The sequence below is a fragment of the Carassius carassius genome, chromosome 1 (genome assembly GCF_963082965.1).
Source record: "Carassius carassius chromosome 1, fCarCar2.1, whole genome shotgun sequence".
NCBI lineage: Eukaryota > Metazoa > Chordata > Actinopteri > Cypriniformes > Cyprinidae > Carassius > Carassius carassius.
Window position 1 is genome coordinate 32,844,362 of NC_081755.1, and position 61,570 is coordinate 32,905,931.

Below are 61,570 nucleotides of genomic sequence, written 5' to 3' on the forward strand. Positions count from 1 at the left end.
ACCCTTGCCATCTTGTCACCTCTCTCCAAATCAGCCCTAATCAAAAATAGGTTTTAATGCCTTTCCTAGTATAGTGATGCCATAAGATTTGGGTCCAAGTCCCCCCACCTCACCCCGCCACATGGCCATGCCCAAATTCAGCACTCTCTCTCTCTCTCTCTCTCTCTGGAGCTCTTTGAGCTAACTCGGTCATTCTGCAGTCACTGTGAGGTGCAGTTTGAGAAGCTGATCAGTGTATGGTCACGCAATTATCGTGTTTTCTTTCAGTTTGAGATGATCAGCAGTACAATGTGAGGAGTTGGTATGGGACACACATGAAAGGAAATCTGAGGCTTAATACAGGTTCTTTTGGATAGGTGGGGGATAATGGACAGCTGAGAGTGACCAAAATAGCAAAACATAAAAGTTGTCTGCTCCTTGAGCTCTCCTTTTCTTCTCTGTTTAATCCATCATTCACTTGTAGCAATGCCACAGTTTGTTTTGCATTCCTTTCCTCCTTTAGGCTCATTTGATACCTTGTGAATCTGTCCTTTACGTGTTTTGTTCCCTCTTCTAGATCATGCCCAGATCTTTCATTGTTCATTTGCTGCAATTATTTAAAGGTGGCATTTTTTATGGAGATACTGTTAAAAGTCAGAAAGTCATGTAAGTTGTAATGGATAAGCTTAAAGGGTAATAATAAGCTCTAAAAGTAAATGCTTATACAGTATACAGTACATTGCATTTTCTTGCATTTCCTGTAAATAACTAATATGTGTATGCATAATAATGTATTCCTTAGTAATGATTTAATGTTAAGGCTACATTGATAACTCTTGCAGTCATTGAAAAAGCAGCTGAATGATTAGGCAGGTTCTCAAATTATATATAGTATGCTATATTAATACACCCCTCCTATAACTATATATGGTGGAACAGCATTCAATGTGTATGAGAGAGATTAACAGGGAGGGGAGGGAAAGCCTGGGTCAGAGGAAGCGTAGGCCTTGATATGAGATATTTCATGTCATCATAGAATGATTCTCTTAAACAATACAAACTCATTGTAGACTCTTTTTAAGTAAGTCTGACCGGTGACTGATCAGGTTGTGTATACACCTGATTTAGTATTTTGTAGGCCACTGTGTCAGTCATCTTTGTTTTGTTTATGAACTGTCATATGTCTATATGTACAGTACATGTTACGTGTAACGAGATCTACTGACATGTATCGTGAAAGCTGTTTATCACAGCAGAGACGTCTGGAATCTGGATGAGGTGAAAAAGGCTGTCGGGGTTAGACATACCTGAAGTCTAGAGAGTGCAGATGTCATGCTTGAAATGAAGAGCTTCATGTTTTTAGGTTTTTGTTGTCAGAGCTCCGATGTATGTCACAGAATCCCTATAACATTTCATAATGTGATTCCATGAATCATTATACTAACCGCAATATCTAGACTGAATTTTTGTTACATCTGCTCACAATATTAAAGATGAATCTGTCCACATTCAAATAAATAAAATAACATCAGAATCTTAACAGAACAATTTATTAGGACTTTTATTCTAATTTGATTCATACAATAATATAATGGTTCAAAATAAAAGTTTAATTAAGTACAATAAAATACATACCAACACTGAATAAATCGACTGATAAAGAAATTATAATAATTCTTACTAATATGCAAGGCTGAAATACAGACTTAACATGTAACTTACTAAATTAACTTAGCATTAAATGAAACTTATTTTTACAGAATTTATTATAATTTACATTTGAGGACAAATACTAGATAAAACAATCAAATGTATCCCTAAACAAATTATCATTCAAATGAATCAAATAAAATGTATTCTAACAAAAATGTATCTATATTAAATTAAGACATTTGATAGTTAAAACATGTTAATAAAAAACATTATGGATATCATCCAAATAGAATTAACTAGTGACCCTGTGCCTGAAGTAGGGCTGAATAAAAGTAGTAGAACTGTTGATGAAGTGCAGTGCCTCTGGTGGACCTACACTATAAAGAGCTGCACCTCTGAAATGCTTGATGCATACAAACTTTATTTTTGGTGCTTACTGATTACTGATTACTGACTTTTTGGCATAAAAGAAAAATCTATAATTTTTGACCCATACAATGTTTTTTTTTTTTGGCTATTGTTACAAATATACCCTAGTGACTTAATACTGTTTTTTTTGGTCCAGGATCACATATAAAGAACTGCTGCTTCTAATGTTTTTAATGTTCCAAATGAGTTAAGTACACTAGAAACTAAAAGAAAAAAGGTGCATCTACATCCCCAAAGAACTGAGATGTTGTGAAAGAGGAAGAATATAAAGGGCGTGTATTTCAGTTTGTCTGCGAAACCTCCTGAACTGTGTGAAACAAGTTCTGTAAGGTAGAACTAAAGAGTTACTTGTGTCACCCTCTTCACAAGATCACATTATTGATTAGGCTCTCTCAGTACATATTTGAAAAGATATGACAATAAATGAAATATTAGTTATTTTCATGCATTTACTGCTCTACAACTAACCTGTAAACTCTAATAAAACCTCGTCTGACAGTATCTGAAGTACTTTGGAACCAATATGAAAATTTGCCGTTGTAAATGTCTGCACATAGTTATTTTAACAGTGGGGGTAAAACTTCTGGTGGTTTGGGTCTGTTTTATGACAAGCAAGAAGGAACTAGGCTGAGAGACCACAGAGGAAATGAGAAATGTTTTATAAAAAAAACGCCACAAGATCTGTGTCAGTCAGTGCTAATCTGCATGCCTTCATAAAATTAAAAAGACCGCAGGATTCGACTAGCACTGCATCTTAATACATTCATCAAGCTATTGTTTTTGAACAAGGTTTGGTATTTAGACGACAACATGAACAAATGCATATATGTGATATAAGCATTCATATATATTAGATGCTGCTCTAGCCAAGATCAATGAGGTCCTCCTCGACATGTCCCACTTCCTCGCGCTTCTTCTTCAGCCAATCAGCTCTGAGTTGCTTAACCTCCTCTCCATAGTACTCGTGCAGTTTACTAAAGTCTTCCAAAGGATCAAAGTTCACAATGGGCCACTCCCCGGAAGATGGTGCCGGACCATTTAAGGGTGTGACATGCGCATTTCTCTTGGGCCAGAGCTTTGGAGATCGCTTATTGTTATTCTTGAATTGAATAGGAGGGCCATGAAGACTATAGCTGATGGGTCTGTTCGGCATAGACGGAGGTGGTACAGAACTGGTGCTGTAGCTCCGCCCATCTCTGGGCACTATGGAAGTCCCATGTAAGAAATAGGGTTGTCCTGAGTTCCAGGAAGCCATTATCTTATTGGGTGAAGACGTCACTTCAGAGGTCTCGATGGAATCACAAAGGCCTTTGTCTCTTTTAGCTTCTGCTTTTGGTAAGGGCATGAAAAATGCAATCACACATGTTAATTGTCTTCAAGCCAGTAGACACAGAAAAAAACACATACAGATAAACGCACCTTCGTAGCGTCTCTCCAGGTCTCTGACGATCATGGAAAGGTAGATGTGACTGGCGCAGAACAGTGCACCGATCCAGCTCTCCTTGCTGAGATGGTCATCAGCGGCTAGTCTATACGTGCGGAGGCCTGGTCCAGTGAACACCAAAGAGAAACAGAACTGACCATCTGTCTCACACGCCTGCACCAGGCAGCCCTCCAGAACAATCACACCCAACAGGTTACGATCGCCTGGACGCTCCTGATAAAACAGCAGATTCCCCTTCAGCACAAACCAGCGGCGCAGGTACGTGGTGTTCCTCTCTCTCTGTGGAAAAGAAATGTGGTAATAGGGTCAGTGCAATTATGATCCATTTAAAGAGAGAAAATTCTACAGCACTGAGAAAAGCTGGAGATGCAATTTTTTTTATATATATACTTGATACTGATATATTCTGACCCTGAATTAGTGTCACTAATTAGGAAATTACATTAGCCAATGGCATGCTTTTAATAAGTTTAGGTATGTGTATTAAATAAGTGTAACAGTCCTGTTTCTCCCATGCTACAATTTACGGATAAAGAGGGTGGTTTATTTTTAGGTTGTTCTGAAATATTGGTTATTGAAACAGATTATTATTAGATTTAATTTAAAATAACTATTTAATTACAAAGTCATATAGTCCTGCTTGCCACTATTAGCATTACTTTTACCATACATTTGAAATTGTAGTAACCTATAATTGTACATTTTCCTATTTGATTTGAGCAGGTAAATAGCATATTGAAACCAAAAATGAAAATAGAAATCTATTTATTTTTTGCATAAAGAGCTCAATACAGTGATCCTGAAGGTAAAGTCTCCAATGCGGCATGAAGAAGATAAGATAGGATGTCTCAGATATAATGTAGCCGACTTCACTTTCCTGAACCTGGCTGGCATGATAAACCAATCTGACAGCCGAGGCAGTTTCACACCTGTCTTCAACTGGTCAGAGGAGAACTGGCCTAGTTTGACAATATTTTGTTAAACTGGCACATTCAGGTCCTTACCTTTTTGTAAAGATAGCCCTCTTTATCGACAGGTGAAGTGCAGGACAGGTAATGGGTTAGAATCTTCTCATGGATCTTCATTACAACGCCACCTGGCGTGCAGCCGTGTCCTGGCGCGAGCTTTACATGAACAGAAATTACAACTAATGGATACATATAATCTGCCATTGGTATTGTTCTTTGTTTTTAAAGAAGAAAAAAAACTCGTACATCTAATTCTAAGCAAGTATGAAACCATACGTGAATAACTTGCCTATCCGGTTTATGCGGTGTCTGTCAGTGTGACAGACAGTATATGTTGCCACGTAAATAGTATGTGTCCTTGAAGCAGCTATATGCGCTGTTTAAAATGATAAATAAGGAAACGGTGGCACAGAATTTGTGACCGCGTCACCGCATCATTGACAGACCGACTCACTGTGTGTCAGGTGCAGCAACTTACTTTTGTCAATGTCTTTCCGTTGATTTATCGTGGATATCCATACAGCATTCGTGGCAAAAACATCCCTTAATGCCAAGCTCCTCAATCCCGGGGAATCGTATAAAGAGCAGAATGATATTATAAGTTTCGTATTACCAGCGCGCGCCCGAACGCCGGTCTCGCAAGTGTTGAAATATAAATAACGCGACCCACTTCCTGGTAACAAAAGCCCATGCCCTATTCTCTTTAGACTTCATGATGAAACAGCAGCGACATATGCGCTTTCACAGCCCCAACAAACAGGAAATTAATGAATTTATCTACAAAATGATGGAAGTAAACGCTTATGAATAAATAAAACAGATACTCTGCATACAGTGACAAATTTTGTGTTTTGCAAAGTTTGCTGCTTCAGTTTTTGTAAATTATTTCCCCACGTTTCTATGGTATACTGAAAAACAATTATACACATATCATCAGTTTTAAAGGCTTTTATTGGCAATATGAGTCAATATTTCCAGAGTTGACCCATGTTCTTCATAACCTCTGTAATTCACTCTGGCATGCTGGATATTAGCTTCTGAGCCAAATCCTGACTGACGGAGATCCACTGTTGTCTTATTAGTTCTCAGAGTTGATCACAGTTTGTGGGCTTCTTCTTGTCCACTCACCTTTGAGGACTGACCACAGGTTCTCTATGGGATGAAGATCTGGGGAGCTGCCTGGCCACGGATCCAACATTTCAATGTTATGATCTTTGAGCGACTACTTTATCACTCTTGCTTTGTGACATGGTGCTCTGTCATGCTGGAAAATGCACGGATCACCAAATTGCTCATGGATCGTTGGAAGAAGTCGCTCTTGCAGGACGTTTTGATACCATTCTTTATTCATGGCAGTGTTTTTGGGCAGAATTATGAGACAACCCCACACATGAATGGTCTCAGGATGCTTCACTGTTGGCACAACACAGGACTCATTCACCTGTTCTTCTCTGAACAATCGATTTTTCAGATGTCCCAAAAAGCTGGAAGGAAGCTTCAGAGGAAATCACTCTGCACCAGTCTTCTGTCCAATGCTTCTACTTCCTGCTGAATATCAGTCTGTCCTTGATGTTTTTCTTAGAGAGAAGTGGTTTCTTTGCTGCCCTTTTTGACACCAGGCCGCTGTCCAAACCTCTTGGCCTAACTGTGCATGCAGATGCTCTCTATTTAATGATAAAAAAGAAATGTATCACTTGCCAAAACGTTTGGCCATGACTGTATTATCGATTCATTTTTCTTATTCTGGCTGTCATCAAATATTAGATACATTTTATCAAAACACTGTGTTTGCAACTGGTGGCTTTTGCACAGTTGTTCTGCTTCTCAAATGTACCTTTCTGTATTTAGTTTTCATAGAGACGCATATATAGATGGGACGTTTGACATTGAGGCTCTGAGGCCTGTTTGACTCTATTGAAGCAGACTGGTTCAAAAGACTGTCCAGGCTTGTATCTAATCTCCGTGATCACGTCACCAATGACGTTTGAGGCTTCATAAGTCACAATGAAACACCTGAAGTGAGGTCTTTGGCGCAGCTTCATTCATTATAAGGAGAAGCGAAATGCTTAGTTCCCTCCCTGCTTCATAGTAACATAGATAGTAACACGATCATGTGTGGACAATGATTCTCAGAATGAAGACACTGCTGCTATTGCTGAGCAATGCTTTTGTGTTGAAACTGGAATCAACAAGATGTGTGAATAATTTAAAAAGTGGCTGCTATAATAGCAGCTGACCACTAGATGTCACTGGTACTGTCTCTCTTTGAGGCTTTGAATCTCTTTTGGTACAATCAGGATAAAGACTCAAAAGCGTCACAAGGCTTCATCTGCCCATCTCTAATATTTACAATAAAGAGGGTTTTCTCTATCCAAAGAGTGAGATGTTCCCAGAAAGCATAAAACCCAGTGTTAACTTTAACATCAGATACTCATCTGAAAATAACAAAACAATCATTTGAAACGGAAATCAAAAGGTTTTTGTAAAATGTCCGAGCAGACCGAGTGATGGACGTGAGGTCACAGAAGTGCTTTAATCGTCATTAATCCGGTTCACCTGCAGGTGGCGAGAGAGAATTTCTCGAATGACGTAGTTCCGGTTTTAGTGTGCTTGAATGGCGCAGCGGGGAGAATAACATCCAGGTAACCAAACATTTTACCGTGGGTTCATTATCGGTATTTTTTTATTTTAATATAATTATTATTTTAACTACAGCTGAACAGTCTGTGTAGGTCGAGCTCAAGTTTATTTTATATAAGTTACGGTCTTGTATTTTTTTTTACGTCAATTACGCGCTCCGTACGCACGATCGCAGCATTAGCTCGCGCATTGCGCAGCAGTGGTGTAAATACTGAACAATTAAATGTGATACTTGATCATTTTTTTGTTTTTATTAGGTTATTATATATTATCACAGTTTTGTAGATGTGCATAAACTATAGGCCCAATTATTTATGCAGTGTAGTTAACTGCTATTAGTTTGGTTTTATACAGTCTCGCAAATTAGGTTTAAACCTTAAACCACTCCACAGGTTTCATGCATTATCAGGAGTTATGTTAAGAGTATAAAACTTTCAGGTAAAACCCTTTCGATAAACCACTTTAGACATTCTACTAACAGTAAGCAAGATTTCAGCAATATGTCAACTAGCAGTCATTAGAGTATTAGTAGACTGTCTGCATGATATCTTCTAGCACCTTATTTTGATCCACAACATACTGACTATAAGAAACTTTGCAAGTACATCTCAACTTATTATACTAAACCTAGCCTAACAGTCTACTCTGAGATTTAGTAGACATGTAGTTGCAAATTAATGAGAATTAGTTGACAGTTGCAAAGTTACTTATAGTTAGTAGAATGTTTAAAGTGGACTATCAAAGTAAAGTGTAACCAACTTTCACAGTGTATACTAGATGAGTACACTATACACGCACAACAAAACTGTAGTCAACCGTCTTATGCCTCTTTCAGCATGTCGAAAAGGAAAGTGACATTTGAGGATGGAGATGGGGAGATTACTTTGGAAGATGTTCCGAAGAAGAAGGTCAGTTCCATATAACTCTTAAAGTGTTCTGTTGCATCAACATGCATATTGTTATTCTGTTTGTAATAGGACTGTGCTGTTCTGTGAAATCTCATGCTCTGTTCTGCTCTAACCAACGTCTTTTTACAGATTGTTGATGGCGTGAGTGGCCCAGGATCCAGATTTAAAGAGAAACACTCTATGGACAGTGATGAGGAAGATGAAGGAGAGAATAGAGAAAATAGCAGCAAATATGACATCCTTGCCAGTGACGATGTGGAAGGTCTGTGGATAATAATTTCATAATTGGCTTCATGCAGATAATGAAATATACACACTGAAGAATGTTTTTTTTGGCTCTTTCTATATACCTTTGTAGTGCCTGCTATTTAAAAGGCCGAGAAATGACAAAGTAATTTGAAACACTAGATTGCTTGTGTTTTATTTTTGATTTACATTATTTTAAATTATTACTCAACTAAGACTTGCTTTGTGTTTACAGGGCAGGAAATGGCAACCATTGACTATGATGAGGGTGTCCGCATCACCCCTTTCAATCTCACAGAGGAAATGCAGGAGGGACACTTTGATTCAGAGGGAAACTATTTTGTCAACAAAGAGGAAGATATTAGAGACAACTGGCTGGACAATATCGACTGGGTAAATTTTTTTTACAACCCGAATTCCGGAAAAGTTGGGACGTTTTTTAAATTTTAATAAAGTGAAAACTAAAGGAATTTCAAATCACATGAGCCAATATTTTATTCACAGTAGAACATAGATAACGTAGCAAATGTTTAAACTGAGAAATTTTACACTTTTATCCACTTAATTAGCTCATTTAAAATTTAATGCCTGCTACAGGTCTCAAAAAAGTTGGCACGGGGGCAACAAATGGCTAAAAAAGCAAGCAGTTTTGAAAAGATTCAGCTGGGAAAACATCTAGTGATTAATTAAGTTAATTGATATCAGGTCTGTAACATGATTAGCTATAAAAGCTTTGTCTTAGAGAAGCAGAGTCTCTCAGAAGTAAAGATGGGCAGAGGCTCTCCAATCTGTGAAAGACTGCGTAAAAAAATTGTGGAAAACTTTAAAAACAATGTTCCTCAACGTCAAATTGCAAAGGCTTTGCAAATCTCATCATCTACAGTGCATAATATCATCAAAAGATTCAGAGAAACTGGAGAAATCTCTGTGCGTAAGGGACAAGGCCGGAGACCTTTATTGGATGCCCGTGGTCTTCGGGCTCTCAGACGACACTGCATCACTCATCGGCATGATTGTGTCAATGACATTACTAAATGGGCCCAGGAATACTTTCAGAAACCACTGTCGGTAAACACAATCCGCCGTGCCATCAGCAGATGCCAACTAAAGCTCTATCATGCAAAAAGGAAGCCATATGTGAACATGGTCCAGAAGCGCTGTCGTGTCCTGTGGGCCAAGGCTCATTTAAAATGGACTATTTCAAAGTGGAATAGTGTTTTATGGTCAGACGAGTCCAAATTTGACATTCTTGTTGGAAATCACGGACGCCGTGTCCTCCGGGCTAAAGAGGAGGGAGACCTTCCAGCATGTTATCAGCGTTCAGTTCAAAAGCCAGCATCTCTGATGGTATGGGGGTGCATAAGTGCATACGGTATGGGCAGCTTGCATGTTTTGGAAGGCTCTGTGAATGCTGAAAGGTATATAAAGGTTTTAGAGCAACATATGCTTCCCTCCAAACAACGTCTATTTCAGGGAAGGCCTTGTTTATTTCAGCAGGACAATGCAAAACCACATACTGCAGCTATAACAACAGCATGGCTTCGTCGTAGAAGAGTCCGGGTGCTAACCTGGCCTGCCTGCAGTCCAGATCTTTCACCTATAGAGAACATTTGGCGCATCATTAAACGAAAAATACGTCAAAGATGACCACGAACTCTTCAGCAGCTGGAAATCTATATAAGGCAAGAATGGGACCAAATTCCAACAGCAAAACTCCAGCAACTCATAGCCTCAATGCCCAGACGTCTTCAAACTGTTTTGAAAAGAAAAGGAGATGCTACACCATGGTAAACATGCCCCGTCCCAACTATTTTGAGACCTGTAGCAGAAATCAAAATTGAAATGAGCTCATTTTGTGCATAAAATTGTAAACTTTCTCAGTTTAAACATTTGCTATGTTATCTATGTTCTATTGTGAATAAAATATTGGCTCATGTGATTTGAAAGTCTTTTAGTTTTCATTTTATTAAAATTTAAAAAAACGTCCCAACTTTTCCGGAATTCGGGTTGTAAATGGATTTTGAGAAATAGTTGATAATCTAAGTTTAAGCATTAAGTTTGAAATATTTAAGAAATAGACCCTATTTTATTTAGAGACTCGACCACAAAACCACTCATAAGGGTCAGTCTTTTGAAATAGAGATTTATGCATCATCCAAAAGCTGAATTAATAGGCTTTCCATTGATTTATGTTTTGTTAGGATAGGACAATATTTTTACTGATAGATACAACTATTTGAAAATCTAGAATCTGAGGATGCAAAAAAAAAAAATTCTAACGAATGAATGAAAAAAAAAACCATTTGTTCAAATTCTAAGCATTGCATATTATTAATCACAAATTAAGTTTTGATATATTTATGGTAGAATATTTACCAAATATCTTTATGAAACATGATCTTTACTGAACATCCTAATGATTTTTGGCATTAAAGAAAAATGTATAGTTTAGACCCTTACAATGTATTGTTGGCTATTTATGATTGCTTTTTTTGTCCAGGGTCACAAATCATTGATCACACTGTATCTCTTCACACAGGTGAAGATAAAAGAGCAGCCAATGAAAAAGAAGAAAGGCCTCGCAGCTAAGCGGAAGAGAAGAATTGGTGATGAAGATGAAGCAGAAGAGGAGATAAAACGTGAGGAGCAACAGAAAGACGGTGAGGAAGATGATGAGGAAGAAGAGGAGAAAGGACCTGCAGAAGACCCTCTGGCCACGTACAGCCATCATCAGCTCGCAGAAGCCGTCATTGAGCTGATGTTGCCGGGAGAAACAGTAGCTGCTGCTCTGAGAAGACTTGGCGGTCTTGGAGGACGCAAGAAGAAAGGGAGACTGAGAGAAGGGGAGGAGGAGAAAAAAGAGACTTTGAACAGAGACGCTGATAAACTGGACAAACTGACAGCATTGGCAGATAGACTGGTGGGGATCGGAGAATTCGAAATTTATCAGCAGACTTATGAAAAGCTGGCCTACAAGCTGAAGGGGATGACTCGAGGAAAGGCAGCCAAGATACTAGAGGATGATGAAGAGGAAAAAGATGAGCTAGACATGTTCGGTGAAGAGTTTGATGAGAAGCAAGCTGCAGAAAAGGTTGAGGATAAAGACAACAGCAGAGGTACGTGATTATACAAGGATGGGTTTTTAAAGGTGGTATGATCGGATACAATTTAAAAATGAACTTTTATAAGTAGTAGTGGAGCAACCTTTTGTAACGAGTCCTGAAAATTGTATTGCCAGTCATCTTTCATGATGATTTGATTCACGGCTGACCCCTTAGTAATAATGCTTTGTGTTTCTCTCTAGTCAGTGATGAGGTCATGTGGGAGTACAAATGGGACAATGAGGAAAACTCTGAGCTCTATGGGCCCTTCAGCAGCCAACAGATGCAGGTAAGACATTATCGGTGCTTTAATATCAAACTTACATTTTCAGAAGTAATTGACACCTTATTTCTTATATTAAAATGGTTTTAAAGATGTAAACACTGATAGATTCATTATTTCATTATTCATTCTATTTTATGTATCCATTTATTTATTTTTTTGGAGTGGTCTAGAGGCATTGACTTAACCAGCGGCCATTAATAGTAGATGGGAAAGAGTGGTTTGGGAACCAGTTTAAAAACATTATTGCATTTATGTTTGTTGTTTCAAGTAGCAAATAATTACATGCATCACAACTGCGTAAATGTTTGCTCTTTATTTGATGTTTAAGTATTTTTTATTAAGGATAAATACTGTTTTTATATTTATTTATTTTGGTTAAATGTAAATGTGGCTTTATCTTTTGTCCCAGGACTGGGTGGACGAGGGCTACTTCAAGGATGGAGTATATTGTAGGAGGATTGAGCAAGAAGGTGCCCCGTTCTACAACTCAAAGAGAATAGACTTTGAACTTTATACATGATCTGCTGATTTTACTGATTTAATTTGATTTCTTCTGCCTCTCTCTGAAAGGGCTTTCTCTGAATAATTGTTTACTCTTCAATAATTGTGTTTTGACTTAAGTACCCGCATAAATTAGTATGTGCATCTGTGTTTGATACATGATGTGTTTTAAAATAAAGACTTTATGGCTGGATCCAACCTGGTGTTCTGGTTAATGTTACAACTTTTCTGACTCGTGCACGTTTACTGGATACACAATTTAAAGAGTGCCGCTATTTTGCTACACTCAAGATTGAAGATTCAAGATTCAAACCGCGGGGACTGTACATAAACCAATGAAAGCTTTGTAGTTCACACGGGGACAAAGACGGCTGTTCGCGGCCTCGCTATTGGTTGCGTTTCTCCCTCCTGAAACACAATTGGTCAGTGCGCTGGCGTTGAACAGTTCTAATTGGCTGAGATCGTAGACTTTACTCGAGGGGCGGGCCATTCTCATACTTGTCGAGCTTCTGATTGGCTCTTCGTCTTACCGGGAACACGCTCGCGCCGAATGAGATCATAGGTCTGAACAGTCAGTGCAATGGTGAACCTCGGGCGCAGTCCGGCGTGGAAATGTCACACAAACAACGCCTAAACGAGATGCTCTCACAGCCTCACCGCACGTTTCCCCTCAGACGATTTTAGGTTAGTGTGTATTTTAGTTCTATATTTTACACCTGTGTCTGAAGTTTAAGATAGTAAAATACCCTTTAAATGCTATTTGTTTGACGTGTTTGTGCGTAGATAGCCCAGCTAGCCGCAGTTTACGTCGACGACGTACACAAAACCACAGCAGTGTCTGGACACGTATCGTTACATGTCTCATAGAGCGGCTGCTGGGCGACACAATTAATGACTAACTCCTGAAGAATCAGTCTGGTTTCATCTTTTGTGTTTTGAGAGATTAGCCGGGCATCTGTTTGACTGCTGTTATGTTTTGTTTTTCCGTTCAAGCGCATGTCTGAGATCTGAGACTGCCGTTGTTTGATCTCTTCTCGGTACAGTAGTGCTGAATGTCGAGTCTGTTACACATTAAAACGACGAGAAAACGTGTAATACTTATGTTAAAACATCTAATTCCACACTAAACTTGATCTCCAACCAAAATATTAGAAAACATATTCTGCCGGTTTTCAGCGCAGTGCTGACTGTTAGTGAGGTCAACGGTACGATCTGTGACAGTTCACAAGTTAATCATCCTTTTCTCCAATATTAATACGTTCACTGACAACAGAACCGCGTTTAAACAAACACGGACAATATTATAACCTCCCTGTAACGTACACCGCGTCCGTGTGGGAGAACTAATCAAGGGTTTCGATTTCTTTATTATTATCATTATTTTTACGCGATTGAGTAACGTTACTGTACTCACAGCGTTACATCTGTTAATACATAATCCAGTGGTCGTGAACGACAAGATTTGATAAAAGAGATATATAGCTGTACACACACAAAAGCACATGACAGTATTATGACAATACAGTTTCAGTACTAACAGTTACCTACTTCTCAAACAGGTACCAAACGGAAACTGATCAAGACGTTATTTAGAAATATTTATTTATTTTCAGAATCAGTCGTTATTTCTGCACCTTCATGTCATTCCAAACCTGTCTGATATTATTTCAGAAACCGAGATCTTTTGAGAAATGTCTTGTTGGGATACGTGGTGGTTAGGTTGCCACATTATTCTTCAAAATACTTTCTTTTATGTCCCTCTGAAGAAAGACAGTCACGCGGGTTTGGAGCGATATGAGAATGAAAATAATGACGCAGTTGAATTTTTTTTGAGTCCCTTTATATAATCACTATCCTCGTAATTATTTTATCAAGATTTGTGCTTTTGGTAGACTAGGAAATATTGAAGAGCCAGATGCTAAACGTGTTGTCAAACGGACATTTATTATAGCTTTTTAACTTAAGTAAAAAAAAAAAAAGATAATATGTTGATTAGTACCCTCATATAATTTGACACTAAACTGTTTTCTTATGCATACCTTGTCTTGCCTTTACTATGCACTTTAGTTTCAGCCCTCTGGGTGTAGCTTATTATTGCATGGGATATTATTGCCTGTTCCTAAAAGGGGAATCCAGTTTATGTGGCAATTACTGCATAGGTTATTTATGAACTAATTTTCATATTTAAATTGCAAGCTATAATTTTGCTTAACCTTTTCCTATCCTTTTGTTTATCCGTAGTAAATTCTAGTGAAGTGGATAACCAATGACCTGCTTGTTCCACAGTTGTGGTGTGGTGTTTTAGAAATAAGGGCAACAAACAGAAAGTGGACTGCATCTCACGACTAGAAAAGAGACTCAACGATGAAGCTCAGTCACCACAGTCTCAACACTTGAGCTCATCATCATGAAAGACAAAAACAGCATGGTAATGTCATCCCTCAGCACTTTTCACTTTTCTCCTTGGTCACTGTAAACACAATTATCTGATTACTTCTTTATCAAGACCCAAGTCACAACTGTCGGAGCAGGCAACATTTTCTCAACTCTTATTCTGCTGCCTTCTTTTGGATGAAGGTGTTGACATTGGACATGCATCAATCTTATTTGTGTTGTAACGGTCATATTGGGGAAATCACCCAAAAATCATTGGTTGACTCATGTTCACTGGTGCTATCCAGTGGGAAATGCCCAATGATGGGCCTCTGAAGCTCACAGTTTCCAGGATTAGAATAATCTTCATATTGATCCGTCTGTTGATTTCTGTTATAGCCATACATCATATTTTTGAGTAAAAACGCTCGTCGTGATCGTGGGGTGTTACTGTTATAAGAGTCATATGAAGGTGTCAGGGAGGGAAGACAGACACAGAGGAACTAACAGTGGCACACCTTTGTGAGCCATTCAGAGGGAAACGAATGAAAAAGGGGAGAAAAGTGTAGACAGTAAGTTTTAAAAGCAAAAAGGGTGTTGTTTGGGTTTTCTAATCATTTAGTTCTGTCACTAGTCGACACACTGGTTCTGTGATCACATGACTCCAGTTACACTTGTTCTCTAAATCTCTGCATGGTGACAGGAGGAAAATTTATTTTCCCCAATCTTACCTAGTTTACCTGTAAGTCATTTGTTGTTTATTAATATAAAATAAATGTATTTTGAATTACACAAAAGCAAAAAGTTAACTCTGGTATGCAAAATGGGGGAGAAATCTATCTTCACAGTTAATTAAATATCAGATGACTTTTGTCTTTGTTCAAATTGAGTGTAACAGTCCAGGTAAAAAAAATCCTATTGTTTTTCTCCAAGGTGAAATAGATTTTTAGCGTTAATGTATAAGCCCTTTAAATATTTTGATCAGCCGTGAACTCTTACTGATCACAGAACTCCGTATAGGATTTAGGACTTATTATATATATATTTCAATTCCTGGTGAATAATTATCGTAGCCATTATCCTAAATTGCTCAGCAATAACTACACACCAGTGAAGCTTTGCATTGGTTGTGAATCGTCATCATTAACTACAAGATTTTAGCAGTTTTATATTATAGAGTCAGAGTTATTTTGTTTATCCTTTCGGCTACACCTTTTTACCTTAATCTTTTCTGATTTTCTGGGTTTTTATCTAATTGTAATGTCTCTTCAAGGTCTTGTGTCTATAATATTTGTAAAATAATTTTTTTTTACTAATTATTTTTTTCCAGATATACTATTTGCCAAGTGACGTATCAAAATACAAAATAACCAAGGTCAGCAAACACACATGAGAGCCAACATGAAACGTGTAAGGTTAACTGTGTCTGGGGGCTGGAAATATAAATATAAACAAAGGAACATGTAGAAAAATAAAAAAGACAGTAATAGTAATAATAATGATGACAATAATAATGATGATAATAGCATTAATAACAAAAATTGGAGGATGAGTAAGGTAACAAGTATAGTAATAGCAATAATAATAATGAACTCAATTCATCAGAAATGAGGGGAAAGTTAGAGGATGAGGAAGATGACATAGCAATAATAATAATATTAATTAGTAATGATAGCAATATTAACAAACTCATTCATCAGGAACAAGGGGGAATTTGGAGGAGCAAAAAGAGGAAAAATTAATAATAATAATGGTAGTAGTAGTAATAATAACAACAATATTAATAATAATAAAGCTATAAATGGAAAGATATTGTAAGGATTTGATTTGGTCGTCTGAGACACGTTTTGAAAATCCTAAGATTCCTTGCAATCCTAGGCTAAAATCTGTAGTCTTTGATCGTTAGTTTAACATGATCACCATCACTGATGGCTAATTTAATGGCTGTTGTGATCAAATTTTAGCTCAGAGGAACTTCTGGCTGTCAGAAGATTTGGCAAACAATCAGAATTAATGCTAGACATTTCTTCTAACTGCTTAAACTCAGGTGCCTTCATCCTCCGCTCACAGAATTCATAAGAGTCGTTGCCATCATGTTCGTACAGTCTGACAAGTACAATCCTAAAAAAAATCACAGGGTGAGCCAGGCTTTAGACCCCCGCCCATGTCACACTACGACGGGCCATCAAGGAGAGGTGCTGAAGAGAACAGGGCTCAAAGTCCCACACACGCCACGCTTGCCCTATTTGTTGTTGTTGGTGTTTTTTTTTTTTTTTTTTTTTTTACTTTTCGTGTATTTATTGTTAAATTCGTGATAGACATATATGTATGTCAATTAGTGTTTGATGGATTAAAAAAGTGTCATGCAGTGTTGAACCAGCCCAGCCTAAGGCTTGCAAAGACTAGTTGAGTGATCGACTACTTCAACCACTAGTCGGCGCTGTCGTTAACAATCGACTACTCGAGCATGCTTTAACCATAATGTATGCACAGAGTTTGCAAGTACGTGATTTTTAGGATTACAATATTGCGTGTAGCTGTTAGCTTCTATGACTTTGGCTTTCTATGACTTGTCTATCTATGTTGCATGTAAAATGTAAAATATGTCCTGTATTAATTAGGTTTGTGCCCGAAACCGAATACCTTATTCGGAATGGCATGGATAATGGCTTCAAAAACGAATAACCGACAAGGAATAATTCTTCCTGAATATTCGGCTGAGGCTGGCACATTCTGGTGTTTTCTAGATAACAGATGAGCAAATGGATCAGTGCAATATTATACACAGACCTTAAGTCACGCAATTAGAGTGTGAAGTGAATGATTGTAAACTTTATGAACGAAAAGAGCGCAAATCAAACAGCATTGCTGTTGCCTCTCTGTGCATCTTTCAAAAATCAGAGCTTGGCAAGAGTAATATTACCTATAATAATACATCATACACGTTATATTATTTTGTATATTTTTAAAAGGCAATGATTTAAACCTTAGGATAGGAATAAATGAAATAAGCACAGCGCGCTCACCAATCAAACAGCCGCGTTACGAGTCTCAAGTCTCTCAAAAACCAAACCAGCTCTCTCTCAAGAGTAGGCTAATGATCAGCTTAGATACAGATACAGTTTCTACTTGGCCTACATGTTTGGAGCTTTATCTTTTGCTGGTTTGTGTGGCACACGCACATTTGTTTAGTGAAATTCACAAAAATACTATTTTAATGAGTTCTGCATAAAAAAAATGTGAAGTTAAAAAAAAAGTGCATGTGCGCAATCTGCGCTTTGAATTAATTCAGTAGTGTTCAAATAATCACGAAACGTTTGTCAGGACATCTTTCTGCTTGCATGATAAATATTTTTTAGAAATGATCAATTATTTTAGTTTAACAATGCACACTTGTTCAGTGATGACTATGAAAAAAAAGTCATAACGGTCTTATCAAGTAACTGGATGATGTTCCGTCCTGGTTTTCTACGAATGCAGATACAAATAATTTTGTGATTGGTAAAGATACAAATACTGGCTGTTACATGAAAATGTAAATATGTAATGTCATAATTATAAAGTTTTGGCAATTTATATAATTGTTGCATTAGGCTATGAATTAAATGTTTATTGATAAGAACTATTTAAATTATCTTTTAATTTACAGTAGCATGAACGTTGAGTAACAAGTATTTTAAAAAAAAGAAATCGACTAGCAGAAATCAGTAGTTTGCAACCCCTAATATGTATGTTTAATTTCTTCCCCCTTTTTCCCTTTTTTGAATAAATTTATGTATATCATCTAATATGTGAAGCATTAAAAAAAACAAAGACATGTATTTCTGAACCAGCCGGAGGCAAGAAATCCAGGGCAAAGCTGGTAATATAAAAAAAAGGTGGGGAGAAGAGAGAAAGAGAGAGAAAAAATACATTTAATCTTTAATAAGCATTTCATTAGGTTTGATATTAGTCAGTGTTGCTACCTCCTCCTAACCCCCCCCCCCCATCCCAATCTTGTTGTTAGCTGATTTGTGATTGTTGGAAGTTTTTGAGACCTAACCGACAGGGGTGTAGTTCTAATGTATTATTATGAATGGGAGTTGACCAGTTTTCCATGGAAATGTACTATTTGAGTAAGTTTTTCCCAGATGTAATATGAATGGTATTCCTTGATTTCCAGTTCATGAGGATACTTTTCTTGGTTATAGTTAGAGCCACTAGGAGTATTTGACTATTTGTATTGTTTAAATTGATTGTGGATATGTCATCTAATATACAGAGGCAGGGAGATAATGGCATGTGACATTCCATAAGGTTGGTCAGTGAGTCAGTAACGTTTTCCCAAAATGTTTTAAATGAGGTGCAGTGCCAAATGACATGAAAATAAGTGTCTGGGGTGTTTTGTGTACAATGTGAGCAAGTTTCAAAGTGAAACCCATTTTAAATAATTTCCCTCCAGTTAGGTGAATTCTATGACATTCTTTATGCTGTATAAATTGCAGGGTGGCATTTTTTGGCAAGAAGTAGAATATTTTTTAAAATACTAGCAAAATATTTGTTCATCCACTTTTTTTTTTTTCAGAAAAGCTCTGGAGTTGAAGCTGGGATGGAGGAGCAAATTTCAGAGTGAGTGATGATGCATCACACAAACAAATTATGATCTGTAATTTTAGTCAGCAAACAAGCTTGAAATGTCTTTTGTTTTTTGATTTTAGAGAAGAAAACCACAAGCTGGTATCACCCTGTGTGAGCTCACAGCTAGGAGATGGCAGTCCTGCAAAGGAGCGAAGCCACGGCCAAAAGCCAGTGGAGAGGGATTCCCCAGAGAGCCCTTCAGCAATAAAAAGATGGGAGTTTGGGCCGCTTCTACAGTCATTCAAATCCAAGATGGCTAGCTTTACTGAGATTGTCATGAGCCCTGTCCGGCTTTTTAAGCCCAGTGACTCTCTGTCCTTGAACGCACTTCCTAATCAGCATGAAAAGCTGATAGAGTCAAATGTTGAAAATTCAACGTGGTCTGAGGAAGCCGAGACTGACAAATATAGAAATGGATTGTTTCCAAAAAGGCCTTCTTCAGAAAAGGTGCAATGCAACACTGCTGTAAAACGCCACAGAGTTGCACAGAGACTGGATTTTTGTACAATTACGACAAGTAACAACCACAAGCCAGTATTGGATCATATTCAAATGCACAACGAGTCATCATCAAATGAAGAAAATCAGATAGACCATCCTTCAAGCCAGTCACAAGCCGTCCTTCAGGATGGGACACAAGATGTCAGTCCTTGTAAAGCACAGAGCCCTTTCCTCAGAACTAAATCAAATCCATCCACAGACAAACTTTTGAAATCTGCCAGTCCCATGAGTGTGTCCAACCAGACCGGTTTTGAGACGGATGGGCAGGTTGTTCTGCATCGTCTGTCAGGGGAGAGACAGACCCGTAGCACTGACACAGCCTGTGGACATAAACAAAAGTCCAACTTTTCAGAAGAGGAATCAAACCTGTTGAAACCCGTGTCTGACAGTAGCGTAAACAAACCTGATCCTGGAGTCTCCTCTTTTAGCACTTTCTCTGATTTTGATTTGAAAGATAAAGGCACAAGCACAGTTGGCAGGAAAGAATCTTTTTCACGTATGGCCACCAGGAAAAGCCCTAGAAAGAAATATATGTCAGGGTCAGCAGAACCCACTTCCACTGAACTGGCCACTTTTGTGACCAGATCAAAGCCTCTGGATCTGGAGATGAAGGAATCGGCGTCTGAAAACAGTATGGAGTGGGCAGTATCAGACCCTTCAAAGACCATTTCTGTCAGAGAAGTGAGGCCAAAGAGATGCAGAGAAGCTCCTCAGACAAAGAGAGACTTGCAGGCAAGGGGGAAATGTGATTTGCAGAATGCTAAAGAGGGAAGACCTACGAGGAATAAAAAAGTAAAAAACAATGACATTGCATTGGAAATTAAACGGGTGGAAGAAACATTTGTTCAGGTTAGGAAAAAGAGGAAAGAGGTTTCTATAATGCAACCACTCCAAGACTCAAACGTGCCAAAAGATGACAAGATGACAAATAAAATGGGACGGGAAAAGACAATTAGAGGTCAGTTGAGAAAAAATGTAAAATGTAGGACTTCACTGACCTCTAGCAATGAAGTTGATGCCACTGATCCTACATCCTCTCAAGATGGTACACAGAATGTCCTGATTGACAAGACCATGAATGGTTCATCAGAAGAGTTTGAGAAGACCATCGAAACACGAAAAACAAGACGGCATTTTAAAAATGTAGGCGATTCTTTGCAGAGGAGAAACATTCGTCCACTCAAGCACAAGTTTGAGGAACTTTGTGTGACTTCAGTGGTTGATCCAGCGGGACCAAGTAAGCCTTCAAAAAGAACACTACTGCGCGGCGAACAATCAGTTATTTCGGCTGAGGAGCAGGATTCCTGTATTTCTGGACTGAAAGCAAGAGAAGAAATAAAAGCACTTCCATCACCTGGTTCGACAGCTCCAGTGCATTCAGAAAGAAAACTAAGCAGACCCACAAAGAATTTAATACGATCCAAAAGAAAAGATTGTTCGGTTGCAAAAAGGAGAGGTACTATTGGAGGTAACAGTGAAGCGGAGAGCCAAGAAAAGATGACGGAAGCTGTTCCAGTAGTATCGTTGTCAGGTAGCGGTCCCAGCCGCCTCCTGCGCAGCTACTCCTGCCCTGAAATCCCGTCCCTTGTATTCAGTGACTGTCATTTCCCCCGGTCCCACACGCATGACATCAGCACTACCTCACCCAGCAGAAAGAGCTCACCCCCTCCACTTCCCATCCACCTTCACTCTCCGTCCAAGCGCACTCGCCGGCACACCGTCTGCAGTGTGGAGATTGAGCGCGAAATTGCCCCTTTGTGTCTCCGTAAGGAGGTGTACCCTTCTAGTCGGGGTGGCCCTTTGTGCCCCTTCTCTCCTTATTCTCCCTCCACCTCCCTCACAGCCCTTGCCTCGTGTTTTTTGTCCAGTCCTTTAGCATTCTTGTCTAAAGGCTCAAGCCAAGGGCGTAGTCATGCTAGCGACACCAGCTCTGGCAGTGTTTCAGATGCCTTTAGTTTTGTCGCCTCTTCTTCTTCATCATCATCATCATCATCACCGTCCTCCTTCAGTCCCCTTTTTTCCTCCACCCTCACGTCCTGTCATGCTTTAACCGGCCCTTCCTCTGTCACTCCCAGCCCTGAGACACCTTCCACCTCTGTGTCATCACTCTGCAGGTAATTTAACAAATTCCAAGCCTTCCTACCTGAGTTTGCCTGCTTTTTATTACCTGTTATCGTATAATCTATCATGTTGGTGAACTCATACGTTTTCCCATAAGAAAATGTTAATAGAGATGCAAGTCAGTTTTTGAAATCCTACTTTTTCTTTCCTCAAGTGCGTTTTCACAAAGCTCTTTGGAAGGAGACAGTCGGCTGCATCAGATGGAGTGTGAGGAGTCGATAGAGGAAGAGAGATCCAACTTTGACCGTAAACTCTCTGCAGCCTTCTCAGAGGAGAAAGCACTATCAGACTCTGAAATCAAGGTGGGAGTTTTCTCTTAACTTTGGCTTGTGGTCAAAAAAATGTGTCATTTTCCTTAATCCTGATTGCATCCTCGCTCTCTGTGTAAACAGACAGAGATTAAAGATGGTCAGCGCGGAAAGGTGTCCTCAATTCGTATCCGTAAAAAGATTCCAAAGCCTCAGAATAATCTCACCCCTATGGGCCTTCCTAAAGTCATCAGGTGTGTATGCATAGAGAAGGTTATAGGCTTAGTCATAACTATCTGTGTGTCTGTACTTCATCACAGCAAAGATACATTTCTTGTTTTGTGTTTTACAGAGTAAAGAAGAAGGATTTCAGTTTGGAGGAAATCTACACAAACAAAAACTTCAGCAAACCTCCTGATGGGTGAGAGATTTTCCAAATGATTTGTTTTCTGATTAATGGAGTTACTCACCCATTTATCAACTTAATTATTGCTTACCTATATATTTGGTAATCAAACTGGCACTCCATTCAGAGTGGTTGCTTTTATTGATTTTATGATCATATCTTTATTTGTCACCATTTAAACTGATCTTCAGGATTTCTAGTACTCGCAGACATTGGGGGCAGACAGAACTTCCCAGTGACTTTTTAGTGCAGCTCTAAAGTTATCAATCTGTTCTTATGCTGCCAAAGTAAAAATGTGGGCTAGTGCATTAGTTGTTTTCTTCTGTTTAACTATACAAATTATTCCATAGTTTTATTTCACACCACATATCACCAGCTCCAGTCTTAAATGTAATTGACATTAATATGTAGTATATTAAAGTGATAGTTCACTCGAATATTAAAATTCTATTATGATTTACTCACACTCATGTTGTTCTAAACCCATGGGACTTTGGTTAATCTTGGAAAAAGCAAACTAAGATATATATACATATTATTTTATTTATTTTTTTTACTTTTTTTAAGGTTTAAGGTTTCGGTCACTCCACTGAAAGTTCATATTAACCAAAACATCCAACCAGTTCAATAAGACATAGTAAAACAAAACCATATGTGTTCATGTGAATAAAAGCCTAAATTTGTTGAACTTATAAAGCATTCATATCTCTTTACAAGTCTTTTATTGAATCAATTCATATGGATTCATATTATGACATCTTTGTGAACTTTTTGGATCTTCAGTTTTTCTGTTTTAAGACTTTTGGGTTTGGAAAAACATGAAAGTGAGTAACTGATGAAGTGTTCATATTTAGCCAAACTTATCCCTTTAAGACTTGGAGCATGTGGTTAGGTTTTGAGATTTTAGTGGGCTGTTTTATTCTTTCTCTTTTAAACTCTGATCAATGAAGCAAGTTTTGCAAACTCTTTCAGGCGTTTGGAAACCATATTTGAGGTGCCTCTTAACCGGCGTGACGGCTCTCAGGCTGTCGTTGGCCCAAAAAAGGTGAAGCGCTTTGTCGAATTCCCTGAACTGGGTGTTGCCAGGAAGCCCAAGAAACCTTTGGTCGGTGTAATATCTGGGGGCGGAGCCCAGAGGAGCGCTGGGATCTGTAGAACCAGACGAGGTGTCGAGGCCTCTTCCAGAATGGAGGATAGCCTCAACTTGCAGCAGCTGGAGTCCCTCCTTTGCTCCAAACTTGAGGAGTTAGACACCTGGATGGCACTTCAGCAGGTTGCAGGCTGAGGCAGAGGTCTTGGTTGTTTTGTACCAAACAATGGGATTTGTATGTATTATGTTAAAATTGACTGTAAATTCAACAAGATGACAATAAATAGACTTGCAGAGCTGTAAAATGTTTTATTACTGATGTACTGTAAAGAATACATCACATTCTTTATATATTTTGCAAGGTAATGGTGTTTATTTTGTAGATTTAACAAGAAACGGCTCCATTTTGTTTAGTCCTTTTATAACCATTCAAAGAAAGCACTTGTTTACATGAATCTGCGGCATCTGTTTAAGATATCTAGAATTCCTGCTCGCCACATCTCCGTATCAGAGAGTGTTTCAAATGAAGAGTCATAAAGCTTTCCTCTTTTAAAACTTTAAGCTTTGGTTGAATTGAATGCCTTATTAATACACTCTCAGGAAGGCCTGTGGGTTTCATTATAAAGGAGACGCCACAAAGGACTTTGTAGTGTCAGCATTGAATACAGCGAGTTACCAGTGAGACAAAAGTTTGCATTGTTAATTTTTTGATTATGCTTGATGCTTCTCATCTCGACGCATAAAGGATTTAAAGGTTTCAGTGCATTCTGTGCTTTTACTCAGGGACTCTAACTATAGTCCATTCACTTCATTTAGGCTTCTGTTCATCTTTGATGTAGTGATTTATAATACTGCTTGTGGTGTTTGAACACGTTGAATGGTTTGTGTGTAAACTTGTATAGAAGTCTGCGCTCTGTATTTCTAATAGAATACAATTGAACTGTGTTTTGTATTTCGGTGTTTTGTCGAGTTGTTTGTAAGAAGTTCACAATAAGCAGGTGCTTTTTGACTGTTACACATTTTATTACAAAGTCTGAAATACATGCAGTGTACAAAACATCAAAAGCACACAATATTAAACAATACAACTTATTTACAAGACCAGAATGTTAATAATGTAACCACATCCGGATCTCGACATTTGACATTTGCTCTCTGTGAGCGTCTCAATGTTTTATTTCCAATTTAAGATTATAAATAAAATCAGCTTGCTGAAGTGTAAAAGTTGCTTTTTGTTTGGACGGTGCTGATGTTTTTTTTTTTATGCATGGCTCCATCTCATTCATGTAACAAATTCCTGAAAGTTACTGTATTTTTTAATTGCTTTGGTTTAATTGCAGTGATTTAAGTACAGTATGTTACTACTATAATCCAGTATGTTTTGCTACTACCAAAAGGCATCCAAATTATGTTTTGTCCTTTGTGCAAACTGATGAATCCTCTTATGTTATAGGTAGCAGGTTGTTGACCTTTGATCCAAACTGAGGACAAGCAAATTTTAAAACAATTTAAAATATGACCATTAATGTCCAACCTATTGTCAATAAGTTACTTCTTGGATGGTCTGGATGCAGTGTCCAATGCGGGCGCTAAAAGAGTCTGTTTCTGCACTCCTACAATTAATTTGCTTTAGTTGCTCACTGAACTGTAGAAAAGCTTCTTCACTGTCAATCTATGAAGGTTACAACATAGGACAGAAATCCCAGAAGCAATGGAAAGATGAGAATTAAAACCACCCAGGCTACAATGGAGCCGATTCCCCATTTACACGCCTTTTCTGAGTATTTCTTAAACATCTCTCGTGTTTCCGGACTGTCTTCATTTTTAAGTCTTTTTCTTGTCTCTCGAGCCTGAAAAAGGAAAAAAATGAGGAAGGGTGTTAGATTTCCTTTTTTTTTTTTTTAGATTCTTAGATAATATTGGTGCATGCATACGTGTCGTTCATCACTGACTGCCGTTAAGTTTCATTGTACTCTTGTTTCATTGTGTGTCAACAGTATCTGGCAACAGATCTCAGCTGAGTGTCTTTGAACATACAGTATATGAGAACAAACTCAAACGGTTAATAATTAAATAAGATCATCACTCATGAAAATACGCCTACTTGAGGAAGTTTATTTTCATTTCACATCTTGTGTTTGTCTACACTCTTGAAACCTTTACTCAGACTTCATGGGTGGGTTACTAAACCAATTAAGTAAAAAAATAAGTTTAAATAGAGCTAAATGATAGTTCTTACAATAGTAGTGCAGTAATACAATCAAACAGCACTGATATTTCAATAAAACTGTTCTAATAATCGTTAGTTACCTTGACTGAGTACATGAGGGACATTATTCCGAAGCAGGAGATGCCACATATGATGCTGCAAATGGCCAGTTTCCGATGGTCTGTGTGCTTCGAGATGTCCTGACAGGTGATGCTGTGCGAGTCAGCCCCCGGCGCTGGCTGTGCAAGGAAAGCATTCTCCTCCACTTTCACTTCTTTTAGGTCGACTTCGCACATCTCTGTTCAAAATAACAAAGTGTAAATATAATGGAGTCAGCATGGAAGTAGTGGCACATTACTATATTTTGATGATCTTGTACTGCAATGGTTACAGTGTAGTTTCAAGTTCTGTCTGAATCCAGTTTTAAACACCATGCAGTGATTTATAGCAAGCTGGTTTAACTGGTTCCTGACAGTGATTTTCTCCTATCAGTTTTAATAGGAGTAATAATAATAATAAAAAACATAACAATAATAATATAAAAAGAGTGACACCAAAAGTAATAGGGGAAATATGTGTATATTAGAACAGTTTAAAAGGATTTTTCTTAAGCATTTAAAGTGAAGTGCTTTTCTATGATCTCTTATTGTGCTGGAGCTTGAAAAACAGGTATTGGCAGAGACAGTCATGGTATGATGGTAACTGGCAACAGTATTACAAAAGAATGTTGACAAGTTTCAGATGCTGGTTTTGGCTAGACTGTCATGATAAATCGAAATCTCAGCTGTGTAAAGTCAGCCTCCAAAAAGATAATCTTTCTGACGGTAGCAGCAATGAAAAACATGCCAGTTGAAACGCAGTTATTGAAAGTAAAGCTCTCAGTACTTACAGACTGGCCCAGACTTGATCTTGAGGGAAGAAGGGTCCCAGATTCCTCAGGTTGACCAGAGATCCAAAGCTTTGGTGTGTTTGCTTGAGGAGAAAGTGGCTGGTGATCAATACTCTGCTAATAACTCTTTCAGTTTATGTAGTGACAGAAGATCAAGTGTCCTGTGTCAAATATGTCACATGTCACTGTCACAACTTGATTCGAGACCACTTCCCATACAAACTTCCTCTTGTTTTCAACTACGTACGTGAACTATGAAGTACTGCTACTTTAGCTCCAGTTTTGACCTAAGAGAAGGCAGAGAGTGAAAGAATTGTTTTGAATCAGCAGTGACGAAAGATACACCACACCTACACTGCTCCCTCCCACTGTCTTATTCACTCCCACTCAGCTCGACATACTTCCTCTCACATTCTTTAGCTCTTACACTTTCTGGTCTGTTTACCATACATCGGTGTCCCTGTGAATCATGAGTTTTGGCTTCATGCTGCTATTAATCATTTTCCCTCACTGTTTCTTTCTCTTTCTGTTTTTATGCGATCACAGACTCACAAGGATCAGGTTCCTGAGATGTAAGCTGAGGCTCCTGGCCTGCAGAGCTGGTGTTTGTAAACAGAGACTGCATGTGTTTGATCTCTTAATTGGACAGAAATGTGGGATAGCTACATAATTTACAGCCTTGACAGATTCAGTACTGTTCCTGGTTTTCTTCCTTTTGTAAAAAACCATCAAGCATGTGGATTATTTTATATGGAGTGGGGGGGTCTAGGGGAACAGTATACAGGACCTGAGGGGTAGATTTTTGTCTGCATTTTTCAGATGCCATTTTCAAGTCCAGGCATGAAGGTAAATCACTTATCTTGTGTCCAAATATGGAGAAATTTGCTCACTTGTATGTTTTCTCATTCTTACTGACCCCACAGTCCCCAGAAATATCTGGTGACCCAGTTGTTTGTGATTTACGTGATGAGAAAATAAATAAATAATAAATCGACTCAATTTTACTCACTTTGAAAATAATTTAAATAAAAATAATAATTGCAATTAGATTGTAATCTCATTTACAATCAGAATCAGAAATAACTTTTCTTTTCTTTGCCAGGTGTGTTTGTTTTAGTGACAGAAGCTTCCACAGTACAAGCAGAGTGACAGCAACAAGACAAGACAGATAATAAAAAGAATAAGTATCGAATAACAATGTACAAAAATACTTGAAGAAAAAATATACAATATACAAAATAGACAGCAGATTGTATTAGATGTGTGTAGAGGTAAATAGAAGTAAATAAGTGTGAACGTGTGCCCTTACTTATTTACTTATTTATATAAGATGGGAATCCAAGGTGTGGGGATGAATTTTAAATACTAAAGTAATACAATCATATGTTCGCTGTTGTTTTAGCTCATTGTATTTGGAATGCTTATTTTAAATCATTTTTGGTCATCTGACAAGTTTGCTGAGGCCCCCTGGTCCAAGCTAGAAATGTATTGCTTTACGTGATTGTTTTGAACTAATAAAAGTAAAGGTAATCCGTGTTGGGTAGTAACTAGTTACTAGGAACTTAGTTAATGTAATAGTACTACTTCTAGCAGTAACGAGCAGTGTATCAGAATATTACAGTTACCATTTATAAAACAGCTTAATTACTTTTGATGCCTCTAAAATCCAACAATCAAATAATTCAAAAAGAATCAAAAAGATTTATTATCATGATTTTCATGACTCGCACATGCATGTGATGTCCCCAGCGCAGCAGAAAAGCTTGGAATATGGAAAAGCTTACATTCAGCAGATAGAAATATTGCATTATATTAATTTTGTCAGGAAAAAAGATGATGATCTGAACACTATTGTGTAAGTTGTGGCTTTACTTTACTCTGGCATTACATCCCACCTACATCTCTCTGATCAAACATTATATTACCGGTACTATAATTAAACATCTTTTTGGAAAATGAAACACTTTCTTACAAACTTGTGGGATTTGATAAAAAAAACGAGGAAATATAATCGTATGTGTAGAATGTGCAGGAATATGTTGTTAAATATTCTAGAAGCATTTTAAGTGGAAGATACACACGTACCAAGTAAAACAAATCATTGTGTATGATGTAACCACACAAATAAGGAAATTAAGTAAAGTAATCAATAAAACTAGTTGCAGGGGACCTTCTCACACGTTTTGTATGGTTTTTATTGCGCCTACGTAAAATTCCACGAGCCAATCAGACGCCGCGTCATGCCCGTGACGCAGCGATCCAAACACGGAAGTATGCGACGTGTGACGTGGATGTTTTATTCGTGGATGAGGTGGGCGATTCCAGTCAGATCTACTGAAAACGGAAGCAGAAACTCCTTTACGTATGCGTAATGTACGAACTCACACAGTGTGGCAACATACAGAAAACTCTACTGCATTCAAAAATATATTTTGTTATATAATGTGCATGAGGTGCAATGTGTAAGACTACTGTTACAGTTGAGTGTGGAAATTCAAAGTAAAAGACCTGAAGTTATTGCTTTTGGTTTTTCATTTGGCTTTAAGTTTGTGTTTAATGCACGCGTGTTAACGGATGCTAGATGGCAGAGAAGGAGGACTGTGAAGGGGTGATAGCCTCAGAGCGCTATGGCTCACAGGAGTCATGGAAATACATGCTGAATGATGATGGGAGGATGAAGCGACAGAAGGATGCAGCGGACGGCAGACTGGCGGGAAATTCGATCTCTGGCGTGTTTAAAGTGCGTGACTGACACCTTCAGATCCCCCCCACACACTCTCTGAGCCCCCACTAACTGCTCTCACCTCTCCTCTCCCAGAGTGTGTTCCTGCCTCAGGGCTATCCCGAGAGTGTCAGTGAGGATTACTTACAGTATCAGCTCTGGGACACTGTGCAGGTACAAGTGACAGTGATCTGACACTCGTGTAGTGCTCACGTTTATTTGATTTGGTTGTTGGGGATAAAGTCATTAGCCAAACATTAAACTTTTTGGTATAAAATAATAATATTAACCCTTAAATAATGACAGAATTAATTTATTGTTCGATAATACTTAATACTAAAAGTACTTAATAAAAGTACTTTATTTTATGTATTTATTTCTTTTTTTTACCTTGAAATAACAAAAATCTTGGGGTTGGTAAGATGGAAAATGTCTCTGACATTTGATCAAAAACACAGTAATAATTATCAAATATTCTTAAATAGTGTTTTCTAGTTGAATATATTTTCAAATGTAATTAATTATCTTAAAGTTTCACATGATTTTTTCCGAAGTCATTCTTATATGCTGATTTTGGTGTTCAGGAAAGATGTGGAAACAGATGTACTGCTTGATATATTTGTGCAAACAATGATATGTTTTTTCTTTTATTCTTTGACACAAAAAATCAAGTATTGTATTCCAAATTAATGTTGCTCCTTTGAAATTTCTGTTTATGTTTTTTCAAGCAATAAAAATGGCTCTGTGGTCACTTTTGATCAATTTAATTCATCTTTAAAAGTAATAGTTTCATTTAAAAAAATCTTACTGACCCTGTTGATATATGTGTGTGTGTGTGTATATGTATGTATTAATATAGCACTGTCTTTTGTTTTCCAAGGCATTTTCCAGCTCTCTGTCTGGCACGCTCGCCACTCAGGCTTCACTGAAGGGTGTTGGTGTTGGAAATCAAGAAGCAACAGTTGCAGCAGCTACAATAACGTGGCTGCTGAGGGGTAAGTGCACAAATGACTTATGTTCATTTTTGAATGCATGCTTTTCTAACCATTTTCCCCCTCTCTTTCTTTTCAGATGGAACTGGGATGCTGGGAAGAATAGTTTTTGCTTGGCTCAAAGGGTAATATTTGACCAGCCATTCAGATTGTGAAGATGTTTTGTTTTATTTAATACTTAATTGTGACCTTGTATTTCAGGAACAAGTTAGATTCTGAAGCCAAAAAATGGAGGTACAGTACTCAAATGACTTAAAAAAGTGTACTCAAACTAAAACATTGATGTAATTTTTTTTAATAAATATTTAACATAATCATGTCTTGTCTTTTCAGGCTCTTCGCTGACATTCTTAATGACGTGGCAATGTTCATGGAGATTGCAGCCCCTCATTTCCCTCCTTTTTTCACTCTAATCGTCTGCATTGCTGGGATATTTAAGGTAAAACATTAACTGCATCTTCCTCTAAACCTTAAACCAGCTTGACAGTAAATATCTAGACATATTCCTTATTCCTGTCATTCCAGTCCATTGTAGGAGTCGCTGGTGGAGCAACAAGAGCTGCCTTAACTGTCCATCAGGCTCGCAGAAACAACATGGCTGATATCTCCGCCAAAGATGGGAGCCAGGTTTTTATTCACTTTCTCTCATATACTTCATAATCGCTTTCCTTTCTTGATTTTCCCAGCAAAATTCCCTCTTAATGTAGGTCAAAATGTGTCAGTGGTTTCATGTATCAGTGTGTCGTTTCTCTGCTTTTTTGTCCTGACAAGGAAACCCTGGTGAACCTGGCAGGACTGCTGGTCAGCCTGGCACTCATCCCGCTTGTGACAGATAACCCCTTGTGAGTCACACCCTGATATGTGAGCCACGATCTACATCAAGTGTGTAGCAGATATTGATTTGTGCTCCTTTATTCAGGTTGACGTTCATCCTGTTCTTCCTGTTCACTGTTCTCCACCTGTTTGCCAATTACAAAGCGGTTCGTTCTGTGGTTATGGAAACGCTTAACGAGGCTCGCTTGTCCTTAGTCCTGCATCAGTACCTGCTTGATGGTCAACTGCTCAGTCCAGTGGAGGCCAATCAGAAGGAGCCCGTGTTCTTGTGTATGGCCTTTAAACCCGATCTTCCTCAATTAATAGGATTCATTATGCATCTAATTAACAAACTTCTGTTCCTCTTCGCAGCGCTTGGAAGAACAGTTCCCATAAAGTTTGGTGTGAGGCTTGGAGACATTGTTCAAGAGTCTGTTTATCTGCTTTTATGTTTACTTACTAATTACACATACATTGTTGTTAAAAAAAAACTGTATTGACTGTTAAAATGATGTCTTCTTGATTTTAAGGCCAGGAGAACTGCAGCTGGCGTTGAAGAACAACAGCAAACCGTATCTCATTGGAATCAAAAATGGTACGAAAACCTCCCAAATTCTGCTATACATTATAAACAGAGGTCAGACGTAATATAATGATCTGAAATGGCATTAGGGAATTTATGCTTAACTATGACAGAAAAGCAATGACAGATTTATGGGATGCATTTGTTTTTTTGGTAGGTACTGTGTGTGTGTGTCTGGGAAGCGATGCTTCTGTGCGTGATGAAATCATGGCAGCGTGTCAGGCCTTGTGTCTTCGTGCTGTGCTGCTGGATGATTCCTCTCTGAGCGGTGCACTCAAGCAGCTCTCAAACACTAAGGGTGAGCACTCGTTCCGTTGTGATCTTCAGGTCATGTTTATCTTTAGATGCATAGTACTGGTTATGCTTGCTGTTCAAGGGATGGTAGCTTATTTTCTTTAAGTCAGGTTAGACACCAAATTAAACTTAATGCTGATCATGAAAGCAAGGCTGACATATTGTCGATATGTTGTTAAATCTATTGAATACAATATTAAGTCTATTGAATGCCCTGTACTTCTGTTCTTCACAGCCTCGTTTTCATTAATCTGGTACCACCCTAAGGTCTCTGACACTGTTTTATTTTCCAGACCCATGGGAGTTAGTATCACAGAGTCATAAGATGATTAATCACATTTTCCAGACATTCCTAAAAGGTAAATGTGTAATGCATGTTGCAATAAAATTTTGCAGACAAAAAAAAAACCAACCTTTTTTTGTTATCCTTTCTTTTCTTCATGTTTATCAGAATTGGATCAAGCAAAGTGGCAAACAGACCGGACACTGCTGGACTGGAATGAGTGGCGTGTGGAATGGAGCAAAAAGAGAAGCTAAAGCAAATTTTGAAAGAAATAGCAGCTGGATGTTTTGGTTTTGACTGATATTCACTTTGAAACATCTGTCAGTTTTAAAAGATTTGAAGCGCTGAAAGTGTGCAGATTTCTGCCAGTGTCTTAAATATACCATACAAATAAAAACAAAGAGGAGCGAATCACATATTCTGTGCATTCCTATAGTCAACGGTGGGGCCTGATTCTAGAGGGTTCTCCTACTGTTTAAAATGTTGGTGTCAGTAAAGTTTTTTTTAAACTATTCAGTGAGGTTTAATGAAATTCATAAAACAGGACAGTAAATATATTAACAATGTTTAAAAAGATTTCTATTGTAAATAAATGCTTCCCTCTTGATCTTTCATCAAAGAATCCTGAAAAAAATCTTAAGTGACAACTGCATTCAACAGTGATGAGAAAAGTTTCTTAAGTGATTTCTGAAGGATCGTGGGACACTGAAGTGATGACGTGATGACTGCTGAAAATACGGCTTTACCATCACAGGGATAAATTACATTTAGATTATATTTAAACAGAAAACTAATTGTAATAATTTCACACTATTAGGGTACTTTTTTACTGTATTTTTTTTTTTTTATCAAATTTTGAAACAGTAGTGTATGTTTGTTTTTGTACACATTTTAATACAAAAAAACAACAAAAAGCCACGCAAATTAATAAAAGAACACTGCTGTAAATACAAACAACATTGAAAACAAGAATCCATTGGAATGCTGCACTTTGACCAATTAACTTTGATCAATGAGAATTTTACCACATATCGTGTATTCTCATTAGAAACATGATATTTATTGATTTTTTTATTTTATTACAATTTGATGGAAACAGTTGACAACATACTATATTAAAAGTGGGGGAACAAACAGGCCTTATGGACTGAGCAACTATAGTAACCTTTGAGATATGAATATGCAATGATTTTGTTGAACAATCCAAAATCAACATAAATAAATGAAATCAAAATAAATGCTCCATAATGAACCTTCTCAAGTGTCTTCTGAGAATCTCTGTTCGGTTGAATCTCCGTCTACAGAGCCAACAGTTACATGGCCTTTCTCCTGTATGAATGCACTCGTCCTTATTCAGATCGGCTAAACGACTGAACCTGAACTTCTAGCACTTGTAATCGAAAGGTCTCTCGTGTGAATGGCACACGACATGTGGTCCGAGGCTGGAGGGTGTTGTGAAGGTCTTGCTGCACACGTGGCAGCTGTGCAGACTTTCCCTGCTCTCACTGACGCTGTGAACGCCCCCCGTCTGGACCATATTCTCCACCCATGACCTAAGAATGTGTTTGGAAGCAGAACTGAGTAAATTACTAGGTTGGTTACAGTGGACAATGCTGTTGGAAAAGGACGAGACAGGCAGCTGGTTGTGTTGGTTTGCTGGAGGACTGTCTTAATGTCTGTCTCTTCTGTACCACAACGTCCCAGAGGCTCTGGTTTAGATTCCTCTTTGATTCTGTTCGAGCCCAGTGTCTCAGTATCGCTGGACTCTCTCTGCTGCCAGCGTTTGGGATTCTTCTTGGAGGGCTACTCTTTACCCTGGGAGGGGTCTCTGCTTCTTCAAAGAATAGTCACACGTCCCTTGCGTTGTATGATGTCTGTGTCTAAAGTCATGTCATCTAAAACCAGCTTCATGTGAACATGATTGTCACTCAAACATTGTAGCTGCTCTGTCTGCTTGCTCATAAATGAGATCTTCCTGTACATGATCCTCCTCTAAATGAGGCTTCTTGATGTACAAAGAGACTTTCAGGACTTCATCTAAAAGTATAAAAGAAGATGATTGAAAATTTGTACATGCAATTAAGTAGACAAGTTAATTCCACAACTATAAACTCATCGTAATCTCACTTGAATTTTTTTTTGATTCTCCAGACATGTTCTTCCGGCAGACTCCTTCTGATACTCTAACACTGCCTGACCCATGAGCTGCAATGCCTCCTGTACAGCAGCAGTGAAGAGCTCAGCTCCACCTGAGACACTCTGATGAGACCTGCTCAAAGAGAAAACGAGCTTCTGTCATTGTTGACTTAATCTGATGTTGTTCCAAACCTGCACTATTTTCTTCTTTGGAACATTCAAGGAAAATATTCTGAGAAATGTCTCATTGTTTTGCCCATTATCCATTAAACGAAAGACAAAGGTCATAAAAATATATGTTGTGTTCCACAGAAGAAAGAAAGGTTTGGAAAGACGTGAACGAATAAATGATGACAGATCATTTTCGACTGACCTCTGATCTCTTTCATGAAATGCGAGATTGTGCTCAGATCTGCGTCTGAACCTATTCAATATAATATAAATATTAATAACAATTAGATATTACATATAATTTGGCAGTAAAACAAAGTGCTACACGTTTTATTGCTGCATAGATTAGTATACTTATTTCGTACATTTGGAACAGCTTTTTATCACTTAATTATAAGCACCACAAATTAAAATTGTCATGTTATAGGGACTACTGAAAATTACAATTAAAATAAAGCTATGCAAACACTTGCATTTTTACAGTACTATAAGTGTGTCCATCAGGTAATGAAGTTCAACTTACACTTGTGGTCTTCATCCTCACTTGGGGCAAACATAGGAAATACGTCATATAAGTAGTCAAATGTTCAAGTCACTGATCTATATATGTTCTATTATAGACCTCTTTATTTACCACTACACCTGATCAGTGGTTCAAGTGCAAAGACCACAAGTGAGAGGCTTGTGATTATGACGTCTTTTCTAGTGGCAGTGTTGTGGAAACGGATGCTGGCTGGTAACGTACTTCCTTCACTGCTTCCTGTGTAACGCTACCAATGGCTCTTTCAAAGTCTATGAGTTTATCCCGTCTCAAATAAAACAAACAATGAACCCTAACCTATCGGTTTATGGTGTTTTATCACTTGATTAACCACTTGAAGTGGAATGGTCGACCACAGCCTCAAGTGTTTTTTTTTTTGTAAAAAAAATGTTAATAATAAATATATATAAAGAATAAACAAATAATAAACACAGAATAAACAAAGTCATAGATGTTTGTTACTAACGTTACACGAGTCTGAGACCGTTAATCTTCAAGTTTCAATTGAACTAAAAACAGTATACGCTTCAAATGATTGACTTTAAACATTGACTGTAACCAAAGAAACAGCGTAAAGTAAACACAGGAAACAGTTCGCGCACATAACAAAACGATTAGTTAATTAACATTCACTTTCGTTTGTATGGGTGATTAACGACGACAATTTTATTTTTTTTTGATCAACTTCCTTTTAGGAGTTTCCACATTGTTTATTAACAGTTAAACCCCATGAACTCACTGGACGTCATCGTGTTATACAGTGACGAGTTTATTTGAGAGGAGAGAGAAACTCGAAGGGCAACACAACACATGCTGCTGGCACATTATAGTGAAGTCTGAGTTAATCCAGCAGGTGGAGTTCACAGGTCGATCAGCTAATTTAAGATATTCTGGCTGCTCACAAATCACAGTTACTGCAAGACATGCTATCAACCAAGTGAAGCTTCCACTTAATAGATTACGTTGTAGGCTTTAGAAAAAAATAACACTTGATGAAGGGTTAATGTTGCACATTTACTGCAATGTGTCTGTTCCAAAATACAGGTTTGTCTCACTTGAGCTAATAAAATACTCTTTTAACTCTGGCTAAAATGTCAAATAGGGCTGGGAACACATATCTAGTTCAAAGGAAATTAAAAAAGAAGAAGCTCTTTAGCTCACAAAACCATTAGTTACAGAAACACTGTAATGGTTTTTCCCCCACACAAATATTTAACAGTCAAACAGTCGTTTCTATAAAATAAAGAGATGCAATAGATGACTAAAAAAACAACAACAGTAAAACAATTGCCAATGAAGAGTCAAACAGTGAGTTAGGTGATAGTATCTCCAACGCAGCTGTTCTACGATGCTTGCTGAAATGTTAACAAGGTTTAAAAAACTAGAACAGAGCAGTTAGGGTAACTCAAAATGTTTGAACTGAACCATGTGACACATACAGGACACAGTAAGGACTGCAGCTTTACTTGTGTCTTACTGTAACAAAGAAGACACTTTCCTATGTGTTGAGCTATTCTAGTAGTGACCAAGACCTGCTGAGCTACAGAAACAGTGAAGAGCATGCAGATGATTGTCTTAGGTTCCTTTGGGCGGGCTCCACTTCAAGGCCGAAGGGTCAATAGTCTTGCTGCCTCCACGTTCTGACTCTTTGGTTTTCCAATCATCTATCAGATCCTAGAAATCATTTAACCATTTAAATGCATTAAAAACTCAAAATAACAAGCATGTAATTAATGCAAACAGTCTGTTGCTAAAATGACTAGAGACATTAGAACTAGAGTTACCTGTCTTTTTAAGATCAGGTGCTTCCCTTTCCAGTACTTCAGCATCTGGAGCGACTGTAAAGTGCTGACAATGTCTACAGGATTGACAGCTGTTTCTTGGCTGATTTCTGCTCCCAAGTGTTAATATATGCCAAATAATGAAAACGATTAAGTGTTGCATCCACAGATAGAAAAGGAACACACACTACTGTTCAAACGTTTATGATCTGTAAGATTTTTTTTATGATTTTAAAAGAAGTCTCTTATGTACACTGGGGCTGTCAAAATGTTGAATGTTGTACTTAAATATTATCATAATATATATATATATATATATATATATATATATATATATATATATATATATATATATATTCAATTTAAGATGCATAATTTCAGTTAGGGTGAAGAAAAGCTTTTGGCGCATCGATCACTGGGCTCGAACATAAGTATAAAATACTTATGTTTATTCAAAGCTTAAGATAACATGATCATCTGTGAAAAATGTGCATAATGTTTAGAATAATGTTTATAAACCAATTATAACTAATTAAGTTGCTTAATCAACTATAAACAAAACAGCATCATTATTCCTGGTAAAATATGGGTTAAATAAAATAAAAAAATCATGTATGTGTGCATAGTTTAATACAAAGAGTGGAAAGCCAATCACACAGAGTACATTTTTCATGTTTCAAAAACCTGAGATGGAGTGGGATGCAGATAAAACCCCACCATTAAATCTTCATATATGCAACGTTTTTGCATTCAAATGTGGATTTTTATTTTAAATTCAACGAATATTTAAAAAAAAAAATTTTTGACAGCCCTAATGCTCACCAAGGCTGAATATTTGTATAAATACCATAAATATAGTCAAATATTATAATTTTGTGATAATATTCTATAGGGATACATTTCAAATGTATTTTATTCCTGTGATTGGAAAACAGAACTTTAAAGCATCCATTACATCCAACATTCTAAATGTCTTTATTGTCACCTTTGATTAATTTAATGCATATATGCTGAATAAATTAATTTCTTTAAAAAAAAATTTTAAGTACTGAACATAACACTAAGTACCTTTAATGGAGATCTCTTTGCCCTGGAAGTTGTTCAGGTAGCGCAGGAGCACTTCCTTCCAGTAACTCCTGTAACTGATGAGTCCCAGGTCAGAGAGAGGCCGTTCAGGGGAGCCAACCTTCTCCTCTACTTTGGACAGCAAGTAACCTGCGCAGAAACAAGCCATGCACACATTAACACATTCATGTCTTCCATTAAATGCAGCATCAAAAAGTGCAGATGACCACATGGTAAAAGAAGTATTGTGACATGTTCTTAAGGTTTTTTTTTTTTTAAGACAAAATGACATGGCATAAGTTATGTATTCTATGATTGCAGTTGTAACTTTAACATCACCATGTGAATCTTGTTTAAGCTTAACAGAGTACTGACATAACATATAAAAAGCATACAAATGTCTAGATCTACTGCACTCACTGAAATCAATCAGCATCTTGCCATAACCCTGCCTCATATACTGTGGCATGGTCAGGATGCAGGAGACATTGTAGTTCAGGAATGAATTCTTTTCCTAAACCCAGATACGTATTTTGATTACTACAAAAATAATCAGTGCAAGGTTACTGAAGCTCACTAACACACAACGTCACGGACGGAGTACCTTGGAGAAATATCCTACAAGATGGCAGCCGGTATTGTCAGCTTCAGTCATCACATAGAACAGGAACGGCTCCACATCGTAATACAAAGTTTTGTGGTCCAGGAAGAGTTTGGCAAGCAGGCAGACGTTTTGGCAATAAATCTGCAAAAGGCAAATGACAGTGTCAAAGCAGAATCAGGTACTGATTGTAAATTCCTGCCCGGCAGTTAGCCAACTCTAAATCAAGAGTCGCTGTGTGGAATGTCTTTGCTCTTGCCTTGTTCTTCTTGCCGTCCACTTCAAAAACAGATATAGCCCCTTTTCTGTAAATCTCATCACCTGGTGGATGTTTCCACACACATTTGGCCTGATGTGTATGTGTGAATACAAAACACACACACACACACACACACACACACACAACACATCAACATTTTGATTCAAGGCTTAAGAATCAGAACTCTTTTATTTGAAAATTCAACTGTTGTTAACTGAACGTGTGAAAGGGTTACCATGTGACGTCTCAGAATGGTCTGACTCTTCATGTATTTGAGGCAGAACTCGCACATGTAGAGACGGCCGAGGCGGGCGTACTCTTCGGGGTACGGCGAGTGATACCAGGTGTCCAGCTCGTAGCGGCCGAACACTATGGTCTTTATCATGTTGCTGCCCTCCGTGACCTGTCCCTGCAGCCGGAGCTTTTCCTGCAAGGAGCAATGAAGGGTGAGAGACACACAGGTCAGACTGGAGGGACTGATGACAGAGATAGCCCACAGAAAATTCATGAATGACAAGATTGACAGCTACTCTGTAGTTGAAAAGTTTGGGGATAGTAAGATTTTTATTTTATTTTTTTTTAGAAAGAAAGAAATAATTTTATTCAGGAAGGATGCATTAAGCTTTACTGTAAATACATTGATAATGTTACAAATTATTTATCTTTCTAATAAACACTTTCTCTTTACTTTCTATTTATCAAATGAGCCAAAGATAATGACAGTATCACAGTTTCCAAGCAGCACAACAGTTTTCAACTTTGATAATAATTAGAAATACTTCTTAAGCAACACATCAGCATATTAGAAATTCAGGAACAAATTGCAATCGTGAATAGTTATTTAAACAGTTCTAATAAGGTTTGTTAACATCTTAAAAAAATATTACTGATCCTCAAACCTTTGAATGGAGGTTTTTTGGATGGTTCTAATTAATAAACAGACGGCGATGTAGAAATTCAAAAGCTCAATGAAAAGTTAAAGACAGAAATCAGCTGGAGAAAATAAGAAGGTGCATGTAATTCCTTCTCAAGATTATGGTTTTGTCTTGTTGGAACGGTTCAGCCAAAAATAATTCTGTTATTATTTACTTATTGTTATTTACTGTTATTATTTACTTATTACTTATTTAATTATTGTTGTTATTTTCTTTTTAGTCAAGCACTTTACAGGACTGAAATGCCACGAGTTAATGTCAGAGTTTTCATGTTTGGAGCTGTTCCTTTAAGGTAGGACAGATAAAGTACGTTGCTTAAAACTCTTGAGTAACACCAAGATGCAACAGATGAGAGAAATGCCAGCGGTTTGGAGGCTACAGTGGAAGAGAGTCCAGCGCAGGCCCATCACACAACCCAGAATGCAGTGGTGAGAAGGCTCCTCGATCAGATTCACGAGAAAGAGAGCGAGAAGGAGAAAACAAGAGGGAGAAAATGAGATGGGTCTTCTCTCTTACAAGATCGTCCGAGGCACATGCCTGGGCTTTTCTGAACAGCTCCAGGTCATAGTCACTGGTGATGTTCTCCAGCAGAGGCTCACGACTGCTGCAATGGGTCTGTGTCTTGTGCTCCTGGAGAACGTCAAACAACGAGAGCTCAGAAACTGATACATGTATCTGCTACGGGCTTTTGATCATTCTTTCTGCAAATATGGATCATGTGACACTCACTGGATACTTGTCTTTTTGCTCTTTGAGGGGAACAGAGTTTCTCTTCCTCCTTATCTCTGTCACCTTTTCTTTATACCGCAGCTGTCGCTCTGTTTGGGCCTGAAGGGGAGGTAACTCAGAGAATGTGAGTGCTAGCTCGTTAGCATTTGATGTTCACGGCACATAAAATCTGAAAGCAGCTCTTAGAGAATGCCATAGACTGGGGGTCACTACTAGGACACCAACAAGAGGCAGGACGTTAAATACTCGGTGCGCAGCTTTACCTGTTGCCGAGCGGAATGACGATTCTCATCCTGCCGCTGTGACAGCATCCTCTCCTCCACGTGTTTGTCTCGAGAGCTTGCCTTCACCTGAGTACAAGGTTTGATTGTGTTGGTAAACCTGGCTGTTGTAGCGAAATACAATCTGGCTAAAGGTTTAGTCAAAATGACACAAACGCATTACCTTACACTCATCTGCTGAAAGGTTATGGTACAGTGGACATCCAGATATTGAAAAGTGCCTTTCATGTTTCCCTGTCAAATGTCCTGAAGGAGGAATGAAGGTGGAATTGAAATGTTTAAGCATACGCCTGTACACAAAACAATGCTGCTAGAAGAAACATAAAGCCACTATTAATACATAAATGAAACAAATACATTACCATTCACAAGTCTGGGTTCTGCAAATACTTTTTTTTTTAAAGAAACAAATACTTTTATTTAGCAAGAATTCATTAAATGCGTCAAAATGGACATTTTAGCCATTCAGAAGTACTACAGGAGTTTTCCAGTATAAACTAAAGCTGCTCTTTTTAACTTCCTAAATATCAAAGAGCGAATGTTTTCAACATTCATAAATAAAAACTTAATAATAAGAAGAAATGTTTTTCAAGCTCAAAATCAGTATATCAGAGTGATTTCTGAAGGATCATGTGACACTGTGACGGCTGATGAAAATTCAGCTTTGCATCACAGGAATTAATTGCAATAAATGAATAGAATAGAATTGAATAGAATACAGTTATTTTTAATCATAATCACAATTTTACTGTTTTACTGTATTTTTGATCAAATAAATGCAGCCTTGGTGAACCTAACTGAAAAAACAAATCTTACTCCAAATTTTTTAATGCTTGTGTAAATATTCTTAACAATTAAGATAAAGGACTGGAATCCAATTACCGAGTGAATTACAACCAGGTGTGGGGCACTTCATGTTAAAGTTGTAGCTCTCATGAAAGCGTCGTCGTTTGGGCCGGTGAGCAAGGCCGGATTCTTTCAGAGACAGCTCCTTTGCCAGACTCTCATCATGAGACACGTTTGGGCTGGACATGTCGATGTCAGACTCAGAGGAAGGAGCGTTGCCGGTGGGCGTCCTGGGTGGGGACTCGTCATGGTCTGCACTTTGTTTCATGTCTGGATGACCAACACAACAGAAAACAGCACTGCAATGAAAACTTAGAATGGAATGATCAATTGGTAATCTGCAGTATAAAACATTTTTGTATCAATGATATGAATCATTCATGTTAAAAATGGCATTTCTTAATTATTAAATGGTGACTGTTGCTGTAATTCATGGCAATATTAACAAAATATTTTTGTTTACTTCAGATAAACTTTTTCAGTCTAATTTTAAAACTTGATTTAATTAAAATTGTAAAAAACTGGATGCCTTTGAAAAAGAGGTTGTTTTATTGATGTTTAAACCAACATATTGTCAAAAACAGATTAAACGGAGTTAACTATTTTAGGGTGTTTATTTTACAGTACGGTATTTATGGTTCAAAGACGTTAAGATGTCCGCATCCAAATACATTTACAAAAGTGATTTTATATCCAAAGAAAGCACAATACAAGATTACATTTAAGGTTTCAAATAAGTTTTTAAAGAATAAAATGTCAAAATTTGGTTGTAATTATATTCCATTGTCATTCAGTGTAACACTTGTAGTTATGTAAAAAAAAAAAAAAAAAAAAAAACATGCTTATTCTGACCTGTACATATTAAAATATATAAAATAATAAGTGAGCATATGACATTTTATTTGGTTTTAAATGAGTAAAAAATTCTTACTAACAAATGGGCAAAACCTAGGATAGTGGCAAAACCTAAATAACAACTATTTAGTATTTGGGGTGAAAGTAATTACTCTTTTAATATCATAAATGGATTTTTGTTGTAAATATGCCTGACAATATTGTTACACTGAATGACATTTTAGTGGAGGTCTTCTGTAAATCAGGGGGATTTTTTTTTTTTTTTTCCGGAAAATTAACAACAATTTAAAGCAGTAGCCTACTGTTTTTATGCTCAAACCCTTGTTTGTCTTTGACCCTTCTTTTGTCTTTGAACCTTATATATATATATATATATATATATGTGTGTGTGTGTGTGTGTATAAAACAAAATCAATAGACAAACAAATAGAGAGTGGTGCACATCTAATCAAATTATGGCAAACTACAATAGAAAAAAATAGTCAGAAGCCACAAAATAACATGAAATGAGATATTATGAAAGTCTAATGCATTACTTCAAATAATTCAAATTTTACATCTTACAGAATTATGAAAATGATGTACACTACCATTTCAAGGTTTAAGGTCAGTAAGGTGGCATTTAACATGTTTTAAAAAGAAAATCTCTCTGGCTCACCCAGGCTGCATTTACTGGATCAAAAATACAGTTAAAACAGAAATATTGTGAAATATTATTACAGATTAAAAGAACTGTTTTCTATTGTAATACATTTTAAAATGAAGTTTATTCCTATGATGCAAAGCTGAATTTTCAGCAGTAATTATTCTCCAGTCTTCAGTGTCACATGATCCTTCAGAAATAACTCTGATATAATGATATGGTGCTCAGCAAACATTTCTTATTGTCAACATCGGAAACAGTTGTGCTGATTAATATTTTTTGGAAACTGTTTTCAGGATTCTTTGATTAATAGGAAATTTCAAAACAAAATTCTTACTGACCACAAACTTTTAAATGGTTAAAAAGTTGTATGAACTGAGGAAAATCTGTAATGAGCTGTTAAAAAAAAACCTAGGCGAATGAAGAGAAGCACTTGTGAGCAGAGCAAGGCATGGAGATACTCAAGCTATGTGGTTTCTCCTCCTACCCCTCTCTGAGGTTTCCCCGTGCTGCTCCGTGTCTGAGCCAGAAGAGCGACTCTGCCTCAAGGGGTATTTCTTGTGCAGGACTGACACCCCCTGCTGCTGACTACGAGTCACGCGCCGACTGGAAGAGTTCACCACCTCCTCTGAAACCAGGGCCGACCGGTTCCCCACAGGACTGCGATCTAGAAACAAAGCTCTCAGGTTTGTTCTCCATCCATCATGCTTCCTAACAGTCAACCCATTACCTAAGATTTAAACCTTTTTTACATTTTTATTAAGGGTCAATAAAGAAAATCACATCATAATTTGATTATTCCCACAGCCCGAAGTCACTGTCAGCATCATTATTAGTAAATCTACACTCTACCTGGAGAGCTCTGGGTAAGTGATCAGTACGAGGTCTCCAGTCGTACCTTGTGAGTTGCGGCTGAGGCGCAGTGAGGAGCGCGTGAGCCGCGTGTTTCTCACCGTGTGGACGTCACTCTCTGAGCTGTCCGTGTGCTCAGCGGAGAAGTCGGAGTCCTCTGTACCTTCAGAGCTACTGCCCGCATTTCTCTAAGTGTCAGAAACAAACAAATACAAATTAAATCTCACTAACACTTTACAATAAGGTCCCATTAGTTAGCATCACTGTTGGGAACGTTACTTTAAAGGAGTCATGACCCACAATTTTCACTTTTCCATGAGAATCAATGTATGTTATGATTGCCTAACGATTATACACTGGCCGGGAAGCCGATATTTTTAAAGTGAAGCGTTTGTTTACCTCAGGGTTTGTAAAATAGCCCACGTGCACGCGCACTCAAATACGAGATTTTGATTTCTTCCCCATCTTGACGTCAAGACGGGGCAGGATATACCATATATGGACACCGCAGCAGGAAGCTCGCCCTTCCCCTGTCCCCCTCATATTCAGTCGAGAAAGACGCTGGAACTAGTGCACACGTGAGTGGCTCTGTGGTTGACTGCCAGAATCAACATGTAAATGTGTTTTCTCTACCAAGAACGGACCTAGCTATCAGAGACCAGTGGATTAAATTCATTTTTAATGACGCGGTTCCTTCAACACTTCCACTGGTTTATCGTTACGTGTTTGTGCTAAACATTGTACGCCGAAATCCTTCACAAATTTGGGGCAATATCAGGCGAAGTTGGCATCGAAGCTCGGGAAAAGCGCCATTCCAACAAAATTGCCTGCAATTGAAACGGTAAGACGGTGTTTTTATTGCTCTACTGTGTGTAACAAACAGCATAACTGCTAATGCGGCTATTGTATGCTATTGCGTCTGTCACTAGTCAAATAAACGAAAGACTGGAGGTGAAGTAATTATTTATGTTCCCTGTAAACGGACTGCAAAAACGGACTTTTGACTGCATTATAATGATTTCTTAATTCAGAATATGATCAAGATTGCGTAGGTTGATGTGTTCGGGGAATTTGCCAGTTAATAGTAACATTTAAAGCCCCTTAAATGAACGAAATGACTCGAAAAAAGATGTTCATTTTGATGATCGAGTTTGAACAAGAGAGTCTGGCGTTGGCAGATTGGGTGTTTTTTCCGCTACATACAACCCGAATTCCGGAAAAGTTGGGACATTTTTTAAATTTTAATAAAATGAAAACTAAAAGACTTTCAAATCACATGAGCCAATATTTTATTCACAATAGAACATAGATAACATAGCAAATGTTTAAACTGAGAAAGTTTAAAATTTTATGCACAAAATGAGCTCATTTCAATTTTGATTTCTGCTACAGGTCTCAAAATAGTTGGGACGGGGCATGTTTACCATGGTGTAGCATCTCCTTTTCTTTTCAAAACAGTTTGAAGACGTCTGGGCATTGAGGCTATGAGTTTCTGGAGTTTTGCTGTTGGAATTTGGTCCCATTCTTGCCTTATATAGATTTCCAGCTGCTGAAGAGTTCGTGGTCGTCTTTGACGTATTTTTCGTTTAATGATGCGCCAAATGTTCTCTATAGGTGAAAGATCTGGACTGCAGGCAGGCCAGGTTAGCACCCGGACTCTTCTACGACGAAGCCATGCTGTTGTAATGCAGTATGTGGTTTTGCATTGTCCTGCTGAAATAAACAAGGCCTTCCCTGAAATAGACGTTGTTTGGAGGGAAGCATATGTTGCTCTAAAACCTTTATATACCTTTCAGCATTCACAGAGCCTTCCAAAACATGCAAGCTGCCCATACCGTATGCACTTATGCACCCCCATACCATCAGAGATGCTGGCTTTTGAACTGAACGCTGATAACATGCTGGAAGGTCTCCCTCCTCTTTAGCCCGGAGGACACGGCGTCCGTGATTTCCAACAAGAATGTCAAATTTGGACTCGTCTGACCATAAAACACTATTCCACTTTGAAATAGTCCATTTTAAATGAGCCTTGGCCCACAGGACACGACAGCGCTTCTGGACCATGTTCACATATGGCTTCCTTTTTGCATGATAGAGCTTTAGTTGGCATCTGCTGATGGCACGGCGGATTGTGTTTACCGACAGTGGTTTCTGAAAGTATTCCTGGGCCCATTTAGTAATGTCATTGACACAATCATGCCGATGAGTGATGCAGTGTCGTCTGAGAGCCCGAAGACCACGGGCATCCAATAAAGGTCTCCGGCCTTGTCCCTTACGCACAGAGATTTCTCCAGTTTCTCTGAATCTTTTGATGATGTTATGCACTGTAGATGATGAGATTTGCAAAGCCTTTGCAATTTGACGTTGAGGAACATTGTTTTTAAAGTTTTCCACAATTTTTTTACGCAGTCTTTCACAGATTGGAGAGCCTCTGCCCATCTTTACTTCTGAGAGACTCTGCTTCTCTAAGACAAAGCTTTTATAGCTAATCATGTTACAGACCTGATATCAATTAACTTAATTAATCACTAGATGTTCTCCCAGCTAAATCTTTTCAAAACTGCTTGCTTTTTTAGCCATTTGTTGCCCCCGTGCCAACTTTTTTGAGACCTGTAGCAGGCATTAAATTTTAAATGAGCTAATTAAGTGGATAAAAGTGTAAAATTTCTCAGTTTAAACATTTGCTACGTTATCTATGTTCTATTGTGAATAAAATATTGGCTCATGTGATTTGAAATTCCTTTAGTTTTCATTTTATTAAAATTTAAAAAACGTCCCAACTTTTCCGGAATTCGGGTTGTATTAAGGCCGGTTTACGGTGGGTTTTAGGTGGGTTTTCGCCTGGAAGGCTTTATAGAAATCTGGCATCCTACTGAACGAAGTTAAACTGAGAGAGAGCGTGGCATTCACAGACACCAGAATGAACGACTTCACAGTAACGTTCATCAGGCAGTAATGCGGTACGTTCAGTTCAGTCCAAAACATGAACGAGTTCATGAACTATCGTTCAATGAACGTGTTCAGGCACAACTCTGGCGGGAGTTTTAGCTTCGAGGTATGGGGAATGGCTGCTAACGTACTTTGCCAAAAACAAATGACTGACACCATCATGAATTCGGTTATTGTTTATTTATTGCCTAACGCTTACATGAGGCCCCGTCTAGTTTGTGTGTGTGTGTGTGCTCACGTCTTATATTTGTGTGTGTGTGCTGTGCTCACGTCTCATATGAGTAACTTTATGTGCGTAGATAGTTCATATATATGTATGTGTGACTAGTACTTAGTATAAGTACTAAACGGCGCCTCATACTTATACACTGGCTGGGAAGCCGGTCGCGTTCATTCACAACTTGCGCCATGATGTCAGTTTGTAATGATATGCTAAAGCGTTACCTGCGGTGTAAACCCCCCTCCTTCCTGCAACCAATCAACGTGCCCCTCATTTGCATTATTATAATGACCGTCCACGACAGCCAAAATATCGCATCAGATCTCGCGAGACAATAATGCCTACAGAAATAAGGGTCTGAGGAGCTCTGTTTATTTTTTTCCACTTTTCTTTTTTAGAAGGGCCTGAAAGACTATAATACAGCAGTAGGTATCCAAGGTAATACGAGGGTATGACTCCTTTAAAAAAGTAATTAGTTATAGTTACTCACTACTTGTTCCAAAAAGTAACTGAGTTAGTAACTGAATTACTCTATAATAAAAGAAACTCGTTACCAGGGAAAGTAACTATTTGCGTTACTGTAAAAAAAAAAAAAAAAAGTTGCTAAATGTCAAAGATTTGGTTTTTTTTTTAGCAGTTTTCACAAGTCAGATGAAATAAGTAGAACAGACAGGTGTTCGTACATAACTTTCGAGTTTTAGTTTTATCCTGCACTCTTTGTAAGAAAAGTGTTTTTGGCCACTAGCTTTGTAGATGCGTGTGTATCACATTACATGTACACATTACATGCACGTTCTTGCCTTTGACTACAATGAATTTGAAGTAGTGCTTATATCTCCACCTTGAAAATGCCAACTTTTCATCGGATTGCTCCTGACTCGCCATTTCTCCTGCTGCTGCGAATCTCTGTGTAGCTGTTGCGTGTGTTTGACTGTGTGTGTTTGGCGCTGCTGGCGCATGTGTGTAAAAACACTGGCTCTGATTGGCTACCATGAAACACATGACTCTGCCTTAGCCAATCATAATCGCTTATCTCGCTGTGTGAGCCAGGGGTGCATTCGGATTGCATATTAAATCAATGCATAGTAACGCGCCGCATTTAACGTTCAGTAACGTTAACGGCGTTGTAACGACGGGAAAAGTAATTAGTTAGATTACCCCGTTACTGAAAAAATAACGCCGTTACCTAACGCCGTTCTTTTAAACACCGTTATTCCAAACACTGGTTAGCATTAACTAACAATAAACATAACATAATTGTTGTTGATGTTGGTTAATACAATGTTAGTTCATCTTAGCTCAGATTGAATTTTAACAGATTCAACTTTTGATTTTAATAATGCATTAGTAAATCCTGAAGAATTAAAACTAAGATTAATCAATGCTTTAGAAGTATTTTTAGTTAACCAATGGAATCTTATGGCAAATTGTTAGTTATCTTTATTTTATTGTTATACAGATACTGAAACAAATGAGAAACAAATACTTTTAAAGGGACGATAAGCTTTTCATGAAGATGCACGCCACACTTTAAGCTTGATCCCACTGTTAATTCAACTAGCGTCACATGACCCGTGAAAATGACCCCGGCGAGCCTTTCCTCATGTTTCTCATTTGAATTCCAACAGTTTAAATAATTATCTGCATTATATTTGTAATAATGTTTGCTCGTATTTTAATAAAAGTTGAGAATTAGCTTATAACTATTGTATTTTCTTCAATAGCATGAAACTATACTAATAAAGTGTTAGTGAGAAAATCTACATTGTTTTTTACATTTTAGTTTGATTGAATCAAAATATTTTAATTAGGTTAATATAAATATGGGCGTACAATGAACCAAAATTGAATAATGTCATGATGCTTTTAACACCCTTGAAGCTCATTTCTGGACCTCTCCATTATTTGGAGTGAGTCTAATGAATCTTAATAGCACTGATCGAAAAAATATATTCTCCTGTCAGTAAACACAGATTTATCAGCAAGTAAGAATATATGACTTGATATAAGGTAATTATTACAATTTGACTTGGAGAAAAAGAGCTTATTTTAACATTCTGCCTTTTCACAAAAACAAATGTCTGAATTGACGGAACAATAAACACAAATGATTTGTGCATGCGCTCATTACATATGTGAAAACTCTTATCATGTAATTACACAGAGCATTCAGTTGATAGTTCCACTCAATTGAACTAGTTATTGGCTTATGATGACTGCAACCCCATGCAAACTGCTGGATCTCGTGCGTGTACACTATATTCCCACAAGTATATTGGGACACCTTCTTCTAATAAACAGGTTTGACTGCTTTAGTAATTTCCATGAGTACAAATTTTAATGTTTCAGCATATAATGATATTCAAGGGAATTGTGTGCTTCTAATTTTACATCAACAGTTTGAACAGGACCCTTTTCTACTCTAACATGACAGTTTGACTCTATGTATAAGCCAAGGTTCAAAGAGAAATGACTGATTCAGTGAGCGTGAAGAACTTGACTGGTCTGCAGAAACCCAGCTGAACATTTCTGGTGAGCCAAAAACTCATCACCAAACAGCAAAGACTTGTACATATGAGTAAACTCAATTTAGACACTTCCAAAACTGTTGGAACAGAGATGGAAATACAATTTCTGAACACATGAATTATGTTTCCATATTTGTTGACACAGTTTTGGAAGTGCCCTTTACTGCGGGGGGTCCCAATACTTTTGTCCCTATAGTTTATGTACAAGTCATTGGGGTTTGGTGATGATTTTTTGGCTCAAAATCTGCATTTAAAGACTGACCAGAGGTGTTCATCTTTCCGCAGACCAGACAAGACCCTCACACTGACTGAATCAATCATTTCTCTTTTGAATCTTGACTTATACACAGAGGAATTATCATGTTAGAATAAAAAAGGGTCCTGTGTAAACACATTTCCCCATTATAATGCTTACACTTTGAGATGTGTACACTTGAAATTACTAAAGCAGTCAAACCTGTTCATTAGAGAGGGGTGTCCCAATACTTTTGCCGAATACAGTGTGTGTGTGTGTGCTCTTGTTTCTGTGACATATCAGGACACAACTCTGTATAATGACATGGGTATGACACAGGTATTACAAGGAGAGGGTGACTCATGAGGACATAACTCATGTCCCCATTTTTCAAAACGCTTATAAATCATACAGAACGAGTTTTTTTGAGAAATTTAAAATGCACAAAGTTTCCTGTGAGGGTTAGGGTTAGTTGTAGGGTTGGTGTAGGGCCATAGAAAATACAGTTTGTACAGTATAAAAACCATTACGCCTATGGGATGTCCCCACTTTTCACAAAAACAAACGTGTGTGTGTCTGTGCGCAGCGAGCAGGTGAAGGCTGGCTACATGAGCACGCAGGTGCGCGAGGCTGCGCGCGATGATGGCCTGTCGGATGCAGTCGTACCTTGCGCCGCGGCATCGCGCTTCTCCGCGGAAGATTCACGAGCTCTGACTCCGGCTGGATTTCTGAATGCAGTTAGATCGCCGAAACCCGTCGAAGGCCGCTTTAGTGATGCATCCCTGTGGAAGTGAGGCAAACATTCATGTGGTGCAAGGAAACACTGCTTCATCACTGACAGTCATGGGTCATGACTGCGCGCGTGGTCTGTTTACACTCTCCACTTCCGGTATAGAATTCTAATGTAAGGGTCTCACGGAAGATGATAAAGACGAGGAAGTAACCATTGTTTTAAACAGACGTGGACGATTTATGTACGATCGCCCTATTTTCAGCTGATTATAAAAGTGTATCAAGTAAAACACAAAGAAAAGAGCTATAATTAACGTGGTGCAGTTCCTGTGGTAGTTGTTCTGTCCCTCGATGGCGGAATAATGTCACTGTGTCTGATGAACACATGTCAGCCTATTTTAATGCTTTTCATCGTGACTTTGAGTTTTTTAAGGTCTCTGTAAACAGATTTGTTTAATATACTGTGCATTTCTTAAAATAATTATAATAGATTAACACTTGATATTGTTTTTAGACTATAGCATATTTAATACAACCAGTTGTGTAGTATATATTTTCCCGCTATTATAAACAGTTGTTCGAGATCAATAATAATAAACAGTTTGATTAATAATTTCTTTCAGCATTGGTTTATTATTTTTTTAAATCAGTGTCTCTTTAGGCACATTGGACAGCATTTTGTCTATTATAGAGGGGCATTTTGTCACATTATATGGGGCAAGTTGTCACAACTAAGCCTGTCATTGAACAGTTTATTATAAGTTTGATAAAACACAAACAAACAAACAAAAAACTAATAAAAACACAAATAATTATAAAAATTATGAAACAAAAAATATCACAGCATAAATATACCTAAATTATATAATTATAGCTCTTTGATCTCTTTTCATCATGACACATTTATATTTTTTTTATTGCATTATATAATATTTTACATTAATTATATATATGTGACCCTGGACCACAAAATCAGTTTTAAATGTAAATTTTTCGAAATTGAGATTTATACCCAATCTGAAAGCTGAATACATAAGCTTTCCATTGATGTATGATTTATTAGGATAGGGATATTTGGCCAAGATACAACTATTTGAAAATCTGGAATCTGAGGGTGCAAAAAAATAAAATTAATAAAAATAATTTGAATAAATAAATAAATAAAAATACTGAGAAAATCACCTTTAAAGTTGTCCAAATTAAGTTCTTAGCAATACATATTACTTATCAAAAATGTAGTTTTAATATATTTACAGAAGGAAATTTACAAAATATTTTCATGGAACATGATCTTTACCTAATGATTTTTGGAATAAAATAAAATTCAATAACTGTGACCCATACAATATATTTTTGGCTATTGCTTCAAATATACCAAAGTGACTTAAGATGGGTTTTGTGCTCCAGGGTCACATACAGCATTGGATATTCCTGATGATATCTCTGCTTAATTCAGATTGCAAATATTAATATCAAAACATATCAAGTAATCTTTGTTTTTTTTTTTAGAATAATACTTACACTGAAAGATTTTATAACAGGCAAAGTGGGGGAAATGGCTAATACAGACTTAAAGGCAGACTTAATCTCAGCATGTGTTTTCCGAGTTTAATATGCTTTCATTCTGTGGTATACATTTGCTAATGTGCTTATGCAGTAAGGTACAAAACTTATTGTGGTTAGAGGCACAGTGGCGCTCTTCCAGAAAGACAGTGTATAGAAGAGCGCTTTAGTGTTTGTGGGAGGTCTGAAGGAGTCTAAGAGGCTCAGGAGTGGCAGTGTTGCTGCTGTGCAGGTCAGCCTGTAAACGGCGCTGTTTCCAAAGTTCCTGTTTTTTTGCAGATCACCATGAATAGGCAAATGGAGGCTCAGCCCTAGGCCGAACAGGACCCCGGTGTTGCGGAGGAGGCCAGCGAAGGGTGTGGTGTCCAGATGGACCCATTCAGGCTGAATGCACCACTTCTGTGCCTTCATTAGGCTCCAGTAGGGGTCTATTGAGGCAGCATCCAACAATGCATAAAGCCCCAGCACAATAAACACAAGACTGAGGATGGTGTGCACATAACTCTTCAAGCTTGCTGAATAGATCCAGGACACTCTATTAAAAGCCTTGGCCACAGCGATTCCTGTATAGTGAAAGTGAACAATTACTTAAGAAAGTGTATGTTGAAGGAGAAGAGATCTTATTCATCTCGCACGTAAGTTCGAAAGGCAGACTAATATGAAAAACATCCAATGCAACTGACCCGAAACAAATCCTGCAATGACTTGATGTGGGAAATGAGCTGCAATGAAGACTCGAGAAACACTGACACAAACCTGCACACCCCAGAAAAGGGCCCAAAGAAGACCCTGCAAGCACCTAGAATAGGGCACAAGTGCAAAAGAAGGAAAATGTTTATCATTAATACTAAACAGCAAAACATAGACATGAAGATGACATAAACCTTCAAAACGACATTCAATATCTACATATATGAGTAACTGGCCCATCATCTACCTGAAATATTCTGCATCTTTACAATATACAACTTGATATGGTGATAAAACCGAGCTGCTAAGGAAAATTAGTTTATTAGTAGTTAATGAGGTATTTCCGCCCGACTGGAGGCTGGAAAGATTGAGCAAATGTTTTCCTTCCTTCCTTTTTATCTCTTAGGTGTTCTGGATGATTTCTTGTGTCTGAGTAGCATTTCCATGTATTCAGTTTGTATTATCTTATACATTCTTACTGAAGACTATATAAAGATATAAACAGGAAATAATCACTCACCATCTTTTTAGGGGGTCACATTCCTGCAAAACCGTCAGCAGTGATGTGAGCATGGCATAGTAAACCCCTGCAGCTCCCATCGCATGACCGGAGGGACTTCCTAGAAGAGCAGTCAGAAACCTCTGTGAAATCTGCTTTTGATTTAGTGTGTTGGAAATACAACGAGAAACATCAGGAGACACTCACCAGGGCCGGTCTCACATGTCATGGGGAACTGTTTGATTTGTGGTACAGTCAAGTTGCCATAATAAACAGTTTCTTTAACCCACCAATAAGGACGCTCGCCAAACATAAGCCTGTTTAGTGATTTAATAAATAAATCTGATTTAGTCCAGTGAAGATAATACATTACATTGCCAATAGAGATTCAATATTGAGATTTTTAACCATTCTGTTATTAATCCATTCAATCTGACTCCAAATGCTTCTTTTAAGATATTTTTTTTATCTTAGACATTTTCAGAAGCAGTACTTACCACTTGAGGACTAAGTTGAGCCAGTCTCCCACAACAGCAACCCAGACCAGCTTCACTCCCACTGCTGATTGTAGATGAAACCAAATGGGAAAAAAGTATAAAAATGTTGTACGCAGGTCAGCCATTGTAGATACTAATGCAAACCAGCTTTGGGCATGTCCATAATGCATCTGCAGGTATAACGTACTGCTGATCCCATAACCATACAAGGCTTCCATTACTACTGTCAGTCTGTTCTAAAACAGCAATATTACGGAACCTTCGTTCATGTTTTCAGTTTTTGGGTAACATTATGAGTCTTATCAGGCACAAGTCGCTATTTGTAAAATCTCTTAATCTTTATTCCCAGTGTCTTGAATCCAGATTGTCATCCCTGAGACGACCTGCATGTGTTCAGCCTGCTCCTTTTATCCATCCACTCTGCCTGGTCACTGGGCACCACCTGAGCTTTGTACTCTCTGGAGTAAATAGAGGGGAAATTGTCTCCAAACACTGAAGTGTGGTCATTAAAGCGGGCATGTGCAGTGCATGTGTGTGAAGTGGCAGGTTTTGGGTGCTAAATTTAGCTCTCGATTACGAGAAAGACACTCACTAGTTGAATGAGGTCATGTGCATGGACACATTAGACTCTTGGCTGTTCTCTAAAGTTGTTTTGTTCAAAAGAAAACGTGTTTATTTATGTATTTACATATTCATGTGTTTTATTTTTATATACGTCACAAGTCTCTTCTACTGCATTTATTGTGTTTGATCAAAACTTGTTGTTTAAAGGTTTAAAATTACAACAATTATTTGAAATAGAAATCTTTTGAAACATCATACTGCAAAATCTCTACTGTCACTCTTGAGCAATTTAATGCAACCTCGCTGAATAAAAGTATTCATTTTTTCTTCTAAAAACCATACTGACCCCAAACTCTTGAGCAGTAATGTATATATGTAATATGTAATGTGTATTGAAATTGGGTGGTGGGGTGGGGGGGGGGGGGTTATATGCTTTGACAAGAAACAGACACAAATATTGAAGTAAAGGTAATTACATAAAATGTCATTCTCATCATTAGTGTACCGTAGCTCAGTCCTGGTTCAGTTGTGTGGCCATCCAATGAAGAATTAGCAGGACATTATTAGACTTTGACCGAGACCTTCACATGACACTGTTTACCTTGACTTGACATAATGGTTCATTTCCAGCAACCTTTAGAGGCGTGTTCGTGCGAAGCTTCACGACTCTGTGAGATGGCACATTTTCCATTGGCTTCCAGAAATTCTGGAAAACGACTCAACCATGTGGAAAAACAAAGATTGAACATGTCCAGAGCAGACTGTAAACAAGAACACTACCTGCAGGATGTTAAGAGCTCCAAAGTGTTAACAGATGCCATCTCCACGTAGACCCATCAGCCTATCATGTGCAGCATATACAGTATGTACATGCTATTACCATGATCTGAAGGCTCATTTGTGTGGTCTTCATGCATGCATGCTTTGCATTTAGGTCTACTGTTGTTCAATTTTCTGTTGAACCCAAATGTAGCTCACATACACACGTAGACATACAGGAAGTGCTCAGTTCTTTAAGGGCAGTGGAATCTCACGCCCTCTGGTCACGTCCAGTCTCAGAAGTCTTTCCCCCTGAAACCAAAACAACAATGGTCAGTTCCTGTGGGCATACAGCTTTGAAAATAAACACTATATGCTTTCGACCACAAATTTTACCCAATTGTGCACATTATGCTGATCTAATAAAGGAGATATTCTAGTGAGAAAGCAGACAGACATAAACAGAAAATAAAGTAGGTAGATTGTAAATATAACATCAGTCTCAGGGCATGTTGGATATGTTAATATAGCACTCCTTTTGTTAACATTACTCCCATGTAGTTTTTGCTTTAACTTTGTACGGTTAGGCTTTAATATAGATATGTTGTATTTGACTGTGTCAATACATTTAGACTCTATGTTTGTTTACTTGTGTTTTTGCTGTTGCATTTCATCACTTATAATTATAATTATTTTTTTACATCTGGGTTGACATAGGACCTAAGTTTTTCACATCACTTTGGGGTCGTCTTTAAACACGCAGTCTTCATGTTTCACTGCTGAACTGCACTGTCTAAATATGCAGCCCACATTTGGAGATCGTGTATTCCCAGTGGGAGTGCTGAGAAAGTAAAGGAGCAGCTGTAGAGCTTGTGCAACTCTTGGAACCTATGGACTTTTAAGCACAGGCCAGAAGATACAACCCTTTCTGGGATTTCTTGGAATTCTTGCTGTACATGATACACAACCACTTATCATCCCTCCTGTGAAACTATACATCCTGGGAAACACGGCAGAGCTTGATAAGTTAATTCTGTGTCCTGTGAAACACATTTTAACAGTACTGCAATCATATTCATAAGCTGCAAGTAAAGTTTGCATAGGGTGCTGGATAAAATCTTCAAATAAAACGTATAAAAATGTACAGTTCCAAAGTATTCATTTGCAACTTCCTGTGCACTCCTACATTGTTTTTCTAAGCACTAAAATAAATTTATAAATTCTTTTTTTTCTGTGACAGTGTTTATAGTTTAAAAACAGACTGATAGAGCGACTGATAGAGTTCATTGACTGAGAATTATGTGACGATGTCCACTAAAGGCCATTTGTGACCCTGGACCACAAAACCAGTCTTAAGTAAGTGTCATTTTTTCGAATAAATTAGCTTTTGATTGATGTATCAGACACTATTTGGTCGAGATACAACTATTGAAAATCTTGAATCTGAGGGTGCCAAAGAATCAAAATATTGAGAAAAAACCGGCTTTAAATTTGTCCAAATGAAGTTTTTAGCAATGCATATATTACTAATCAAAAATTAAGTTTTGATATATTTACAGTAGGAATTTTACAAAATATCTTCATGGAACATGATCTTTATTCAATATCCTAATGATTTTTGGAATAAAAGAAAAATGTATAATTTTTACCCATGTTTATTTATTTATTTTGGCTATTGCTGCAAATATACACCAGTGACTTAAGACTGGTTTTGTGATCCAGGGTCACATTTCACAATGCACCGAAAGACAAACAGCATTTGTTGGGTTTTGTCGGATCAGTGTGTTACACATGTTGGTATCTGATGGCATTGGTTGGTGCATAAAAGTTAATCCAAACAGCATATTTAGAATTTTCGAATATTTCATGTGTGAAGACCATAGCAGACCCATGATGTGCTGATATTTGTTTTCTTCAGGTCTCTCAGTATATCGATAGATCTGTCTGTTCTTTGTCAGCAACAACCTGTTCATCACTCTGACAGTCCACTTTAAGTTCACTCCAGCAAGTAACAAACACAGCAGATACTCTAATTAAATAGCCTTGCTTTGTTTGTTCAGAACACCAGTTCGTCTGTTTGTGGATATAAACTGTTGTGTTATTGTTAGTAACCGTTTGAAATGACATGTGAGACACATTGTTTAAATCTGAGAGATCACAGCACATGTAGGGCTAGCAGTCATAAATTCTTTTACCTTATAGGGGAGATGGGGCTAGTTGTCACACAGGGTGCTTATTACTTAGAGCTGTAGGCCTATGTTAACTGTACACAAATTGTGTTGGACATTTCAGGGCAAGTTGTCACACTTTATCAGGGCAAGTTTTTCATGTGGTTTTAAAGGAACACTACACTTTTTTTTAAAATAGGCTCATTTTCCAACTCCCCTAGAGTTAAACAGTTGAGTTTTACCGTTTTTGAATAGCCTACATTCAGCCAATCTCTGGGTCTGGCGATAACACTTTTAGCTAAGCTTGGCATAGATCATTGAATCTGATTAGAGCATTAGCATTTCGCTCAAAAAAGACTAAAGACTTTCTATATTTTACCTATTTGAAATTTGACTCATCCGTAGTTACGTCATGTACTAAGACAGATGGAAAATAGGCTTATTGAAAGCTACCAAGCTGGGACTATTATACGAGATGCTAACGGTCTAATCAGGTTCAATGTTAAATTGAATGTTCATGTTAAATAAATCCAGTGTTAATTATATCTTCATACGTTAGCAGTCTTGTGGCATGAAGTCATATATTTAACATTTTTGTTTGTTTTTAAAGGAACTATTACATGAAAATTACTATATTGCGTATTTTAACTCAACCTAATCCACTGGGCAAAGTTACGTCCAGTGGACGTCTTTTTATGTCTTTGCAGACGTTGAAAAGAAGTCCACTGAGGAGACAGAATGTTTTTATGATGTCTTTTTTTTAATGTTTTTTATGTCTTCTGTACGTCCGATATAGACGTTTACAGATCCTCCTTACAAGGTTTTGTGACTTTATTTCTGTCAGACATCTAGAGAAGCTCCTATTGAGAATTAACAGAGGTTTAAATGTTGATACTTGATTCACTTGAAGTCACCATTGTGGTGGAAAGTGTTTGGTTTAGTTGGGATCTTGGTCCAGTTACTTCTTGTGTTAGCTTGTGTCTTGCTGCTTTAACAGTGTATTTTAAAACGCTGTTTTTGTGGCAAAGAAAGACAAAATTTAAGAGAGTTCAGGTGTTATCAGCTCTTTGCTGGTGTTAGCTTGTCTCTTGCAGCTGTAACTGTGTGTTAGCGTACACTACACATCTTGCTTGTAATTGTGACAAATTATAGCAAAATCAGATGTTAATGTATTGTTGCGACTGTGGATTTGTTTTTATGGATCGAAACCTTGTAGAAAAATTATTTTTAGAAAACCGATCATGTCGTCACAAACACATATCAAGATTTTGGATATGCATCACATCAATGGTGACAATCAGAACAAAAAAGGCTGGAAAATAAGGATGAGTTTGTGCTATGGAGCTCTTTTGTTTGTCCCCGTTGTTGTGATGCATATGCTAAATCTAGAAGTCTGTGTGTGCGAGTACTTGATCCTTTTACTCAAATTATTTCAAACACATTCATTTTGACCATCTTCAAGATAAGTATTTTGGTTCTGGTGCCTGTTAAAAATATCAAACAAAAAAAACTTATTATATGATGACTATCTCACCATCAACAAAGAGCTGATAACACCTGAACTCTCTTAAATTTTGTCTTTCTTTGCCACAAAAACGGCGTTTTAAAATACACCGTTAAAGCAGCAAGACACAAGCTAACACAAGAAGTAACTGGACCAAGATCCCAACTAAACCAAACACTTTCCACCACAATGGTGACTTCAAGTGAATCAAGTATCAACATTTAAACCTCTGTTAATTCTCAATAGGAGCTTCTCTAGATGTCTGACAGAAATAAAGTCACAAAACCTTGTAAGGAGGATCTGTAAACGTCTATATCGGACGTACAGAAGACATAAAAAACATTTTAAAAAAAAGACATCATAAAAACATTCTGTCTCCTCAGTGGACTTCTTTTCAACGTCTGCAAAGACATAAAAAGACGTCCACTGGACGTAACTTTGCCCAGTGGATTAGGTTGAGTTAAAATACGCAATATAGTAATTTTCATGTAATAGTTCCTTTAAAAACAAACAAAAATGTAAAATATATGACTTCATGCCACAAGACTGCTAACGTATGAAGATATAATTAACACTGGATTTATTTAACATGCATTATGTGCCATGTGTTGAGTTCAGTGTAAAATGCATTGATTAAAGAAATTAATATACAAGACTTGGTATGTCCTTGTGCTTTGGACACAAACTTTCAATAATAAAAAAAGTTATTTGACCCGTGGTATGGTCTTTTATTTATTTAGATGACTTGAGTAATATAAAGTTGTGGCCTAGTGGTTAGAGAGTTTGACTCCTAACCCTGGGTTTGTGAGTTCAAAACTTGGGCCGGCAATAACACGACTGAGGTGTCCTTGAGCAAGCCACTGAACCACCAACTGCTCCCCGGGTGCTGCAGCCTAAATGATGAACACTGCTCTGGGTGTGTGCGTGCACGAAGGGTTAAATGTAGAGCATGAATTCTCAGTAGATTCATGATTCTTCATGAAGTCTCCAGACTTGGCTGAATGACACTTCACTTTTTTCACTTTAAAATTGTGTATGCTTATAGATAATAGGCCTTGTGTTCAGTAAACAAAAGATATTTTGTTCTGATATTTTTAAGGTCAACATGACTATTTATGTTGTGACAACTTATTATTATTTTAAGTTGGGTGGACTTTAGTCCCGATTGTTAAGTTTACTCAAAAAAGCGCTTGCGATAAGTTGCCTTATGTTTTTAAGTTGATGCAACTTTTTTTTTTTACAGTGTATATATTATAACTTTTTTTTAACTGCAAATATCTGTAAAAAGCTATGGAAAGTTGCATTTTTTACATAAAATTACTGTATAATTGACAAATATATTAGTTTTTTTCTACCATGATTTTGGTAAAAAAATACGTTTTCTACTGTAAAATGTAGGGTTACAAAACCAGTATACCATATTGTCTTTTACAGATTCCAATTTTTTTTAACGGTATATTCCTGGCAACCACAGCTGCCGGTATTTTACCGTAAATTTGACAGTTTTTTTTAACAGTGTAAAGTATGTATAAACTTAGATAACATGGACATTTCTGGCATGGCTGCTCTCCAAGTGTACCATCTGGAAATCATTGACTGCTGACATCTTGACAGAATAGCTGTATATGTATGTATGTGTATATGTGGAGGAAGGGTGTCTGTTTGAGACACAGAAAGGGAGAAAACGAGATGGGAGACAAACAATCATCAATCCTTGAAGAAGTTTAGAGCACAATGTCAGTTCTCATAATTTATAGTCCTCCTTCAGGGCTGTTAATAGGTTTGGATTCATACTGATAACAAAAGACAAAAACATAAAATAAATCTGTATATGTTTATTGTATGTCATTCATTTCTGAGTGAATTAAGCCATTCACACAAAGGATGATCAATATCCTATAAAGTTTTCATTCTAAAGGTCATTTCATATGGATATGGATATTAGTATATGGATACTAATGCCAGTATCGAAAGTATCAATACTCAAACAAAACATACAGATACTAAGAGAAGTTTTATTTACCATTGATTTTGTTTATTTAACAAAAAGAAAATAATGCATTGAATTGGACGAATAATCTATGTTAGCAAATAATTATGTAGGATAGAAATATTTTCATGCTCATCTGAAAACACAAATGTTGCAAGACAGGACCAATCCATCACGAGTGTTCACTCACTTCTGACAGTGCATTCAAACAGGGCTGCTTTTCCCAAAAGTATCATAAGAAAACATTAAAGCTTTTGGGAATGGCACCCCTTGAACGTTCAAAGATAATATTGATCATCTATCATGTAATGTCAATATAAATCATACAATATCAAAAAAAAAAGAAAAAAAGTTGCATTTAATGCATGCAACAGCTTGTCACTGGCAGTCCCTTATGAAAATTAACCATGGTTTTACGAAGTGACCATAGTTCAATTGTAGTTTTGTAGATTTGTATAATGTTTAAACAAAAAACACATTTGAACCATGTGTAATTGAATGTTATAAAGGGTTTTAAACAAAGTTAAGTGGTTATCATTACCCATTTTAATCTTAGTAATTTAATCATTTAATACATTGCATAATTTAAAAGTTTAGTTCAGAAGTATCGTATCGACAATACTGCCTTGACGATACTGCCTTGAAAAATATCGGTATCATATCGAAAACAAAATAAGTTGT

The 61,570-nt window shown here is 37.5% G+C and overlaps 7 protein-coding genes and 1 pseudogene across 11 annotated transcripts; 3 read left to right on the forward strand and 5 right to left on the reverse strand.

Moving 5' to 3' along the window:
- Positions 1-2,700: 2,700 nt before the first annotated feature.
- On the reverse strand, positions 2,701-5,211 carry LOC132146133 (sesquipedalian-1-like). The gene is made up of 4 exons (XM_059556991.1): positions 4,952-5,211; positions 4,510-4,629; positions 3,481-3,784; positions 2,701-3,387 (listed from the first exon to the last, which is right to left on the reverse strand). The coding sequence occupies exons 2-4, from the start codon at positions 4,588-4,590 to the stop codon at positions 2,924-2,926; spliced, it is 849 nt and encodes a 282-aa protein (XP_059412974.1). The 5' UTR covers positions 4,591-4,629; positions 4,952-5,211; the 3' UTR covers positions 2,701-2,923.
- A 31-nt stretch (positions 5,212-5,242) lies between these two features.
- LOC132146117 (CD2 antigen cytoplasmic tail-binding protein 2-like) lies at positions 5,243-12,353 on the forward strand. Its single transcript, XM_059556990.1, has 8 exons — positions 5,243-5,266; positions 7,036-7,115; positions 7,949-8,021; positions 8,151-8,283; positions 8,503-8,660; positions 10,807-11,383; positions 11,572-11,657; positions 12,064-12,353. The coding sequence occupies exons 1-8, from the start codon at positions 5,258-5,260 to the stop codon at positions 12,172-12,174; spliced, it is 1,227 nt and encodes a 408-aa protein (XP_059412973.1). The 5' UTR covers positions 5,243-5,257; the 3' UTR covers positions 12,175-12,353.
- Positions 12,354-12,720: 367 nt separating this feature from the next.
- On the forward strand, positions 12,721-24,738 carry prr14 (proline rich 14). Of its 2 annotated transcripts, none has more exons than XM_059556993.1 (7): positions 12,721-12,839; positions 19,093-19,136; positions 19,226-21,760; positions 21,922-22,069; positions 22,160-22,269; positions 22,368-22,436; positions 23,394-24,738. In XM_059556993.1, exons 2-7 carry the CDS (start codon positions 19,117-19,119, stop codon positions 23,704-23,706), a joined length of 3,195 nt encoding a protein of 1,064 aa, XP_059412976.1. In that variant the 5' UTR covers positions 12,721-12,839; positions 19,093-19,116; the 3' UTR covers positions 23,707-24,738. The 2 variants fall into 2 exon arrangements, with proteins under 2 accessions (XP_059412976.1, XP_059412975.1); XM_059556992.1 differs by lacking the exon at positions 12,721-12,839 and adding an exon at positions 14,423-14,583.
- Positions 24,739-24,846: 108 nt separating this feature from the next.
- On the reverse strand, positions 24,847-26,939 carry LOC132146176 (transmembrane protein 265-like). Its single transcript, XM_059556994.1, has 3 exons — positions 26,610-26,939; positions 25,822-26,018; positions 24,847-25,361 (listed from the first exon to the last, which is right to left on the reverse strand). The coding sequence occupies exons 2-3, from the start codon at positions 26,014-26,016 to the stop codon at positions 25,179-25,181; spliced, it is 378 nt and encodes a 125-aa protein (XP_059412977.1). The 5' UTR covers positions 26,017-26,018; positions 26,610-26,939; the 3' UTR covers positions 24,847-25,178.
- Positions 26,940-28,888: 1,949 nt separating this feature from the next.
- On the forward strand, positions 28,889-32,707 carry rusf1 (RUS family member 1). 3 transcript variants are annotated; one of them, XM_059528471.1, is made up of 15 exons: positions 28,889-28,971; positions 29,191-29,349; positions 29,428-29,505; positions 30,212-30,326; positions 30,403-30,448; positions 30,525-30,557; positions 30,657-30,762; positions 30,849-30,950; positions 31,095-31,165; positions 31,243-31,427; positions 31,509-31,566; positions 31,667-31,731; positions 31,877-32,017; positions 32,307-32,372; positions 32,465-32,707. In XM_059528471.1, the coding sequence occupies exons 2-15, from the start codon at positions 29,191-29,193 to the stop codon at positions 32,548-32,550; spliced, it is 1,311 nt and encodes a 436-aa protein (XP_059384454.1). In that variant the 5' UTR covers positions 28,889-28,971; the 3' UTR covers positions 32,551-32,707. The 3 variants fall into 3 exon arrangements, with proteins under 3 accessions (XP_059384454.1, XP_059384374.1, XP_059384531.1); XM_059528391.1 differs by having other exon boundaries at positions 28,951-29,088; XM_059528548.1 differs by having other exon boundaries at positions 28,971-29,108.
- A 704-nt stretch (positions 32,708-33,411) lies between these two features.
- Positions 33,412-35,893, reverse strand: LOC132136351 (zinc finger protein 792-like; annotated as a pseudogene).
- Positions 35,893-50,974, reverse strand: LOC132146244 (histone acetyltransferase KAT7-like). 2 transcript variants are annotated; one of them, XM_059557001.1, is made up of 15 exons: positions 50,590-50,974; positions 44,038-44,179; positions 43,627-43,806; positions 41,678-41,911; positions 40,959-41,041; positions 40,778-40,864; positions 40,509-40,613; positions 40,323-40,406; positions 39,086-39,277; positions 38,851-38,940; positions 38,595-38,735; positions 38,411-38,504; positions 37,994-38,140; positions 36,929-37,035; positions 35,893-36,818 (listed from the first exon to the last, which is right to left on the reverse strand). In XM_059557001.1, the coding sequence occupies exons 1-15, from the start codon at positions 50,602-50,604 to the stop codon at positions 36,720-36,722; spliced, it is 1,800 nt and encodes a 599-aa protein (XP_059412984.1). In that variant the 5' UTR covers positions 50,605-50,974; the 3' UTR covers positions 35,893-36,719. The 2 variants fall into 2 exon arrangements, with proteins under 2 accessions (XP_059412984.1, XP_059412983.1); XM_059557000.1 differs by having other exon boundaries at positions 40,302-40,406; positions 50,590-50,972.
- A 1,173-nt stretch (positions 50,975-52,147) lies between these two features.
- On the reverse strand, positions 52,148-54,686 carry g6pc1b (glucose-6-phosphatase catalytic subunit 1b). Its single transcript, XM_059557002.1, has 5 exons — positions 53,905-54,686; positions 53,615-53,724; positions 53,429-53,528; positions 52,902-53,017; positions 52,148-52,781 (listed from the first exon to the last, which is right to left on the reverse strand). Exons 1-5 carry the CDS (start codon positions 54,120-54,122, stop codon positions 52,264-52,266), a joined length of 1,062 nt encoding a protein of 353 aa, XP_059412985.1. The 5' UTR covers positions 54,123-54,686; the 3' UTR covers positions 52,148-52,263.
- Positions 54,687-61,570: the final 6,884 nt, after the last annotated feature.

Excerpts from the sequence above, each read along its gene's own strand:
- LOC132146133 (XM_059556991.1), bottom strand. The coding sequence starts at position 4,590 with ATGAAGATCCATGAGAAGATTCTAACCCATTACCTGTCCTGCACTTCA. Across the intron at positions 3,785-4,509 it reads AGGGCTATCTTTACAAAAAG|AGAGAGAGGAACACCACGTA; the intron begins GTAAGGACCTGA and ends TCTTTTCCACAG. Across the intron at positions 3,388-3,480 it reads CCTGGAGAGACGCTACGAAG|AAGCTAAAAGAGACAAAGGC; the intron begins GTGCGTTTATCT and ends TACCAAAAGCAG.
- LOC132146117 (XM_059556990.1), top strand. Across the intron at positions 8,022-8,150 it reads AAGATGTTCCGAAGAAGAAG|ATTGTTGATGGCGTGAGTGG; the intron begins GTCAGTTCCATA and ends GTCTTTTTACAG. Across the intron at positions 11,658-12,063 it reads TCAGCAGCCAACAGATGCAG|GACTGGGTGGACGAGGGCTA; the intron begins GTAAGACATTAT and ends CTTTTGTCCCAG.
- prr14 (XM_059556992.1), top strand. The coding sequence starts at position 14,563 with ATGAAAGACAAAAACAGCATG. Across the intron at positions 19,137-19,225 it reads ATGGAGGAGCAAATTTCAGA|AGAAGAAAACCACAAGCTGG; the intron begins GTGAGTGATGAT and ends TTTTGATTTTAG. Across the intron at positions 21,761-21,921 it reads TCTGTGTCATCACTCTGCAG|TGCGTTTTCACAAAGCTCTT; the intron begins GTAATTTAACAA and ends TCTTTCCTCAAG.
- LOC132146176 (XM_059556994.1), bottom strand. The coding sequence starts at position 26,016 with ATGTGCGAAGTCGACCTAAAAGAAGTGAAAGTGGAGGAGAATGCTTTC. Across the intron at positions 25,362-25,821 it reads CCCTCATGTACTCAGTCAAG|GCTCGAGAGACAAGAAAAAG; the intron begins GTAACTAACGAT and ends TTCCTTTTTCAG.
- rusf1 (XM_059528391.1), top strand. The coding sequence starts at position 29,068 with ATGTGTAAGACTACTGTTACA. Across the intron at positions 29,506-30,211 it reads AGCTCTGGGACACTGTGCAG|GCATTTTCCAGCTCTCTGTC; the intron begins GTACAAGTGACA and ends TTGTTTTCCAAG. Across the intron at positions 31,428-31,508 it reads GAAGGAGCCCGTGTTCTTGT|CGCTTGGAAGAACAGTTCCC; the intron begins GTATGGCCTTTA and ends TCCTCTTCGCAG.
- LOC132146244 (XM_059557000.1), bottom strand. Across the intron at positions 41,042-41,677 it reads ACCTGGTTGTAATTCACTCG|GACATTTGACAGGGAAACAT; the intron begins GTAATTGGATTC and ends TTCCTCCTTCAG. Across the intron at positions 38,141-38,410 it reads CAAGATGCTGATTGATTTCA|GTTACTTGCTGTCCAAAGTA; the intron begins GTGAGTGCAGTA and ends GTTTCTGCGCAG.
- g6pc1b (XM_059557002.1), bottom strand. The coding sequence starts at position 54,122 with ATGGAAGCCTTGTATGGTTATGGGATCAGCAGTACGTTATACCTGCAG. Across the intron at positions 53,725-53,904 it reads CTCAACTTAGTCCTCAAGTG|GCTTATGTTTGGCGAGCGTC; the intron begins GTAAGTACTGCT and ends ATCACTAAACAG. Across the intron at positions 53,529-53,614 it reads GACATGTGAGACCGGCCCTG|GAAGTCCCTCCGGTCATGCG; the intron begins GTGAGTGTCTCC and ends CTGCTCTTCTAG.